The sequence below is a fragment of the Strongylocentrotus purpuratus genome, unplaced genomic scaffold (genome assembly GCF_000002235.5).
Source record: "Strongylocentrotus purpuratus isolate Spur 01 unplaced genomic scaffold, Spur_5.0 spur5_scaffold_16, whole genome shotgun sequence".
Taxonomy (NCBI): domain Eukaryota; kingdom Metazoa; phylum Echinodermata; class Echinoidea; order Camarodonta; family Strongylocentrotidae; genus Strongylocentrotus; species Strongylocentrotus purpuratus.
In genome coordinates, this window is record NW_022145601.1 from 23644451 (window position 1) to 23709040 (window position 64590).

The 64590-nt window shown below is 36.5% G+C and overlaps 3 protein-coding genes across 5 annotated transcripts; 1 reads left to right on the forward strand and 2 right to left on the reverse strand.

The window, feature by feature from the left end:
- Positions 1-6817: 6817 nt before the first annotated feature.
- On the forward strand, positions 6818-25161 carry LOC105436672 (serine/threonine-protein kinase mTOR). 3 transcript variants are annotated; one of them, XM_030987083.1, is made up of 17 exons: positions 6818-6915; positions 7563-7685; positions 8887-9069; positions 11408-11542; positions 15250-15424; positions 16033-16168; positions 17030-17177; positions 17546-17668; positions 18026-18108; positions 18813-18885; positions 19619-19693; positions 20493-20628; positions 21617-21685; positions 22077-22154; positions 22890-22970; positions 23773-23878; positions 24712-25161. In XM_030987083.1, exons 2-17 carry the CDS (start codon positions 7644-7646, stop codon positions 24725-24727), a joined length of 1659 nt encoding a protein of 552 aa, XP_030842943.1. In that variant the 5' UTR covers positions 6818-6915; positions 7563-7643; the 3' UTR covers positions 24728-25161. The 3 variants fall into 3 exon arrangements, with proteins under 3 accessions (XP_030842943.1, XP_011660785.2, XP_030842944.1); XM_011662483.2 differs by having other exon boundaries at positions 21617-21679; XM_030987084.1 differs by having other exon boundaries at positions 21617-21673.
- A 6453-nt stretch (positions 25162-31614) lies between these two features.
- LOC590945 (G-protein coupled receptor GRL101) lies at positions 31615-37427 on the reverse strand. The gene is made up of 7 exons (XM_011662462.2): positions 37372-37427; positions 36475-36546; positions 35930-36001; positions 34951-35022; positions 34524-34595; positions 33740-33811; positions 31615-32987 (listed from the first exon to the last, which is right to left on the reverse strand). Exons 1-7 carry the CDS (start codon positions 37401-37403, stop codon positions 31838-31840), a joined length of 1542 nt encoding a protein of 513 aa, XP_011660764.2. The 5' UTR covers positions 37404-37427; the 3' UTR covers positions 31615-31837.
- Positions 37428-37513: 86 nt separating this feature from the next.
- Positions 37514-47144, reverse strand: LOC105446183 (leucine-rich repeat-containing protein 4-like). The gene is made up of 6 exons (XM_030987085.1): positions 47039-47144; positions 46130-46234; positions 44059-44130; positions 42943-43014; positions 42487-42558; positions 37514-37602 (listed from the first exon to the last, which is right to left on the reverse strand). Exons 1-6 carry the CDS (start codon positions 47062-47064, stop codon positions 37527-37529), a joined length of 423 nt encoding a protein of 140 aa, XP_030842945.1. The 5' UTR covers positions 47065-47144; the 3' UTR covers positions 37514-37526.
- Positions 47145-64590: the final 17446 nt, after the last annotated feature.

Genomic DNA, 64590 nt, shown 5'->3' on the forward strand with positions numbered 1-64590 from the left:
AAATATGTCATACGAAATAAACAAACATCTGCAAATTAAAGATATTACAAAAATGATAGTCGTATTATCGGGAGCCTGCATCATCAAAACGTTTCGGTAGATGGAACAATTCGAAATCGCCTATCTGTTCCAAACATGAAATTCGATCGAATATTTCTTCGCGAAGAAACTGTATTAGTGGTGGCATTTGTCGTAACAATTTGTTGTCGTCAATTGTTCGTGACGTTTTGACGTTTCATATTTGTTAGCTAGCGCTAGCCTGAACACGTTATGTTCACATTGGGTGTTATATAGCATACGGATATTATAGTACATGTAACTTTTACAAGCACTTTGTTATTGCAACGCAATGACAAAAGACAGCTCTTTGAGCAGCTAATAGTTGTTGCGCCCATTGTTCCACTCATAGGCGTCTATTCCCAATTACCGGGCATTATTTGTTATTGTATCATTAGTTAAGTTTATTTAGTTTTGGGGAGGGGGGATGTCGTATTACGAATTCATGACCCTTATACATAATGTCCATGTTCTAAAATTACGAATAGCGGTCTTCATGAATAGTTGTCCAATGAATAGCGGTCCTTATAACTAGTGGGCGGAGCCCTCCTGATAGGCCTCTGCCATTTTGGTCCGACCGTTCACTTCGCCACCCCCCCTCCCTCACACACACACACATAATACGCAACCTTATTGTAGCTAAACAAGAATCTATAGCAAGTCGGACAATTATAGCGATCAAACAATAGCCTTGCTCGGCCGCGTGAAATCCTGCCACGGCAATCTATGTTTTTACCTTTAGAGCGAACCTTTCTTTTGTATTCGCTCCATAGAACTCTACTTTATCTTACAGCGAGATGAAAAGAGCGTCATCATGAGTAGACCTTTTGTTTGATGTTATCCTTCTTCTCCCTAGTTAAGTCAAACCTTTAATTTAGGCCTATCTATAAAAGGTAGCTTCCTGTATACCGTTCGCTTTTTTTTCCTGACTGCTATATGAAGCATGACTGTGTATGCTCTGAATTAGGCAAACAGGGGACCGGCGTGACCGGTTTAAGACCTCTCCGAACGAAATGTAATGTTGAGTTATGCCTTACCATAGCATATCGACTTGGTTTCTAACAAGGGAGCTCCCGGTTACGAGCTGCTCTGCTCTACCACTGGGCTATAGCGCCTCCCTCCTTTTAAAAAGATCTTTTAAAATTTGCCGTTTTTTTCTTAGAATAAGAATCAAAACATGTTTGGTATGTTTTTGTATCTGTGCATTATGATTTCAAAATTTCACTTTCGCCACTTAATTATACAAATCTACGAATAAATTATTCGAATGTTGGAGCAGAAATCAATGTTTGTATTTGTGTCCCTGCCCGTTTTGCGATCATTTAGTACATATAGCGCAAAGTAGAAATCGAATGATAAATTATCACCATGAACTGATTAATGTTTTGTATTGCATTTCCAATTGCTGCTCAACTTTATCACCATCAGGCTACGCTTTTTTTTTACATCTTCATGACACACATGTTTTATAATCTCGTTATAGTTACCGGACTCTTTTTTCTATTTATTCCACTTTTAAAAAGAGCTATGGAATTATTATGATTTAAAACGCCTTTTGGACGGGCAATTTTCGAAGGCAAATCTCGGGCGTGAAATCCTGCCATGGCATTTTATGTTTTTTCCCTGAGGGCACTTAACAAAATATACATGTTTAGCGTCCCCGTCCACTTCCTTTTTGGGGGCCGCCTCCTATTTCTTATTTTTGTGGAAATTTGTTTTAATTTTTTTTTTTTTTTAATTTTCTTTTTTTTATAATTTCTTTTTTTTTTTTTTTTAAAGAAAAAAAACATGAAAAACACTGCTAAAATGGATCTATTGCTGATTTTTTTTTTAAATAGAAAAATAGCCCGACTGTCGGAAAATGTATCGAGCGGCCATTTTGAAAGAAAAAAAAAGAAAAAAAAGAGGGCCTCCTCCTTCCTATTTTTCGAAAAAACAGGACGCTAATAAAATATTTTTAAATTTTTTATTTGGCCTTAGAGCGAACTTTTCTATTCGCTCCGCGAGGTGAAATGAAAAGAGCGTCATCTTGAGTAGATCGTTTGTTTGATGTTATTCTTCTCATCCCTAATGAGCAAACCTTCAATGTATTAGAACCAAGTCATGGGGGGAGAAAAAAAAAAAGATTTGACTGACAAAATATAAATTCTTCCAAGCTCAGGCTGTGGCGATGTGCAACGCGTAGCGTGAATATGAATGACGGGAGAGAAAGATAATTCCTTTGTCCATTATTACGACGCTAGAATCATATCGCGATGTGGGAATTATACAAATATGTTGATAATCATTCAAATTACAAACATACACAAGCGACCCACACAGTAATCAATTTGCCGACTATACCGGCATACATGTAGTCATTCACATCATTCGTCTTTTATTTATTTTTTTTGGGACAATTAAGCTCGCAATTAAACAACCATTAATCGTACATAGTCATCTTTATTTCACATTTCATACAGTCGTCACAAAAATTAAAAGGAGGCGTAATAAACCCAACAAAAATAAATCATAATTTATTCTGATCAAGATGAACGAGTGTGTTGATTGCCCCCCAAAGCAAAGACGATCCCACCAGACTAGTTCATGCTGTGCTGTAGCAATGTACATTGCAAAGCTTCGCCACAATGATTGGAAAGATAATACCCCGCCCGTTACGACGCAAAACGGCGCGAGAAGAATAGATCGCGACGCGAGAAGAATACATCATTTTTTTACAAACAATGGAATGTTTATCAGAACGAAAACCGGAGGAGGGGAAGACAGGCTTTGGCCTACAAATACTTTCTGTATATCAAGTTTAAGCTGTACCGCGCATCACGAGCGAGAACAATGACGGGAGAGATAATCTTCCATCGCCTGGTGGGGCGCAAAAGGGCGCAAGAAGAATAGAGCGGGTTTATACCAACAATAGACAGTTTCTTTTCATATGCAAGAATCAGGTGAGGGTGACTATTGCGCCCCTTCGCGCCCCTTTGCGCCTCAATGCGTCTCTTGGGACGCGACTGTTCTATTCATCGCGCCCCGACGCGTCCGGGCACAGTCGCAACTTTGGAAGGCTCCCCTAATATTGCTCTGCTTTATACATTTTCTACAAAATCATTTGGCAGATATTATTTATTTGTAGTCTTGAAGTTGACTATATTCAGTTTAGATTTTATAAGATTCTCTAATAATGTATGTTCTATCATTCTGAAAGGAAAATAAATGAAAATGTGTTTGCCTGAAATCAAGGAATGTTTGGACAAACTCCTACCCCCCCCCCCCCCACAAAAAAGTAATATTCTTTTAAGTTCCTGGCAACATCCCAAGCCAAGGCAATCTTCTGTGTCTGTATCTTTCTCAACTTCCAGTGTAATTAGATTTGAAATTCAAACAGAAACCAGATTAAAGAAATAAAAGAAATTGAATTTTTGGCCAGTGATGAAAAGTATTCAATTTCTCAGAACACCTGTTGTTTTGAGGTAGTGGTATTTTGTAATGAATACAAGAGGAATGCTTATCATACCGAGATGAATGAGGTATTTTTTGGAATTACATTTTTATATACATTTAGAGTGGATATGTGGTTGAATAATCAATAAGTAGACAACTGGTTTTCAAAAGACAAGTTTGAATAATTGTCACTGATAAATAGATTTGCTTAAAGGTGTCATCAAATGAATGTCAAATATGAAGAGCATTGTTATAGTTGTACCTAGTTATTAGTAGTAATTTTGAAAATCTTTTTGTTTTTTGAGATAGACAATCCCTTTATATGTTTATATATGTCTTTGCTTGTTTTTTCATTTAAAGAAAAACTGTGCCAGAACTGCACTGAGAAGGTCTTGCAATATTTTTCTTGAATACAGTTTTAACAGTCCAGTAGCACTTTTGAATACATTACTTAGGAATTTTCTTTTAAAACTATTCATTGTATATTTAAACTCGTTGATGCCCATGTATTCTTGCCATAATATGTTTATAAGAAAACAAATGATTGCAAGTATACATTGATTTGAAACCACATATTATGAGATTACATAGCGCTCATGAGCTGTCAATTTTTAATTGAAGAGGAATTTTGGCCAATGTGAATGTGGTTATTTTACCTGGCTGCTAATAAAGCATAGATGCGTGTTAGTAATGTCTTCTTTTTGTTGATATGACCATAGAAATGACATTGGAAGTCTTTATCATTCTGACCTGAAATAGTAAATCAAATGGGCCGATGAGAGGATGCTGTTTTGACCTCTTTGGATAGATATTGTTCCCTAGTTGACGTAAATTTGTCATAATTTTCCAGTCGCCTTCATAAATTATGGTGACAAAGAGACCTTAACCTAGCACCAAGTTTTAATATTTCCTGTTAGTGTTTTTGTTGATAACACCTTTCACACCAACTCTTAAGGGAATGATATGAGATGTGACTCATAAGATGACGTCTGTTGTTGTAGATAAACAAGAGATGATGTCTTGAGGTGTTAACTTCATTCTTAGTGAATTATCCCTACTGAAATCGCACCTGAAGGCCTATAAAAGAAACATTTCTGAAGAATATCCATGAAATTTGCACAAGATGGGGGAACTTAATTGTGCGTTTGAATGTTTGAAACAGATAAATGCCACCATACAAGCGCTGTGGATAATCATCACCATCATCATCATCATCATCATCATCATCATCATCATCATCAAGTCATGTTAATTGTTAAAAATATAATGTGCTATAAGAGTAGGGTTTCATGTCTTTATCCCCCCTCCCCCAATTTTCCTCACACTTGTTTCTTATACTTCAAGCACTTGGCTTCTCTAACTCTTCTGATTAGTACCGTACCTTAATATTTAAATCCTTGCTGTCACGGCCACCTTACAATCAGTCCCAGATTGAAAATCAAATTGGCAGCTCAGAGGAACCTTCAGATTACTGCTGTACTAATAGATTTGTCAAAGTGTGACATTTAGCCATCGGTTTCATCCACACTGCTTTATAGTCCATTCAGACTACAAGATAGTCGTACAAAATTTGTATCAGAGAACACTATGTACAGAATCATTGTAATGTGAAAGGGGGCGTATGCACGGATAGGCATTGTGTAATCAGTCGTAGAGGCATGTTTCTACAAATAGCCAGTACCACAACGTAATGTGGCTAAGGTAGCTAATTTGCATACATTTTTTTAAAAATGTGGTACCTTGTGCATCATATGTACATGTAGGGTTAGGGTTAGGATTACTTTAGCTATTTTTAAAGAAAAATGCCTGTACAACAGATTGAATAATCCCTACCTTATACTCATGAAAAAAGTATTGTATAAAAGAAAAGGTTTTTTTACGATATGATGTTCGCATTAGTGGACCCTCATTCTTTATCGAATGTCTGTTTTGAAATGATCTCCGAGCATCCCTTTTTGCTCTATGACGTTCCATTATGCAATGTTCAGAACTTCAGACTGAGAAAGAAATGTCAATTACTCATCATAGAGCTCCATTTGTATATGGTTTTTGTATAGCTATACAATAAATCTTGGTAGTCTGAACAGGGGGTTAGCCAAAGGAACGGAGAGATCTGAAATTTGTCACAGATGGAGGATGAGGGGCGTTTGGATATAAGATGGCAGGAAAAAACTTGTTGAGAGTCCATGTTGGATGCATTATTATTATTAAAAGTAGATCAAAATCGGTTTAATTTTCTTGTATTTGTGAGGTGACTACAGGGCCATTGAGACATTCAACAAATCAACAAATATAAATCGTAGATTGTATCAATAGTAAGCTTGAATGTATGCAAAAAATCAAGTTCAGCAAGTCAAAACATTAATAGTATTTTTAGAACTTCTTGAAAGAGCACACATGTTGGATGTATAAAATGTGGATGAGTCTTCATTTTCTTTTTAAGTTTTAATGGAATATTGGAGAATAACATTGGTGTGATATTATTCCATCTCAACTATAAATTGAATTAGAAATAAAAACCTTGTGAATTAAAAGCCACCCAGTGAGTAATTAAGTTATATCTTTATAATAATCAGTTTCCTCAAACTTTGAATCTTATCATGGTGATACAGCCCTTGCTATTAACAACAACCCCCCCCCCCCCCTGGAAAAGAAAACTAAAATGGAAGAGGGCTAGATGTGATTTGCCCCCTTTTCACTTGAAAAAAAAAGGACCTGTCAGTAAGAGAGAAGCCAATCACTGCCAATAAGTTTTAAAGCCCGAAATTGCTCAATACAATAGTGACGCTTTAATCCTTTCGATGCCATGGGCAGCAAATTCCACCTACCGTATTAATCTGTGTGTTTAGAGCTGTGTTTGGGCTAGGAATGGTGGTCTGTTTCTTCCTGAAAGACTTAACAGGTATGCCTTCATTGTAAAGTTAATTCCTATGTAGCCTATTTTATGCACAATCAACTAGTAGGGCTTTAAAAACGAATTGTTCAAGAAGTTTGCATACAGTTACATATGCATGTATCATTGTTTTTTCTTCATACAGGCACTGTCCATTAGGCCTGTTCTATTTCCTTTGATATTCTAATATGTCTTCTGTAAATGTGTTTTGTTTTTGTTTAATTTGTATATTGTTATTGATGTTATTTTGTGTATTGTTGTAACCTCTCGTATACAGACTCACTGAAAAACAGCCTTCAACATTGGAAGCCTTTTTTTGTATGTGTGTGCAGGTTTTTTACACCATAATGAAAAAAACTGAAACAAATTATAAGCCAATATACTCAAAGACAAAGAAAATATGACATTATCTTTCCATTTTATTTTCTTTGTAGGTGATTCCTCAGCTGATAGCTAGGATTGATACCAGGCAGCTGGTAGGACGGCTCATCCAAGAACTACTCATTGACATTGGAAAACACCATCCTCAGGTATGAATGCTTTTATCTTATTGTGTTTGCTGTTTTCTCATTAACATATTTTAAAAGTATTTCCCTCTTTAGTTTCATTCAACTGATTTGCTTGTTTAATGTTTTGATCTCTTCTCCTTTCTCCTCACCTTAAAGGGATTGGGTATCTTTGCCTCAGATTCTAAACAAAATCCTGGATTTAGCTCATGCTGCAATCATAAAATATAAACCTTAAGGTCAGTCACGAATCCCATGACTTTTACAAGCCGATCACCTGTCTGATTATCAAGATATTTATGATTGGAAATCAAAATTTCAAAAACTGTTTTCTTACAGGTTTTTATAACACTACAGTCTATTGGGGTATATGAGTGTGGTAAAACCGGTCACTCGAAGATTTTTACTTTTTTGAGGCACTTCATGATCATTTTGAAGCGGAATTTTTAGGGCTTCAATATTACACCATATCAAAGACACTGATAACACTTACCAGGACCATGCATCTCAGATTTAACATTGTTAAACATTGCCTTCAACAAATTGTTTGACGATGATTGGTTAACATCAGGCTATGCTTTCAATTTTTTATTCATATTTCTGTGTTAATCCTACATGTACATAGTTTCTTCAACAAGAAATACTATTTGATGTTTTTTCTCTCGATTCAGGCTTTGATTTACCCTCTGACTGTAGCATCCAAGTCCCAGAGCTCAGCCAGACACAATGCCGCCAACAAGGTGCTTAGTAACATGTGTGAACACAGCAACACACTGGTACAGCAGGCCATGATGGTAAGCATTCACACTCTTTGAAGAAAGAAATGTCATGTCAATAAGGTGTTTTATAATCACCATCTGTGAATATCTTTAAATAAAAACTGAAAGTACACTTTTTAAATTAACTGTAAATCTAAGCATATCAGGAGCTCTTGTAGAGCAGTAGAATATATACTAGATGTTGGATAGTTTCCGCGCTCTATAAATTTATTATTATTATTATTATAATTTGTGTGAACACAGCAACACAGTGGTACAGCAGCCCATGATGATTAGCATTCACACTCTTTGAAAAAAAAAGTTTATATTAAAACCAAGGTGCTTGTTTAAACACAGTAGTACATGTATACACTGCAATGGTAATCTTGCATGCTTTTTGGAAAATGTATAAGACAGAAACCAATGAGAAGTTTGATAACATGTGTGAACACATCATTTTCATAATGGACTATAATGGAAGGGAGCAAGAATCTCCTTTCAAAAAGAAAAACAAGAAGGAAGGTGAAGTGTGTGAAGTGTGTTTCACTGTCATTTCCTCTCATTTGCACCTTTGAGTGCACAAACAAAATGTTTTATCATTTGCAATATAGATCAGCCTCACAGATACTGTGATGTTTAATCAACCAATGATTTGCCTGTAGCTATAATGGTCATGTTATACATGTATATTTACAATTGCACCATTATTTCTCTCTCCCTCCCTCTTTATCTTTCTCTTTCTTTATTCCTATTTCTTCTTTTCGCTCTTTTCTCCCTTCCTCTCTCTTCCTCCTCTCTCTCTTCCTCCTCTCTCTCTCTATCTTCATCTATCTTGCCATCTCCCTCTATCTCCACTTTTTTTTTTCTCCATCTCTCCCCATTTCTTTCTTTTCTCTATGCATGTTACTCTCTCTCCTCTTGTCCTCCCCTCCCCCTCTCATCCTTTCTCTTATATCCATCATTAACTCTCCATCTTTCACTCCATCTCTCCCTCTTTACCTCCATCTCTCCCTCTTTTCCTCCATCTCTCCCTCTCTCCCTCCATCTCTCCCTCTTTTCCTCCATCTCTCCCTCTTTCCCTCCATCTCTCCCTCTTTTCCTCCATCTCTCCCTCTTTTCCTCCATCTCTCCCTCTTTCCCTCCATCTCTCCCTCTTTTCCTCCATCTCTCCCTCTTTCCCTCCATCTCTCCCTCTTTTCCTCCATCTCTCCCTCTCTCCCTCCATCTCCACCCCCAGGTGAGTGAGGAGTTGATCCGAGTGGCCATCCTATGGCACGAGCTCTGGCACGAGGGACTGGAGGAGGCCTCCCGACTCTACTTCGGCGAGAGGAACGTCAAGGGGATGTTTGCGGTCCTGGAACCGCTTCACGCCATGATGGAACGGGGACCACAGACAATGAAAGAGACCTCTTTCAATCAGGTAAGGTCCGATGATAGATGCCTAATTTTATGGGCATGTGGTTGTCCTAAAAAGAGACTGTAAATGCTGCTATTTTTCCCAAAAGAATTCTCATAAAGTCATAACTTCCTAACTGGTATTAAAAGTGGGAAAATTTTTATTCCGTTGGGTGGAAATAAAAGATGTTTTGACATATTGGATGTCCAGTCCGAGTTATATTTATATCAACTGCTATTCATTTAAAAGATACACTAGCATAAAACCATTTTCAAGAAAAAAGCAAGCTTAAATAGTTGAAGTGTAATGGGATGACCTAAAAAAAATTGTGATCAGCTTGGGCAACGAGCTGGTGAAAATTTAAGGCAATATTAGGTTGATCACTTCTTAACCCATTGCGTTTGGGAACTTGGTGACCCCTGTATTTATGCCTATGAAAATAACATTATTTCAGAAGTCACTTGGTTAATACCACTCCCACTTGCTGTAACAGTCAAACCTGTCTATAGCGACCGCCCAAGGGAAACACAAAAAGTGGTCTTTGTAGACAAATTCCTTTGGTACATGGTTCAATGAGAAGCTGTTTACAAGGGGGGAAAGGGTTCTTTAAGGACAGGTGGGCACTAAAGCAGGTTTGACTGTATATCCAGTTTGGTCTCATGAGAGGTGCATTAAAATTTGCACATCAAAACTATTTGTAAATGATCCTTTTGAAATAACCTGCCTTGACTGAGAATATATAGTTGTGTTAAAAATCATACAACTCGAATCACTTTAAGAACAAATTAAATTATTAGCTATAGAATACATGTCATGAGCAACATCATAAAAATTACATTGACAATAATACATTCCTGAGAAGGGCACCTTTCATTTGTACATGTATGTACATTTATGAAGGTGTGGTTATAACAAATACGTCGTTTACAATTAATTACAAGTATTAACGACAACTTATCAATCAACCTCATTTTGAAGTTAATGTTATTGAGATATCTTGTGAATTGAATCGGGTTGTAAAGGATTATTCATCAACCTTATTTTATAGAGTAATTATAAAGAGATTAGTAAATATAGAAGAACATTGGCTGTCACATCTAGCATATTCACTGCTGAAAACCTAACCTGTAGCTGCTTGTACATGTGTATAATTCTTTTGAAACATTGATATTCAGAATATGCCCGTGAGTATAAAGTAATGAGAAATCTAACCTCTCAAAAAGTTTACTCTCGGCCAAACAGATCAAATTGTTACGGGTGCATCAAGAGGGAGTGGTTGGGGGGGGGGGGGCACTTTACTCATTTCAGCCATTTGTAAAGAAAATGTTTATACAATGTTTAAGCTCCTGACATTTCTTTTAGCATTTCTATTTCAGTTATGAATAGAATCCGTCCTTTGAAAAGAAAGGAAAATAATGATACAAAATAGTTCAAAGCTCCCGAAATGTCTTTTTAATAGAATTTCTAATTCACTCATCAGTAGATGTTGCTCTTGGATATTATTACTCATTCATTCATCATGTCCATTTTACATGCAGGGTTATGATAACAGATTAAAAATTAATCAATCATGCACAAGTTTTCCCTCTTTGTGTTTGTATGATTCCTTCTGAGATTTACCAAAATAGTATTATGATGAAATGTAAGAATAAGTTTGTTTGAAGGAAACATTGAGAAGTTAACTTTTCCTCTCTGCCTTGGACCCTTGAGACAATGTATTTCTTTCTCTCTCTTTTATAAGTTTTTAAACTTGCGTCTCAAAAATTTGCTCAGGGCTATGTTTCGTCAAATACATGCATGTAGAGGTAGGTCATGGACTATAAGTACGTTGAGAGGTAGGTTTTTGGGGTTGAGATAACATTAGTTCTAGGGTTGAGGTAAGGAATTTCAGAGGAAGAATGATCTAACTCCTACAAAACAGTTTTCACACATTCCTTAAAAATAATAAAGAAAGAAAAAAAACCCTCTGTATTCTTAAGAGACAAATGTACTCAAATTATTTTATTTTACCTCTATAAAGTGGAATTTTAGAAGAACTGATCTTGTTTAAAAAAAAGAAACAGAATGTAAGGATATTTTACATATATCTAGGCCTGGGCCCATCTTATATTATGAAGAGTTTCAATATATCCAACTCGATCCCAAGTCCTTAAATCAATTGCAAGTTTGCAGTCTCCTATCTCTTATGTCCAACCTTGCAATTGATATTGATCGCAAATATGTTGCGATTTGATTTCAACTCTTTGTAAGATGGGCCCTGATGTGCAAAAAAGAGAGGATTTGATGCACTTTTCATTATTTAAACTCAAACTTCATCTTTGAAAGGGATTTAATCAGTTCACTTTGTTTGTTTCATTTTCAGGCCTATGGACGAGACTTGATGGAGGCACAGGAATGGTGCAGAAAGTATACCCGGTCCAGGAATGTGAAGGATTTGACACAGGCATGGGACCTGTATTACCATGTCTTCAGGAGGATCTCAAAACAACTACCACAGGTATGCTGGATTATCAAAAAGATGATATGCTTCCATCCCTTATACTTTTGTTCTCTTGATCTGTCTCATTCTCCATCTCTCATTCCATCTCTCTCTCTCTCTCTCTCTCTCTCTCTCTTGCCCTCCTCCACCCCTCTCTGCCCCTCTGTCTCCCTGTCTCTCCTCACATCTCTTTCTCACTTTCTTTCTTCCCCTTCTCTCTCTCTCTCTCTCTCTCCCTCCCTCTGCCTCCCTCTTTCCATTTCTCTCCTTGTCTCTCTTCGTCTCTCTCTCTATCTCCTATCTCTCTTGTTTCCCAGTTCTCTGCCCCCCTCTCTCTCTCTCTCTGTCTATTCTCTTTCGATAACTATCCCTCACTCACTATTTCTCTGAATCCCTTTGTTGCTCTCTCTCTCCATATTTCTCTGACCATCTTTCTTTTCACTGTGTACATGTACATGTATGTCCCAGTCTCTCTCTCTCTTTCTCCCTCCCCCTTTTGCTCTCTCTTTCCCTCTCTCATTCCCTCTCTCATTCCCTCTCTCACTCCCTTTTTCTTTGATCTTTACTTCTTTCTATATTTTTCTTTACTCTTTAATCTGTTTTCAATTCTTTTAACACTTTTCAAAAGAAGGTACATGAACTACATTTGCTTTGTGTTATCTTTAGTCTCTTTAAAACAAGGTTTTTACCTTAGTTTGTATTTACTCTGAACCTCAGATGTATACATGCCCATGAAATCCCTCCATGTAGAGGTTTCTTCCCTCACCTACACATCAAGACACACTTCCACCTCCTCTTCAAACATCCCAAGATAGCATCAAATCATTAGAAAATAGCTCCACTAGATGCATCTCGATAGAATAACTGATTGGAATTGATACCTTTATTACACCCGTAGGCTAGAAATAGTAACAGACGGCATGACCTAGGGCTGATACGGTATCTCTCCATTTTGAATGATAGGACGTGACAGGTACATCTGCTCCGGTCTACCATCTTTTCAAGAGGAAATTTTTTGGAGTGGGCTATTTAGGAGAGGCAGGTTTAGGGAGGGGGGGGGGGGGTATTAATTTATTCATTATTCTAGGAGTAGTAGGCTAGGAATAGGAGGTTCCATCAGATATTTCATTATAACTTTTTGTGGGGGGGGGGGAGTACTAGTTCATTAGTTATTCTATTATGGAACAGTATTATAACTTGTTGTGGGGCTGGGGGCAGTTTTCAAATCGTTGTTGTTAATTCTTCTGCATTCTCCCTATTTGATAAAAAGTGTATTTTGGATAAGAAGAGGTGCACATGTAAGATGCTAGCAGGTTTAACCCTTTGGTATTTCACCCCCAAAACTGGAATTTAATGGCCTCCAGAAATTTGGAATAATCGAAAGAGATTTGATGGAGGAGAAGGAGGTATTTAGTGAAAGGAAGAGAAGGAAGAATGGGGCTTTAAAAAAATTGTTTAATTGTTTCGTGCACTTTGACCCCATAACTTCCATTTATGAAGAGGAAAATATTCAAGAGGTTTAGGGGCAGATATATCAACTTGCTCCTTACAACCTTAAGAAAAAATGGTATTCATGAGTTGAATTCAAATGGTTCATTACCAATAAATTTCATGGTAACCTGTATTCATGTAGTATCAGCAGAGCCATCTATACACATAGTTTGGCAAACTTAAGTTTCACTGGGACACAACTTGGCGTATATTGTTTTGCTTTGTGCTTGCCTATCAAAGCATTAGTCGCCATATTTTGTCCAACTCGAACCGGGTTTGCAAAACTCTGTGTATAGATGGCTCTGAGTATCAGGCACAAAGCCTGCCCTAAACCAGTCTTTATGAGAAATTAGACCTGTTTATATGGTGGGATGTCTTAATGGGAATGTGGAGGAATTATTGAAGTGAATGTTACATCAGGAAACATCCTTTTCCTCGCCAACATAATTATGTACATGACTGTAAAGGCAGTTTTGCCCTTTGGTTTATATCGGTACCCCATTTACTAGACTCTTGCTGAACAGACTTCATTTTTAGTCTTTAGGACTATGCCTTTGGAAGAAAACCAAAAATAGATACAGTATTCTGCTGGGGCGGAGAGGGGGAGAAAATTAAAAATGAATAAAAGTCTTGAATAGTTTCCAATATATACATTCTACAGACCTGCCAATCAGTACGATTTAGTCTTATTTCGTACGATTTTTAGAAGCAAATAGGATAGTACGATTTTCTGCAATAAAGTACGATTTTCAAAATGATTTTTTTTTTTTTTTTTAATTTTAAATTTTTTTTTTTTTTTTTTTTTTAAACAGTATTTTTTGTGTGTGTGCCATTTTCAATGGTAAATGCCAATTATGTCCTGTAAAGTATCCTACAAGCATCTCACATAGGCAATTTGGGGATGTTCATTGGTTCATCGAACACACCAGTCGTGACGAAATCATGCACATCTCAACCAATGATCCTTAAACAAAATTGTCCCTGAATGTAGGAGCTGTACGAGGCATTGATCCGCGTAGCAGTCCGTGTTTATTTTTAAGAATACAACTTTTGTCAGTAAAATACAACTTTTGGGATTAAAGAATACAGTTTATGAACTCCAGAGGTTGGCAGGTCTGATTCTATACTAATATTATAAAACATTCAACTTTGAAGAAGACTTTTTTCTTCTTCTCTGTGCATGTTTTGGGCTCGATGCTGGTACCCTACAGGTACATGTATGTTATATATATATATATATATATATATATATATCATCTTTTAGTTCTATTAAGAGATATTGTAAGATTGAAGTACAGAGAGTCCAAGTTTATCCGAGCCTCTTGAGATATGCACATGAAATGGTGGAAAACAAATGAAATAATCTAACAATTTAGACCAAAAACAGAAGAAATTGTAAAAATCCATTACCGTCATTGTCTTTCTGAGTAGGGGCTCCTCAACTTATTAAAGAATTCAATGGAATTCATCCCTTGAGTGGTGAATATGGTTATTAAAAAGACATGGACAGTGTATGTGCAGCTATAGAATATCCTAAGAATCAGTGAACAGTAGAGGGGGTAGTTCCACTGGTAATCAAAGGACATTCCAGACCAAAGTGCTTATTAAAGTGCATTGCTTTTATAGTAACTGGTTGTCTGTCCGTTGTATGTCCATGTCAGTTTCCTACAGTAACCACATTCTTAACTTCAACCCGGGACCCATCAGTATGTGGATACCTGAACTTAACCATGACCCTTAACCATGACCCTTTACTGAAGCTGGCGGTTCCAGGAACCTCCGACCCTAGAACCTAATTGCAACCCTAACCATAAAACTTTTGACATAATAAAGCCAATAGCAAAAGACCAGTTCACGGATAGCACATGTCCCAAATGATCCCAAATATCCACAGATCTTCAAAACATGATGATATTCCACTTGATTTGTACATTTTGAAATAATCACTCCTACAGCGATGGAGGTGCTACATAAATAGCCTTTGTTCCCCCTTTTCAAAGAATACTTCAACCTACCTGTGTATCATGGAGTGCACTGCTTGTGCATAATAAATGAATAATGATTACATCACTTTCATGAGCACGTTTCCAGTATTTTGCCTCCATGAATTTCACAATTTGGTCTGCAATGACCTTTATCTGCTCATGCTCAGACTGCAACTACATGTATGAACTGGCTTTTTGTTTGGTCACCGTATTTTATATCTTGTTTGTTCATTTTGCCTCCTTACCCAGCTCACTCAATTGGAGCTCCAGCTTGTGTCTCCCAAGCTCCTGATGTGTAGAGACCTAGAGCTAGCGGTTCCAGGGACGTACGACCCTAACCGACCCGTCGCTAAGATCCAGAGATGCCAGTCGACGCTGCAGGTCATCACATCTAAACAGCGCCCTCGCAAGCTCAGCATCTTCGGTAAGGGATTCATTAAAGGGACTTTGTAACATTGTTCAGATGAGAGAAAATGGTGCTAAGTTAGTGACTTCAATGCTACATGTACAATTACAGATAATCTGAAAGTTTGAGTGAGAATAGACCATTGTTAATGATAAAAATTGGGAAAAACTGATGTGATCAATTCCTTAATTCTCCCAACTGTATTATTACAATTTAATTATATTTTAGGTGAATGTAAATCGTCACAAAGCAATGAATTGGCTCTACAATACCATTCCAGACATTTAATTGTTGACAGATTTTTAATAGTCTGTTTTATGTCTTATTTTCAAGGAAAAATGGTTGGGAAAATTCAAAAATGGTTGGGAGAATTCACTGTTAATCACTGTTAGAGGGTATTGCACAGTGACGCCTTCAAAGAAAACCATAAATATCTTTGTGGTTTGAGAATTTTCTCAGGAATTTTTGCCTGTTAGAGGGTAAGTACAACTGTATAGTAGAAGGAATAATCATGTAATCAGTAACATTTCATACAAAAATTACAGTTTTTTCATCAACCTTCAACAATGTTACTGAGTCACTTTAAAAAGTCATACCTGACATTTTCATGCTTCTTTGGCCCACAGGAAGCGATGGAGCTGAGTTCATGTACCTGCTGAAAGGTCATGAAGACCTCAGGCAAGACGAGAGGGTGATGCAACTCTTTGGACTGGTCAACACCTTACTGGCCAACAACCCTGATACGTTCAGAAGACATCTCAAGTAAGTCAAGCTTCATGTAGTCCCACCTCTACAGAAAGACCCCCTGTCTCTAGTGGCCACCATTAATTACATAATATGTACCTGTATTATACTGTACTAAATTATTCACACCCCCCTTTTTTTCCCTTTTTTTGTTGTTGTTGTTGATCCCCCCCCTTTTTTTTTTCCCTTTTTTTTTCTTTTCCTTTTCATAACTCAAGATTGAAAGTAGACTAGTTGAATTAGTGCCTGTGTTGAATACTTTTAGATGTAAGCTTTAACTTGTCATATTCTCAAGAAATGTTAATTGAGAAAAATCACTTTTTTTTACATCCTTCAAAAAGTACAAAACTTGATGAAGGGTATAAATAATTAAGTTGTTAAATGATTACAAAATGCATCATAAAGTATACCTTTGTGTAGAAGGCATCTGGTTAATGAAAAAAAATTTGTGTCATCCAAAAGCAAGATCTGCCTTTCATCATCTGTTGAAAGTCAGAAAGATAGTAGCTTAATGACTATACATAGAGTTATTGAATGCCATTCTTTGTTTGAGCAGATTTATTGTAGATTCTTAAAAATGTTACAAGAAGCTTTATGTACATGTACATAAACTGGCTTTATTTATCCATCTTTTATAGGAATATATTATACTAGAAATGTCAGAACATCAGAAAAATTTAACCCCGAGTCACCTTGAGGAAAATTGTCAGTGTCAAGTTGGAGAAATTCCTGTACTTTAAGAGGATCATTTCAAAGGATTTTTTTTCTCACTTGAACATTTGTTGTTACTTGGATAATCAAGTTTCCCATCACTTTCATCATGTTTTCATTAAGCTTAATTAATTAATTAATTTTTCTTTTGTTTGTTTTTCTGTCCAGTATCCAGAGGTATGCAGCCATACCCCTCTCCACCAACTCTGGTCTTATCGGTTGGGTGCGGCACTGTGACACCCTACACACACTCATCAGAGACTACAGAGATAAGAAGAAGATTCTACTCAACATTGAACATCGTATTATGCTCAGGGTAAGCTCTTTCAATAATTTAAGAGGGAGGAGTGGAAGGGGGGAAGGGGAGGGGGGACTCCGAGGCTTTCGAGATAAGAAGATCCTTCTCAACATTGAACATACATGTACATGTAGTATGGTTCTCAACGTATGTTTTTTATCATTTTGGGTGAGAAGGGGGTAAAGAAGGTGTGGGAAGGGGCAATGAGAGCAGTTTTCTTTTTTCTTTGTTGGGGGGGGGGGGGGGCAACTTCTCTCAACAGAGGCTACGGGGATCTTGAGCGATAGAAGAGAATATATGTACAAGTAGACATCAAACATTTATTCTCAGTATGATTTATCCATATCATTTTTCATATCCTGATTCTATTTCCTTTTCATCCCTAGATGGCGCCAGACTATGAACACCTGACATTGATGCAGAAGGTGGAGGTCTTTGAGCATGCACTGGACTACACTCAGGGAGATGACCTTGCCAAGCTACTCTGGCTCAAGAGTCCAAGCTCAGAGGCAAGTAGAGAAATAGTGGAACAAGTGCAAGATACCCTCACCATACAAGTATCCCCAAGCCTAACCCTAATGCTTTCTCTGACCCTAACCCCAATCCTCAATCATAACCCTAACCCTGATCATGATTCTGATTCTAATCATGATTCTAACCAAAGCCCCTTGCCCTAATTTGACCATGAAACACTGAATACAATTGGAAAGTTTACAATGAAAAATACATTGTAAATTTGTATTGAAAGTTTATGAACTTGTTTGCAGGGGTTAATAGATGCATATACATGAAGGTTCGTGAAATATTGTTGTATAACTTCGTACATCTTCTTTTTGTTTATTTCTTTGTTTGTTTATTTGATTCAGGTTTGGTTTGAGAGGCGGACCAACTACACCCGATCTCTAGCTGTCATGTCCATGGTAGGATACATCCTCGGTCTAGGAGATAGGTGAGTAGCATCTCATACAATCATGTACTTTGGCAACACAATTTCTTGTGGAAGGCCCAGTACAGTGGGTCCTACAACTACCCAGAACAGTTCATGTACTCATATAATGTACCTAACCCTTGGAGGACCTGTCTTCAAAGACCACCTTTGTTGTTTCCCTTGAAAATGGTTTCTCTTTGAAGCATGTACTAAAGGAACCTGTACATTAAGACCACCTTTCGTTTCTCCTTTGTATGGTCTTTATAGACAGGTTTCACTGTATCATGGTGTAGTGGTTCATTCACTTGACTCTCAATCCAAGGGTTGAGGGTTCGAATCTCAGCCCGGTACTAACGTCCTTTGGCAACACTTGAATCCACATTTGCCACTCTCGACCTAGCTATAAATGGCTACCTGGCAACGGCTGGGGTAATAATAATGATAGTTACAGGGCCCTCAGGAAGAACAGCATTGAAGCTGATGAGGCTTCCCTGGGTAAACAAAATCATTATTATACAGTAGGCTTGCTCCTTATTATCATTATTATTATTATCATAACTCTTAACCTTAGCCTAAATCTCACCTTAAAACACATTTGCAATCCCTATCTCTTTGATGAAATAAAGTATTGATCAGTTGTCAGCTAAGCATACTTGTATGAATAAATCCATGCTTTTTATTATTTATATATATTTCTGTTTTTGTCTTCTTGCGTTCGATTCTAGACATCCATCTAACTTGATGTTGGATAGATTGACAGGCAAGATCATCCACATTGACTTTGGAGACTGCTTTGAGGTATGTGCCGCCTTGGACATGTAGATAAAACTGTCAGGTATTCAAACATATAGAGGTGTGGAGGTCTGGTGGATAAGCCATTGTGGCCTCATTGTATACCCAGACGTTGTGTGTCCGGACAGGTTGTGTATCCTGACAGACGATTTAAAACAGCAATTTGAAGAAGTTTACCATCAATATTTCACGATTATTCTAAGACTTAATGTTGGGCAATATTATAAAGGATAGATATTGATGATGGTTAGTGCTAGTTGATGAATATTTTTGGTTAAATCCAAAGGAGAAGTCTTAATGTTTGTTAAGTGTCCAGACACACACCCCTCCCCCCCCCCATCATAACAGTTTCCATATTCTCCCATCACAAAACAATATTTTGGCATACATTAATTTAGGTTTGCCACTCTCCTCCCAGGCAAAGTAAATATGTATTTGGGGGGAAGAAATTATTTGAATGCTTGAGCAACTTATCAGTAGATGGGGTGAAAGCTGGGGTAGGAATTATATTAAGTGCTTTTTATCATCAGGTAAAAGTGTTTATTGTTATCATTTTGTACAAAGTTGATCTTTCTCTCCTCCCCCCCCCCCCCCCTGTAACAATCTCCTTTTCTCTCTGTTATCGTAACTCTTTTGTAAAGGAGTAATTATTTGCCATGAGCAAACGAAATGCTAGTCACTTTCTTTCCTCTCTATTAAAAGCGTTCCACCATTGATCGTATCCTGTTTTATTTTCTAGGTTGCCATGACGAGAGAGAAGTTCCCCGAGAAGATTCCGTTCCGTCTCACTAGGATGCTCATTAATGCTATGGAGGTAAGGAAACATATTATCTCTTTGCTTGGTGAAAAAAATCATTTTATTTTGGATATTGGGACTAATTGCCTATGAGTTGCAACAACATAGCCTGTCTATAAGGGAAGAAAACTCGCTAGTTCTTATTTAAGCGAAGAGCTCCTATCAGAGTTCACCATCCCTTTTCAGGGGTCTTATTCCTGCGATTCCTTTGAAGTCATCCTGGTATCTTAACCTACATGTACAAAGTACTCCATCATGAAACGACAAACAAACAAACAATAAAACACAGAATGCTTAAACTTCACTAAGTCTGTCATTTGTTGAGTCCCAACAAATTTAATTCCAATCAAACAATTTGATCAGTGTGATCATTGTTTGCAATCGTGATTTTTTGGTATGTGTACAGTCTGAGACCACCGAAACACTGGTAGTTGGCTTCATCAAGTCATAGACCAGAGTCTATTATAGGTGTATGAAGCAAAGTTTAGTCTAGTTCATCACTTTTTGAAGCCATATTTTAAAATTTCCTTTGACTCTCAGATAAAGATCTGTATCAAAGACATCTTAGTTCTCTAGAAATTTCTTTTCATACCATAATCAAACTGTATTTAAAGTGTCCTAAGAAACAAGTTCTCATTCATGAATCTGCTAAAATACACATTTACCAGACTGATGCACAACACGTAGTGATGTGAAATGATTAAAAAGGCCTTTTTTTATAAGACTCATAAATAGTGTTGATACACATAAACTGTACATGTACATGTATGTTGTGTCCAGATAAAGGTAGCATTATTTCTATTTTTCATCCTCACAGGTGACTGGTATTGACGGTAACTACCGTATTACTTGTGAGAGCGTGATGCAGGTTCTAAGAGAACACAAGGATAGCATCATGGCTGTACTGGAGGCATTCGTCTATGATCCTCTGCTGAACTGGAGACTGATGGACAGTAAGTAGGATGAATGGAGAGAGGGATAGATAGATGGAGAGAGGGATAAGGAGAGAGGGATAGATAGATGGAGAGAGGGATAAGGAGAGAGGGATAGATATATGGAGAGAGGGATATATAGATGGAGAGAGGGATTAATAGATGGAGGGAGAGATAGATGAATGGAGAGAGAGAGGGATATATAGATAGAGAGAGGGATAGATAGATGGAGAGAGGGATAAGGAGAGAGGGATAGATATATGGAGAGAGGGATATATAGATGGAGAGAGGGATTAATAGATGGAGGGAGAGATAGATGAATGGAGAGAGAGGGATATATAGATGGAGAGAGAGACAGAGAGAGAGAGGGATAGATAGATGGAAAGAGAGAGAGAGAGAGAGAGAGAGAGAGAGAGAGAGAGAGAGAGAGAGAGAGAGAGAGAGAGATATATAGATATATGGAGGGATAGATTACTTGTGAGAGTTTAATGCAGGTTATGTGAGAATTCAAGGATAGGATGATGATGAGACTAATAGACAGTAAGTAGGATAGAGGGATAGATTGATATTGGTTGATATATGAAAAGATAAATGGATAGGAAGATGGAGGGATGGATGAATTGATGGAATTTTGAATGTCAGAGAGAAGAATTGATGAATAGATACCTAACTTTATAGAAAGATGGATTAACGCATGTAGATGGATACTTACAAACTCACTAATGGTTTACATGGTGCACCCACAAGCCTACTGTATATCTACATCACCATGCAAGCCGATACTTACAAGCAGCATCATTAATGGTTGTTACAAAATATTGATGGGTTGATAAATGAATTGGTTTAGATACATGGAGATACATGATATGGATGGATTAGTGGACTGATTGATGGTTGATGGGTGTAATGTTTTGATGATAAATACGTTTAAACAGCAAGGCAAAATCACTCTTATCAGAGTAACATTTGACCATAATTGATATTCTTTCTCCTTGTCTCTTTCTATCAGCTCCCAAAGGCAAGAGATCCAAGGCCAGATCAGGAGCATACTCTACCAGCCAAACAGGTACAGGTACAGGTACAGAAACTTATCAATGATAAAACTAAGTAAAAAGATCATATTGATTTCAAGGGTAGGATCATCCGTTTTTATACTTGTACTGTCTTTCCTGAGGGCCCTACAATTATACTAAAGCTAGGGTAATAATTTCCAAAGCTCTTTGGAAGCGCATATAGATGTTATTTCATAACTTATTATGCGCTATACAAGAACTGAATATTATTATTATTATTATATACCCTGTATGAAATGGCAATAATAATGAAGGTTACTGTGATCTTTGAATTTGATTGGCTATGAGCAAATTGATTAAAGCGTTGTGATAATTGCTATTCAAATCACAATGCTTTGTTTCTTTTTGTATACTAAATAAGAAAGATGATTTAAGTGCTTTCCTCTTTTGCTTCAGATCTACTTGATGATATGGAATTGGAGATACCCAAACAGAAGAAGGCTGCGGGCCAAGCAGAGTCTGTGCAGTCTCAAGGTACGAGTAACACTGTGGAAACAGAGTGTCAGTTTGCCATTTATGTGCTTCATTTGCCAATTGGCACATTCAGTAGTTTGCTTTGTTAGCTGATTTGCACAATATCTGTAGCTCTGTAGCATTCCCTTGTGGAAGAATATCAGCAACATCACATGACTGTGATTGTTCTTGACATGCTCTCGTATTCCAAAGAGGAGAAATTTCCATGCCATATTTTGATGCAATATTACTGTACAGTCCCATCTTACATGTTTGTTTTTAAACAGGGAATAGATTGATTGATTGATGTTATTTACCCCCAAAAATTAACATGTGTAGAACATTTTTATAAAGCTATGTCATTACAATATGTAAACATGTTAGAGAATCAAAATGGGTGACAAAAGCTTGTAAATGGGACCAGAAAAAAAGATGTAGCATGTGTGTTAGTCAAACCTAGCCCATCAAGTTTCTTAGTGTGAAGATATGTGTGGAATCTCAGTTTGTAACAGTTTATATAAAATGGATGACCATATGTGAAAAGAAGAGAGCGACTATGTAAAGAAAGAGAAAGACAGAGAGAGAGAGAGAGAGAGAGAAAGAGAAAGAGAGTGAGAGAAAGAGAAATAGAGTGAGAGAAAGAGAGAGAGAAGAAGAAGAAGAGAGAGGGGGAGAGAGAGACATGTTGTATTTCCCCCAAGTGGAACTGTTCACATATGATATGTTTTCCTTTTGTAATTGTTTATCTTTGTATAGATGGTGAGCCAGGAGTACAGCCTGAAGCACTCAACAAGAAAGCTATCTCGATCATCAACAGAGTCAAAGATAAACTCACAGGTATGTCAAACTAATTGTACATTTTCGTTTATAATTATATGCTCAGATTATTTCTGAGATTCATATCCTGACTAGAATTTTTTTTAACAATATTCACATTTATATTGTTTTCATGAACATTGAAAAGCAAAACTTATTATAATCATATTTAGGTATCTTAGTGAAAAGTTAGTGTTACATGTTCAGGTGTTTGTAAAGACACGTGATAAACACAAATGCATACTTGTGTCAAAATAATCATATTTGTTTGCAGAGAGTTAGAACCTCTTCTATGTTTAATGCCAAATAGTACTGTCATTCAGATACATGTACGTCAAATGATACTGTTAACCTCATCGATATCACCCCCAATTATGCCTATGTATTTTTGATTTACCTACAGTTACTACAGAATTTGGGATGTACTATACCTTGAATCATGTTACTGAGAGCATTTTACCAAAAATTATTTTTGGTACATATCCAAAATACGTCTGGTACATAATATTTCAGTAAATTGTGCATGATGTTTCTTATACATGTAAAAGCCAGAAACATGAACATGTGCGTGTACCAGATTTGGCAAAATTTACCTTTATAGATTACTCACTCGTAGCTATTATTATCAGGGTACCTCAAAAACATGATTAATTATCTTCCTTTTTAAGAGCTGATTTGCGATACATTTCTCTCTAACTTGTACGGTGTCTTCATTCAAGCATGTTTGCATACATGTATATAGATGTGATATCAGTAACCATGTATTTCATACACCACACGATGCAATATCACAATGTTTATGTATACTGCCCTCTATTGACAGGATGTGACTTCTCCACCAACGATCCGGTGGATGTACCCACTCAGGTCGAGCTACTCATCCAGCAGGCTACGTCTCATGAAAACCTATGTCAGTGCTACATTGGATGGTAAGTCAAGCACTAGAGGGTGCCCTTTAAAATTAAGCTCCTTCTGGGCCCCATTTCACAAAACTTGTCATCAGTGACAAATGACAGTTTTTTTGTGATAAGCTAGTAAAATCATTGCTTCTGATTGGTTATCAGCAGATTTGTCACTGATTTTTGTCATTTTTCATTGAAAAGGGGCTTTGTGAAACGGTTCCATGGTCATCAATTACAAATGACAGTTTGTGTTATAAGCTAGTGAAATCCTTGCTTTTGATTGGTTATCAGCAGATATGTCTATGATTTTTGTCATTTGTCAATGAAAAAAGGCTTTGTGAAACGGGTCCATGGGATTTTGTTTCATGAAATTGCATTGAGAGGAGCAGGATGAAATCAATATTGACTTATTTATCATGTATACTGTAGTAAATGCATCTTTTCAACCATAGATTTTACATGTAAGTCAAACATTTTAGGACATCATTTGAAAGAGAGCTTGTCTTGATTTCTGGTTATGAAATTACATTTCTAATGAAATGGGCAGAAGTCAGTATTGGAATTTTGTATCATTTACTATGGAGGAAGTACATGTAGCAAGATAACTGATACTTACATGTATACTGGTATGTTCCTGCATGCATGTCTTTTGATGCAGGTTTAACACAAGGAGACTGTTTTTAACGAGTTTTATTCCAATTTCCTTTTAGAATCATCAATTTAACTGTACTGGGCATTAAAGCATACTTTGGCAAGCATGTGTCTATAATCCTATTCTTTGTAAATAGTTCAAAATTCATGTATGCTTATGTTATTGGTCTTTTGATTATTTCTTATTTTTCTATTATTTTCTTTCATAGGTGCCCATTCTGGTGATATGTGTGGAAGAAAGGAAAAAATCAACATCGCTTGCCAATCAAGTAATTCCTGCTTCTACCCCCATCACATGTCACTTTCTCTCTTGACCTGGTCAAAGGTCAACATACGTGTCCCTAGAGATGGACCCCCAGCTGTGTACCCCTGTGTAATGAGACAGTGAGCCATTCCTGAGAATGGGCATGAGTGTATATGGTTATCTGTACCACAGTTTAACCAATTGACTCCTGGAACTTGGTGGCTCTTGTATTAAGCCTATGGCAATGAGAAAATTCAGTAATCAACAGGTTAATAGCAACTGAGATACATATATATACGATATACATGTACATATATGATGCATGCTCATAGATGACAAGATGTTATAATTATTACTCATGTAAGCACCAGCAATGAATATCATGATACATGTGTGAAAAGTGTTCTTTTCAAAAGAGGAAAGAAAAATTGATATTTAATAAAGAAAATGAATGAATACATTTGAGGAAGGTGTCTTAACCGTAGACATCACAATTGTCACGGGTAAACAATTCATTGATTTGTTGTAGAAGTTCTTTATGATGATATTGAAGCACCTTCATCACTTTGTATGCTAAAATTCACAAAGTACACTCTAGGACCTCTTCGTGTTAAAATCCTCTGTGGATGTTAAGGGGTCATTTAGGATATGTGCCAACTTGAAAAGGGTTGATTAATATCAGAATACACAGATGAAAGTGCTCAGCTCTTTTCAAAAGGGGGAAAGAAAAAGGATTCTCAATCACCTCAATCACTTTGAGAATGATTTTGTATAAATGCAAAAACTTTTAGGAAATTAGCACCTTATGATTAAATTATTTGTGAAAGTTTTGGGGTCGTTGGGACATGTGCCAACTCTGAAATGGTGGATTAATTTCAGGCAAAGTGAAATGATATCTTGATTTATCATGAATGTTGGAAATGATGTACCTGTACGTCTTTTCAGACCTACAGTACACGCCGAAAATCTCCGCAACACGATTTACACGATTCAAAATTTACACGATTCGACTGCTCGCGGGAATCGTGTAACCATTTATTTTTACACGATTCGTTTTTTGCCACTGAAGCGAAATTTGAATCGTGTAAACGTGTAATCGTGTAAAATTACACGATTCCTCAATTCAGGTCGAATCGTGTAATCGTGTAATCTGCCCGCCGAAAATCTCCGCAACACGATTACACGATTCGATTGCTCGCTGGAATTGTGTTACAATTTATTTTCAGTGGTGATGGTGAGCAGGTTAAGGACGTCTAGTTCAGTAAAAGCAAGAAGTTACTTCTTGGTTGAACGAGGACAACGTGGACGATACGAGGGGATAGCGAAGATTACGCTTTCTTTCTCTTGTATATATTTTTAATTGCAGTGTCTTGTCTCTAGTTTTATTATAGAATGTTTGAAAGTTAAAAAAATCAGTCCACTTCCCGAAAAGCACTCTCGGATTTAATCCTCGGTGAGAAAAAAGAAAAAAGCGATGAACGACGAAGGAAGGGGGAATTTTGTTATTCCTAAGTTGTAAATAAGTAAAAATGATTACAAAATGTAAAGGAGGGCTAACATAATTAAGTATGTTGTGATACTCTTACATTACAAGGCTGTACCAATTAGAATTACGGTTCACCAGCTCATTCGTTACTATGAATATCGTTATACTTTTTTTTATTCAATCATTATCCATTTTACAAACCTGGTTTGTAAAAACGCGTCATATGACGCACGAAAACCAAGGTTTGTCGACAAACCTCCTTTGTGAATTCGGGCCTTAGACTTTGATCACTTATTGCTTTTTTAGCGTTCCTCATTTTCGTAAATTACCTTTTACAACATTGCATTATTCAGCTATATGTATAAAGAGCTACGGTCAAGGCTTAAGGGCACACTTCCTGTCACATACAAAAGAAGCTTACTCTGAATGTGGCCTGCCATTGACCCTCGCCGGGGACAAAGGCCGTTGCCCTAGCTACAGGCAGAGATCCTTACATAATACCTATTGTTCAGGGGGTTCCCCTTGAACATAGGATCCCCCTGAACAATAGGTATTACATGTACGTAAGTATGTAAGCCACTGGCTACAGAGTGTAGGGAACAGTTGCAAGCCGAGAATGAATAGAATAAGTGAATGGCCAACTGTCTTTGAGTTACGTTTAGCTAGCGGCAGAGTGTCCCCCCCACTTTTTCAAGTTCCCCCAAAGTGCCCCTTTGTATGTAGGAAAAGTACCTATTTTACTTTGACAAGTGTCCCTATTAATTTGTAAAAGTGCCCCTTCCCCTTTTCAACTCTGACAAGTGCTCCTTTTCTTTTGACACACACCCCTTTTCCTTCGACGAGTTCCTATTTTCCTTTACAATAAGTGTCCATTTTCCATTTTCATTAGTGTCCTTTTAATCTCTAGTAAGTATCCCTCTTTAAGTACGAGAAGTGCCCCTCTTCACTTTTGATAAATGCCCCCATCAACTCCGATAAATGCCCCTATTAAAATCTGATCGGTGCCCCTTTTCTTTCAACTAAAGCTTCTTTTTTTTTTATCTCTCTCTCTCTCTCTCACTCTTTCTTTCAATATCTTTCCATTCCCCCATATCTTTCTCGCCTCTCTTTCCCTCATTATGTTCCCCTCTTACTTTATTTATTTGTCTCTTTTCCTCTCTGTTTCATAGCCTTCTCATTTCTGTTAATTTTACTAGGTTTCGCCCTTCTTTTTTTCATCACTCTATTTCACTCTTTCTTTTCTTCCGGTCAACTTTTTAGTTTTCCCTCTTTTCTCTCTTTTTTTCTGTTTATCTTTATCGTGCCTTTCAACCCTCATTTTCCTTTTATATGTTCCCTTCTCCTCGTAGCTATCTTTTTTCCTTTACTATTTCATCTATCATGTCTTCCTGTTTCTGACGTTTTCCTACCTTGTCTCACGGATTAGTATACGACACATGTTAGTGGAAAGTGCTGAGGTTTATAAACGAATATAAAGTACAGTAATTATAAACTGATGTACACTGAAGGTAAGTTGTGTATACAGCAATAGGTGTCAGCAGGATAAGATTTAACGATTGTTGCAGCTTGTCGCATCGTTCTACCAATGCCCTTATAACCCTAATAACTATTTACACGATTACACGATTCAGAGCGACATTCTTCAATCGTGTAAATTTACACGATTACACAGTTACACGATTGTTACATCTGGTCGAATCATCCGACCAATGCACTTAACTATTTACACGATTACACGATTCAGAGCGACATTCTTCAATCGTGTAAATTTACACGATTACACAGTTACACGATTCAGGTGAATCGTGTAAACCGTGTAATCCTAAAAATAAATCGTGTAATCGTGTTGCGGAGATTTTCGGCGTGTACTGTATTTAAGGGACTTTTTCCCCTTTAATTTGTTATACAAGATGATTCATGGAATTGACTCTGCTACATGTGTCATTGTACTTAACAAAATGTATTATGAGATACAGAGTTACAATATTGAAGGATTACAATGCCTTCAAGTAAATATAAGTATTTATAAACTATTCCTTTTTCCTCCCTTTTCCTTTTTTATTTTCTAATCAAGTTCCTCAAACCTCTTGAATTTTGGATGATATAAAGGAAAACTTAATTGTCTTGTAATGAAGATTACGTCATATTTCTTTTTTTGTTAGTCTATATATATATATATATATATATACATGTATATATAAATATGACAATTGTTTGCAACAAGAAAGTCGTCGTGAAATAAGTGCAATCTACTTATATACCAGTGTTGCAAATTACATGTATGATTGAAAAGGTTAAGTGTAGAATAAATAAAATTACCTTACATTTCTATACACGTGTACCTCCTTCTCACACGGAAGTCTTGAAAACAAGGAAAATAAACTATTATAAAACTGAAACCGTCTTCATTTGTATAGAGATTGTTGAAAAATTATGGTTGAAAACTGATGTGTAAAAAAAATAACAAGTAAATCAATCATTCTTGTAAGTTGTCATATTGTTGAATTTCACAAAACAAGGAAATTTACAGTGTGCTTGTATGTATAGTATTAAATGAAATGAAACAGTGCTCTATAAGAAACTGTGTCATAAACACTTAAATATATGCAGCTTCATTATCTGTTGGCAATTTGTTTGTAGCTGACCCTGAAGTTTGTTTATTAAGCTCTTGTTCAGTTGGGTTTATTTAATGTAGAAAGAAGTTAGGTTCCTCTTCTTTATATGGAGTAGAGATGGTTGTATATTCATCTGTTTATGAAGCATGGAAAGAGTGAGGGGAATCTCTAATTGTGATAGAATGGATGGATAAGGAATAAAAATGTGACAAAAATCATTTATTGAATAATGAAGAGCAAGATATAACAATAAGGGTGTAATGTATTTCGTATTTCACAGCACTGTAGACAAAAACTTCACAAGGGTAGGTCACTGAAAAAAATATCAAGACTTTGCTTTTATTACGCTGTCACATATATGTCCACATTTCTATTTTTACTAAAAAATAAAATTGCATCTAGGCATTTCTTTGAGAGTTATTTTAACTTTCGAGGTTAAATAATTAGTCCATACAAGACGATTTCAGAGAATTTTTTAATTCTGCTGTGATAAGAATTAAACTTCTTTAAACTGTTCGGAAAATTATGTATTGTATAATAGCGTCCATCCTACAATCACAGCTCGGCAAATTTGCAGCATTTTCAGGAAAAATCTTACAATAATCATGTGGAATATGGTGATTTTTTCCATGAAAATCACATAGATCTTTCTTAGGTGTCTCAGAACTATGCCAACATAGAAATAAAAGTGATAAAATCAGCATTTAGAAATGCTTAGTGATGTTTGTTTGTTATTCACAAAGTTAGTTGGAAAGTGTGCCAAAACTGATGCCTCTGGCAATCAATAGTGGAACGAGAAATAAATGAACTCGTGATGCGAAAATATACATGGAGATTCTTTTAAAAGATTGAGATTCATACCAGATTTCGTTTCAGTTCATGTAACCTGATATGGCAGTACCAACACGTTTTAGATAAAACAAATATAGTGTTTTTAATCAGATGATGTTGCTTAGGTGCTTAGGGATTTTGACCAAAAAAATTCTAATCTCTTCTTCAAATGCTGAAAACACTTTTTTTTTTAAATCTTGAAAGGACACTGCTGAGATATCACAACATTTTGTTCATCAAATTCTTTTTGAAATAAGTGTTTTGATGTTGGCAGGATGTTGTTTGCTGTTTCCAATGATATATGAATAAAATACTCCAAATACACCAGAGATTTGCTTTGCCTTATTTTTAGATTTAAAGTATCTTAAGACTTTATTTGAATGTTGAACTTCAGAATAATCAACCACAAGGTCCATTTTAAAGGATTTCAGTGGTGTGAGGTGGATTTCGAGAATTGGTGAATGGATTATAGTTATAAGGGCATTTGGAATTTACACAAATTCCCCCTGTCCTCCTTCCCCCCCCCCCCCAACAAAAAACAGCAACAAAGAAGCCTGAAAGAAACACAAAAACCTAAACAAATACAGGTTATTGATTTTTGTTGTTGATATTTTAAAAGTAAGACAAGCCATGCTCCAGGCTTAGATCAGCCACAGAGTGAGGTAGATATGATAATGATGGTTATGATTATTTTGCTAGTGATGACATTGGTACTGGTGATGGTAGCAATGTTGATGATAATGATTCTGTGTCGTAATATTTAGAACTCCCTTGTCAGCAAATATGGTTCTACAGTGCACTATTGAAGAAACATATATATTCATCGTCATCATCATACAAAATCCCCAATCATTACTGCCATGCAATATCATCACAGGCATCAAAATCATGATCATAACCACGATCATTGTCACTTGCAGTTGTATCATCATCATCATCATCATCATTATCATCATGATCATCAACCATGGGCGTAAATCTGCAATTGATACCTATTGTTCAGGGGGGATGATCTATTCATTCATTCCCCCCCCCCCTGAACAATAGGTATTACGTAAGGATTAACGCCCATGTCATCAACATATCATTATCATCATCATCTCAGCAGCAGCAGTCATTATCACCATCATTATCATCATAAAAATAATCATCTCAGCAGCAGCAGTCATTATCATCATCATCATCATTATCAACATCATATCATTTTCATCACCACCACCATCATCATCATCAACATCACCATCATCATTGTCATCATCATTATCATCATCATCAGCATCATCATCATCAGCATATCATTATCACCACTACCACCACCACCACCATCATCATCGTCATCATCATTATCACATCACATCATCATCAACATCCTCTCTGAAACTTTAAACCCCAATTATAAAACGGGCACACCTTTGATTGTGATCTATGTATACTCTATTCATTATTACATGCAGAATATTTACACACAATAAACAACGGTCAATAAAGCACTACCCCGGTATACATCACAAATGCACAATTTCCTATCACAATACGTACATTTAGATATCAAAATTTATCTATTATCGTAATAGCGTAATATTTCTTTTGTATGCAATATAAACAATTATAAAACACCTACAGCTCAAACGTATAGAACACTCAAAAGTTCCCTTATAGGATAGTATTATGATAAAGAGTGTGAGAGGTATAGCGAAAGAGAGAGAGAGGGGAAGAGTGAGAAGGAGAGAGAAATACAGGGGAGAGAGAGATGGGAGAGAAAGAGAAATGGGGAGATGGAGAGGGGGAGAGAGAGAGAGAAGGGGAGAGATATAGAAGGGAGAGAGAGATATATATAGAGAGAGAGAAGGGGGAGAGATATAGAAGGGAGAGAGAGATATAGAGAGAGAGAGAGAAGGGGGAGAGATATAGAAGGGAGAGAGAGATATATAGAGAGAGAGAGAAGGGGGAGAGAGAAAAATGAGCAAAAAATAGAAAATCCGAAACCATATTTATGTATAATTATATCAACTGGCTTTAAAATAACATTGAGAATACTCCCATTTTCCTTCAGGTTCAACGGAATGATTTGCATCACTTGATTTATGAGGTATATGCAGCTAAAAGAAGAATGAAAGATTTAGAAAAAAAATCAATGTTGCATGGGCCTATTCCACTGATCATTGTTGCGTAGTCGACTTCAAACATTCCTGTGCTTGGCTGTTCCCTCCTGAAAGGCTTGTCCGCTGCGAGATGGCCGAGTGGCGATGCGATCCGATTGAGGACTTCCGGGACCCGCCCTGTTGGATGATGGTGGAGATGGTGTAGAGGTAAGGGTTGAGGGAGGAGTTGATTGGGAGAACAAAGACGATGGTCCAGACATACGTCACCACGGGGATGACGGCAGACCCGCTCTGGGAGAGGATGCCCATGATGATCACCGGCATCCAGCACAGGAAATCCGTCCCAACAATGACCGCCATTTTCATAGCCATCCTGATTTCACTCTTGCGCTCCGTCTTCCGGCCAGACGACACGGCGGCCTTACGAACGTAGACGAATATGGCGACGTAGAACACGAATACTGCTACGAAACAGATCAAGTTTAGACCGATAAAGACCGCGTTGGAATACGCCCAGCCGGAATTACCGGTCGAGACAAAGTGGCGGTCTAATGTTTCCCCATCACCAGACTCGACCCAAACACCCTGGAAGCCGGTTGCTGGGGTGACAAGCGGCAACCCGATGCAGACATCGGAGTAACCATAGAAGCCGCTGATGCGGTCGCCGATGATGATGGGGATGATGGCGAGGAGGATAGCCAAGAGCCACGTGAAGCATAAAGCAATCCGAGAAGAGCGGGTGCGGAAGCGGAACTTTCCGAAGGGAAAGACGATGCAGATGAAACGATCAAGGCTTATCAGGACCAGGAGAAACACAGATGCTTCACTCGAAACCATGGCAACGAAACCTGACAACTTACAGGCAAAGCTGTTGCGCCATGTCGCTGCCTGCAGGTAGTAATCCTTACCGAAAAAAGCATCTGCACTGCCGATGAAAATCATATACATGCCCATGAGGAAGTCGGCTACTGCCAGGTTGGTGATGAAGTTCATCTGTACGGAGTTTTCGCGGTCCAGTCTACGCTTGTAGGTACGCCAAGCAATTACCAGAATGTTGCCTACCAGAGCGCTTATACCGATGAGCCAGATGCAGGTCCTCAGTAACGTGTTGCGTAGCAACCCCTCACAGGTCGCAAAAGGATTCGGTGGTGTGTTGCAATCTTCAGATGGCTTGAAGAGGCAACACAGCTTGGGGTCATCTGCCGTCCTTGAAGTATAGAAGTAAATAGAAATAGAAAAACGTTTTTGAACTACTTAGTTGGTTTCATTTCCAACAACAAGTAACATAGGCAGTTTAGATGGTTATTCATGTAAAAATAACAATTATATGAGCAACGTTCTTCGATACTACTGCGATATACATATTAGGGAATGGTGATGAAGTTGAGAAAGTATCAAAATGTACTATCCTTAGTAAGAATAAATCACCAAAATGTTTCACAAAGTAAGATTCATTAAACTTGATGCTGGATGATCGGCCGAATTCGATCTTTACAGGATTAACTAACCAATCTTTTATTTGGTATTTTATAGTACTCTTGATTCAATTATTCTCATAATCTCATCTGCATCTCATTTGTATTCTGTATTTAAATACAAATGTCCATCAGATTGTAAAGGAATCAGCTAGCATGTGATGATGGTTATATACTGTAGTGAAATAAATTTAACTTAAACTTTATAAACTTGGACTTGAACTAGAACTTTAAACGTACACCGCAGAACTTGGGTACATTGCAGGGGAGATGTGTTCGTAGGCTTATGATATGTCGGATAAAAGGTGACATTTCATCGGCTTGAAAAGAAAGTTTTCTCTAATTATCATGTTTAGGAAATAACCTATATAGCCTGTAATTCTCATGTATAGCTTACAAGAAGAGAAAAAAAGCGAAGTAGTTAGATGTGAATGAGATTATAGTACAAAAGCAAGCAAATATTGAATAGCAAAAGTTAACTTACAATTCTAGTAAGTTATCTGTTCCAAAGGCTGCTCCTTCGTCTACATTGACCAATTGCGTTTCAGATATTATCCTGAAATAAAAGTGAAATATAAACCTCATTGTAATTGTCCACGCAGTGTTAGTTACATCGAATAATACAGAATATACAAAACATGTAGGTCATTAATTAAAGGAAGATAAGTCAAACCGAGACTAATTACTTTTCAATCAAAGCTAGAATCGGATATTGCTACCCGAGATAGTAATGTATTTTTAGGATCAAAGTCGTGTTAGAAATTCAAAATTTCAATAAAGGTTATATTCGACATGTTTAAAAAATAACGAACGGCTTCCCATAAAACATCATCTCCAGTTATTGGCAACCAACCACTTTGTAAAAATACAACTTTATAAGATTTATTCATATTTTAGTCAATCCGTAATAAAGTTATTTAAATTATAATATTCGATAAATTTGATGAATGGTTGATAAAAAAAACCCGTAAGGGTCGTTAAAGTACCTCATGTTAGTTTATATATTATTTCATTTATTTGTACGTTTTTTTTAAATAATTCGTCGCTGTTTTCACGAAGTGACGGTAGTGAAAAAAAATTGCATTCACTTTGCGTTACGATTTTCCTCACTACCGTCACTTCGTGAAAACAAGGACGAATTACTACATAATAAAATATTCTACAATTGTTTTTCTTAAAAATGGAAATTCTCAAAAAATATCATTCCGCAACGCTTGGAATTGACCTCTAGCATCTTAGCTCTTCAGTATATTTTTCACGTTACTTACAGCGTTTCTAGACGGGACAGTCCTCTGAAGGCATGGGCGTCGATCACGACTAAAGGGTTATCGCTGAGGTCTCTAAAGAAAGTCAAATTATAAAATCGCAATAATGAATATAGAGAGAAGGTTATTTGATATTACAGAAATGAAACTCATACTGTATTTCAAAATCGAAGGTAGAAAAATAGGATTTAATACTGAGATTGCAATCATTTGATTAACCTTTCATTTGCAACCAATGCCAATTCGCACGGTCTCTCGTTTAGTAGGCGTCAGTTGACAGAAGGACATACATCATGCCCCTCTTTTTCATTTGGAAATACATGATTGGAACGTCAACAAGTTTTTTTTTTAAAAACAAGAACAAACATGAATCAGTAACGAATATTTAAGACAAACATCAATATTTTGCAAAACAATGAAATCTACTCACAGGTATGTCAGGTTTGTCAAGCTGACAAAAGTTGAATTTCTAATCGAAGCGATCTTGTTTCCACCCAGATGTCTGGTAAAACAAGAACATCAATATTAGCATATTCGAGGATTTAGACATTGTAATTATGTGACAATAAAGGTCAATTTCACACCTTGTCCTATTATTTCAAGTGAATGTGATCTATTCTTTCATTTCAATACATTAATCCACATTTAAATGATTTGTTTCTCTCTGCATTAAGTCTTTCGTAACGATTTACTCTCCCCCTATGAATTTGTATATTCTATAGCAAAGCTGGGACTCGGACGCACTTACACATGTCCAAGCTTTAATAGTGAAAGAAACTTGTTCTCCTACATAGCTGTATAATTATCTTAGAATAGGCAGCAGTAGGTTTATACACCGTTACAGAAAAAAACCGGGGACATTTGGCCAAGGGTATAGATAATACATGGGGAGAGTAATCGCAAACATTTCTTTTTCAACTTGGAAACCTCGAATTTGGAGCAGAGTCAAAGTTGAAGAGGAATAAAATTATATAAACTAGCAAATGTAAGTATATTGAATCCTGCTTCCAATGGTTATGGTGTTCATTTTAATCTATCGCAGCAGAGAATTCACTAGTCGTCGTAGGAGTTTTATCCCATGAGTAACTCGGGCCATAAACTATTCTCTGTATATCATTCCCCTTTTCATTTCAAAGTTCGTTAACATTTAAAGGCAGGGTTTTCTAATGACACTACTTCAGATTAATGTATACTGCCATCTGCTGCCTAGCATGTCCAGACGTGTCTACAGTCATGTCACACAATGCATATGATTAGTTGTATGACGTGCGCGTACTGGAACCGGAAATCGCTTTATGTACGCCTTCACCGAAAGATGGCCCAATTGAAAATAAATTACATCAATGACTGCGACGTCGGTAGAATAACCTGCCTTTAAAGCAAAACCCAGATAAATGGCGTATACTTACAATGAATCTAAATTTGTTAGACCTTTGAAAACTCCCTTCGGCAAGGACGATATATAATTTGATTGAAGATCACTGTAAAATAAGGAAGTACAACAATGTATATACAAAAGTTTACAAATTAAAAATTGCCATTTTTAGTGTATAAAAAGGTATAATTGTATTTAATACAAACGAAGTCAATTTAATAGCTAGGGAGCTGCATAAGTACTGAAGACCTCTGTAAAATATGACAATATAAAGTAACTAAAAACAAAGGAGGACACTTTCAAACTCGCTATTGTTCGTTTTTATAAGTTCTTTGTAAGGAAGAATTAGAGGTATACAGTAGGTATTGAACATCTCTGTGAAATATGAAAATACAAAGTTATTAGATACCAAGGTTTACATGCACTTTCATAATGATAAATCGGAAGTTTAGGGTGTATAAGAAAATTACAATATTTAGTACAAATGACATTACTTCTCACATAATTAAACATTATTTCGGCCTAATTAGCCTGCAGAAAAATCCTTTATACTAATAAATATATCTTTTTAATACTCACAGGTAACGAAGAGATACTAGATGAATGAATGTTGATGGCTCTAGTACTTCAATAGAATTGCTCTGAAAAACCCTGCTCACATGATAGAAACATTAAAGAACACATTATGTGGAGGAGGATTAATGGAAATGTGTATATATATATATATGCATATGTTTCAGAGGCGGCTCCATGGCTTTTTATTGGGGCGGTGGTCCATTCCCAGGAACTCTTACATGGAAAGAGGAAGAAGAAGAAGAAGAAGAAGAAGAAGAAGGAGAAGAGGAAGAAGAAGAAGAAGAAGAAGAAGAAGAAGAAGAAGAGGAAAAAGATGAAGCAGAATAATAATAAGAAGAAGAAGAAGAAGAAGAAGAAGAAGAAGAAGAAGAAGAAGAAGAAGAAGAAGAGGAAAAGAATACACGAGGACAAAGATATAGAAGGAGAAGAAGGAGGTGACATTGTCCAGGAAATGAACACAGCGCCATTTAAGGTAAATTACAGACACAACAGGTGAGGTGGAGGGGGATTTCCCTTTATATGCTTTATAAGAGCAGGTGAAATGCAATTTATATGACGCCTGATGAGCAACAGAAGTAACGCTTGCAGGGCAGGAGTTATTGTTTAGGGCTAAATACAATGCAATTTCTCTGAAAATTATTACCATGGGCAAGAATGTTGTTGATGACTTGACTTGATTTTTATCGAAAAAGAATGATAATGAATGCCAAATTAAAGATTTTTAAAGCTTATTTTAATTTTCTTTTTAAAATTCATGGTATCAAAGGCAATAGAGTCATAAAATGAAATTGAATACAGTGTGTGCAGAAATATTTATGTATTTGTTACATTTTGATAAAAAGTAATTAAGCAAAACCACAAAATATGGAAGATTGTAGCGAAAGGGTTAACCATACTCACATGTCTTCGAGGTTGCTAAGCCCTTCAAACATCCCAGAACTAAGACGAGTGATATCATTATATTCATGTATTTGTTACATTTTGATAAAAAGTAATTAAGCAAAACCACAAAATATGGAAGATTGTAGCGAAAGGGTTAATAATGTTTACCATACTCACATGTCTTCGAGGTTGCTAAGCCCTTCAAACATCCCAGAACTAAGACGAGTGATATCATTATACATCATATTCCTGGATGTACAGCGTAGATATAGACAATGAAATTTGAGATACATATTGTTAAATTGTATCAATTACCTACCCAGGTGTGTCGATAAGTAATATTTACTCACAAGTCCCATTTTTGTAGGTAATTGAGAGTGTATTAAACTTGCAATGTCTCTTTATAAAAGTAATATTTGAGGTTCTTATTTTAAATGCAGTATAGGGAAATAAAACCCCAAACATACAGAACAATCCACAGTTTTTGTGATTTGTAATCTTTAAGTCAGATTTCAACGACTCGTTCCACCGATGCATTATGGTTCATGGGCATTATATGATGGTTCCTTTTAAGTTCAAGTTCAAGTTTAATATTTATTTAATTCCATAGTAAAAAAAAAAAACAGTGACATCAAAATATTACTTTTACATAAATATGATTAACATAGTACAATATTGACAGTAAAAACAAACAAATAGGAATTAGGTTGCTGTATAAAAACCCCAGAGGGTTTGTCTGGACAGCCACCAGAAAAAAAAAACAGTATAGGAATCATACAAATGATATATGGTATTTGAATAAACAATAAAAAAAAAAATTAAAAAAAAAACAAATCAAAGTAGAACATAAGCAAAAACAAAAACATACATGTAGACCGCACAACCCTAAACAAATTTGCACTGTGGAGTAATTGAGTGTTTTTACGATGTAAGATTTATTAGAAATAAGATATGATTTAAGCTTTCTTTTAAATGAGTTCAAACTATTAATAGAAGTAATGTCTGACGGTAAGGAATTCCATACAGAAGGAGCTTTGTGTCTAAAAGAGTGTAATTCATATTGTTTTGTAATAGCAGATAAATAATAATTCATTCTATTTCTAGTATTATAATTATGAACTGAACAGTTTAAAGTTAACATAATGCCTAAATTATTGGGTAATAAACCAAGCTTGTGTTTAAAAAGTAGTATTGCATTAAAATAATTATTTAATTTATAAATATTCAGTATGCTTAACTTTATAAATAAGGGTTTAGTATGTGCCAAGTATGAAGATGATGAGGCAATTCTTACAAATCTCTTTTGCAATATAAAAATGGCTTCCAATTTGGAAGAATATGTATTAGTCCATACAACATTACAGTATGATAAGTAGGGCAGGACTAAAGTATTATACAATGTAATAAGAATGCATTTTGGTAGGATATGGCATAATTTGCTGATGACACCGATATTCTGTGATAACTTCTTTCTGACATAAGAGATGTGAGTCTTCCATGATAAATCATGATCAATGTAAACACCCAGAAATTTTGTATAATATACACGTTCAATTGATGAATTATTGAGTTTCACAACTAAGTTTTGCAAAGTATTATACTTTTGTTTCTGTTTCACAGTATAAAATAACATATAATTTGATTTATCTATATTTAATGTAAGTTTATTGGCATTAAACCATTTAGAGACCTTTAGTAGTTCGTTATTTAAATTAGTTGACAATGATAAATGATCATCTGTTGAGTACAAGATATTGGTGTCATCAGCAAACAATACAAATTTTAATATTTTAGAACAATTTGGGAGATCGTTGATAAACAAAAGAAATAACAAAGGACCTAGAATCGATCCTTGAGGAACACCAAATGAAATATTAGAAGAATCTGAAATGACATTGTTGTAAGACACAACTTGAGTTCGATTATGTAAATAACTTTTAAACCATGAATAAGGTAGTCCTCTAATACCGTAATAACTTAATTTATGTAACAATATAGAGTAATCAATTAAATCGAATGCCTTACTCAGGTCAAGAAAAACACCAACTGTATATAATTTATTTGCAAAAGAATTAACAACATAATCATGTAAGTCAATAAGTGCCAAATTCAGTAGAAACATTTTTCATAAAACCATATTGAAATTCATTTAATATAGTATTTTTATACACAAAATCAAAAATCCTATTATAAGCCAGCCTTTCTAATATCTTAGAAAAGACGGGAAGAACAGATATTGGTCTATAATTTGAAATATCATGGATATCTTTTTTTTGTAGACAGGTGTAACTTTTGCTGTTTTTAATTTCAAGGGTACTATTCCAGATGAGAATGATAGGTTGTAAATAAAGCATAAAGGCTTCACAATACCATAAATAATTTTTTCACAACAAGGGGACTAATGTCATCAATGCCACTACTACTTGATGAGTTCATATTTTTAATAATTTCCAATATTTCAGTTTCTTTTACAGGTTTTAAAAATATGGTGTTGTTACATCTTCCAGATAAAAAATCAACAAAGTTATCATCTTGTTGTATAGAATTAGCCATAGAGGCTCCTATATTTACAAAATATGTATTAAAGTTATTAGCAATATCCTTTTCATCATGTACATCTATTCCATTTATAGTAACATATGATGGTAAATTCTTCTTACATTTTCCAAGTAATTCATTTATCATATTCCATGTTTTTTTCATATTTCCTTTAAAGAGCTGAAATTTAAGTTTATAATAGTTTATGCGTGCACAACGTAATATTTTAGTAACATTATTCCTGACCTTGACATATCTTTTCTTATTGTAATCAGTACAATTTTTCCTGTACTTCTTAAACAATTTATTTTTTAATCTTATCTTTTTTTAAATGCTTACAGTTATCCATGGCTTTTTAATAATTTTTCTTTTGGTCTTACTGTCTCCCATTACAAATACATCATCGTAAACTTTGGATAACATATCTATAAACATATTATAAATTATAAATATATTATATAATATTCAAGCAACTGTCATTAATTAGCTTATTTTCAAATAATAATTTTTGATTTTAAAAACAATATATTGCATGTTTTAATTGTTGTTAAACTCGGTAGCCTCGAAAAAGGGTTTGAAGTCGAAATATGAATCACATAAAATACATACGTTTACAGTGTTGTACATAACCTTTTTGGCGGTGACGTCTTTTGATCTACTTATGTATTTATTTAATGACTACCTTATCTATTTATCTATCTGTATTTCTATTTGCTTGTTTGTGTACATATGTTTTGGTGTCAAATAATGTCTCAAGGCCAGCTTCCTTTTTGATTTCAAAATATTGCCAAGAAATTCTGATAACACGTAACACGAAATCCACTGCGCATCTACCTTTGTCATGAAATCAATCAAACGGCAAGGGGTCCAACAAATAATCAAATTATCAGCTATAATGCCCTAACAAGCTCGAACATACAACTGGACCTTCTGTTCTGAAATCCAATAATTGCGGCCTTCCAATAAACCACAGGTCATTTGCAACACGAGCCGTTTAGTCATAGAGATGTAGACTGGACAAAGCAATGAGGTATTTAATAAACATAGGCGGTGATAATATGTGCATCATGATGAGAAATGGCGCTGCGAGTAGCGATTTCATTATATGTTTTGGTCAATGCAATTACTAATGAAATAAAATTAGTTTTTTTTTTCTTCTTCTTGTTATGGTGCGGACACTAGGAGTTGTGACAGAACTTTGCCAAATAATCCATATGTATATTAAGGCCTGCATTTAAAAACAAAGTATCCATTCTGTTTTGTTAATACAAGGTAGTCTCTTCAGGCCAAAACACTGCTTTGCTAGAGAGCCCTGTATTACATTATACGATTAAAATACAATGTAAACTAATTAACGAATTTATAAACAATAAAATAGTACAGTGGATGATAAAAAAAACAACAACATAGTTTCATTAATACAGATGAAACCTAAAGGGTCAGTATTTCGTGATCCGTTTCCATTCTCCGTTCCCTTTCGCATTAATATGCCTGCATATCATGTTAAGTCACAAATGGCATAAGCCTCGACCCCACCTGCACAATTCCTTCGTCATAGTAATTATTGATAATAGAAGAAACAATAATGATATTTTGTTTTACCAAGGGAAGCCTCTTCAGCTTCCATGCTTTTTTCTCGAGGGCCCTGCAATTATTGTTATCCAAGAAAATACCTGGTACCTATTTACACCTGGATGGAGAGTGACAAATGTGGATTGATTTCTTGCAAAAGGACGTATATAAGCCGGGCTTTGATTCGAACTCTCGCCCCTATACCACGATACCTCACCCATACCACAAAATGTTTTGTCAATACAAAATTGCAAGACAGTCGTAAACTAAAAAATTGGAATTTAAAATTTAACAGTAAAAATCACCCCCAAAAAGACGTTGCATTTTTCTTAGAGGCCCAAATGTTACACAAGTTTGGATTTTGATAGGAAGGCTGTTAAGAACCGCAGTACCTTGATAAGACAAATTTGTTAATTGTTTTGTAAAAGAAGTTGATGAAAAAGTTAGATATCCAAAAGATGTTAATTCAAATATATTCTGGGATAGACACATATGCGACTTCACATATTTTTCCTTTCCGTTTGAAATATTGAGTGATCAGATGTCCATCCTTGAAATTATGACATTAGCGCGATCGCAAAAACTTAGGCATAACGACGGTTGGCACCCCCCTCTTTCTTTCCCCTATTTTGTAGTTCCCTTTGTAGTTACACATCAGTTAATTTAATTACTCATTATTCCTAGGTATCATTTGAGGTGTTCACACTTGTACAAGCATTGCTTTTTAGTGGACCCCTCTGTTTCCAACATTTATTTCTTAAATTTGTTTTAAATGCTTATAATTGATTTGTAATGTTTTGTTGGAAACATGAATAAATTTGAATTGAATTGAATTGAATACAATAAAGGTTTAAATATAGAAATCATGACGAAAATATGCAAACATCACATTTATGTTGTACTACTTGTCATGTTCACATACTTCAACGGTAACCTACAATAGGATAGAAATTGCCTAAGGTTGATTTCTTGAAAGTCTTCGCAATCGAGTTTTTTAAGCAAAAAAAAGAAGAAAAGACTTACAGCATCGAAAGTGAATCAAGACCTCTGAAAGCACCAGCTTCAATTGTCTGGAGTCCATTCATAAATATGTACCTGAGCAAAAAATCATATATTATGATTCAGTAACATTGCATCTTTACATCCAATATTGATGACGGAGAATCGTTCTTCTGTATATCACGCCTTGTGTAAAAGTAAAAGAAGTGCATGTAATTTGAGACTATATATATATATATATATATATATATATACTTCTACATTAAATATATTGATGATATTACACACGCATTTAATATATACATTTATTATATTACAACAACAACGAATGGGCCAGTGATAATTCTTAATTATTCAATTATTCCCTTATTATGCTATTTGAATTATTATCCTGCCCATAATTATTTCGATCCAGTTGTTGAGGTACATGAGTATTTTACATGAGCAAATAATTTTATATCTTTCAAAATGACGACTTACATTTCCTTCAATCTCCTGAGTCCTCTAAAAGTGTCTGCTTGCAATCGAGATATTTTATTTTTCATGAGGTCCCTACAGGAAAAATGAATTGACAAAACAAGACAAAAATGAATGTTAAAAATGATTATACCAGTTTTAAGTGAAAATATGCCACTAAATGTAGACGTTTGTAAACTTACATTAGTATTGCTAAATAAAATATATGTTTCTTATAAATTGCGGGGGGGGGGGGGGAGCTGCCGGCCCCGGCATTGTAGTCTTCTACCCACAGTGTGAAAAAATGTGTGGCAAATATATCACAATGGGCGTGTAGTTGCGTGTATGATGTTCCCTATAGTTACCCTATGTTTCCAACAACGTAACAAAGTGTTTATTACATGTGCAATGTTTTAACATACAAATACGTTTTCTAGAATGCGACATTAATAACAAAATATAAAAGTGTTTCAAATCCACAAATGTGTGACACAGTGTGGACACGTTGCAGAACACTAAAAGAGGGGGCTTAAGCATCCTTATCATTCTAACTATTTTCAAGACGCACCTACATCAATGGGCACGTTCCTCAAATGGGAACCCCACAAATAAAACAAAAACTCAAATTGACGCTTGTTGTAATTTTTTACGCGGTCACTCGGCAAAAGATCTGTCCATGCCTTATATTTAAAAAGCACAGAGATGTGTAGTTAAAACAAAATTATGAACACTTTTTACAACAGCCAAACAGACGCCGGTGTAAGGAGTCAATGAATATCGATTTAGGCGATGTAGCAAGCATGCAGTTCAAAGTTCTCCGCCGCAGAATTGTCCCGCAATCGGAGGACATGATTTGTCCTCAAATAAGGGCTCTCCGGTGATCCTACATTTGCTCATGTGACAGTTCCAGCTCCGGGCTATATTTCGTCAAAAGTATCCGGTATGGTTAGGGTTACGGTTAGGGTTACAATTGGGTTCTTGGTTAGGTTTGGGGTTAGAGTTACATTCAGGTAAAGTGTTAGGTTCAGGGATGAAGTCGGGAATTCTATAAGTGTAAAGGAAATTTCCCTGGTGCTTTCGCAGGAGCATTTGTCGTGCAACGGGCTTTACGTCCCCGGACTATGCAGTATAATCACTTACATGTAGACGAGGAACCGAAGTGGTGCGAATGTTCCGGGTTTGATCACAGTAAACGGAAAAGAGCGAATGGACCTGCAACGAATAAAGCACATGATTACAGAGATGCGAAAGATACTCAAAGAGATGGAGAGAGCAAGATAAAGAGAGCAAGAGGGATCATACTTTATACACATACACACACAAAGAATTCTCTTTAAGTAGCAGTACAAATATAATTTTTTCTTAAGAAATAAACGACAACAACAACGATTTTCGTTTTCATCATCCTAACAAGAATGATTGTTGAGCAACTTGAGCGAGAATGGGGCATGTCACTGAGCGGCGAATGCTTAAGAACGTTGCAAATTGGGATTCTCAAACTTTTCTGACGAATGTTGGCGAAAATCAGCGACGTTTAATGACGTTTAGCGACAATTAGCAACATGTGAGCGAATGTTTCCGAAAATGTTTGCTAAAGGCAGTTGGCGACTATTGGCGACTATAAGCAAATGTTAGTGACAGTTTTTACGAATATTAGCAACTATTTGCCAATCATTTGCCACTATTTGTGAACGTTTGAGACCTTTTGCTAACTCCTTGTACTCAATGGGTCGATTTTTATAAAGGAACCATATGACAACGTGGTCGCTAGCATTGGCGAAACAAAGAGAACTGGCTCTAATGGAGCTCTCACACTCTGCCGTGTAGGCCTACCGTCTACCTGCCGGGCTATTAAAAAAACAACAGAGTCCAGAACGTTGGGTTTTGAGCGAACTTGTCGCCGGCCGCAAAAAAAAATTCATAAAATTAATCTTTTCACCGTTTCGTTGCCATCTTCTGACCGTTCTCACCGGGCGCATACCGGGTGTTGAACGTGCTTCTACCGTCTTCACCGCCCAGATTGACTTTTGTTGAAAATTTTGGCCGTTTCCATACCGGGCCCATACCGGGTCTCGAACGTGTGCACCGGGTTTGTAGCAGCCACCTACCAGTCACTTAGCGTCCCCTCACCGCTCGGAGCGTCCTGTGAGCGAGTCCCCGGACTGCTGACGTCATGACACGACTGCCATAAATACCATGATTTGAACGGCAACGGTCAGTCCGCTCTCCATTTTTCATCACCGTTCTGTAACGGGTTATGAGCGTGTTGTGGACGTGTTCATACAGTGTGACCGTTTTCATAACGTATTCATACCGTCCTCATACCGTTCAACATCGTCCTCTTGCCGCTTACTTGCGACCGGTGCCAGCCGGCCAAAGTTTTGAACATGCCCAAAACTTTCGCCGGGTCCCACCGGGTATAAATAAGCGCCAACGCCCTATTAACGTGTTGCCCGCTTTGATAACGAACCACCGTGTGCCCTCGCCGTTCTCCACCGTCCGCAGACATTTTCGCGCACGGTGGCACACGGTAGGCCTACACGGCAGAGTGTGAGAGTCACTTAACAAGAAGCGACACCGTCTTACAACCGTTTGCAAACGCTTACGACTGTTTTGCAAACGTCTGCGACTTTTTGCGGAAAAATAAATTCCCCAGCGACAAGAAAAATGCTTGCGAACTTTCTTGCAACCTTTTGCAACCTTTTACGAACCCTGGAGAAACCCAAAATTCGCTACGTTCGCAAGCATTCGTCGCTCATTGAAATAGGGCCTTTCGGTTCAACAGGCAGACGCTTTGCCGACTGATCCAACTCGCCTCCTCATAATATATATTGACTATATAATTATATCCTATGTAGAACTGTTGCTACGCATGTAAATTTAAAGGCCCATAAATAAAAGATTGGCCTAATTCATGGCCTGACATAATGGTTCATAATTTTACATACGATATGTAAAGATTCTGTTTTGGTTGTTATTTATCAAGAGTATAAATGCATCATCCGACCCACAACACCAAATAGGAAATGACACTAGAGCAAATTAGATTAGAGAAGGGCACGGATCCTTGAATCTGCTCTAATCTTACCTCAATTTGGAGTAGATTAAGAGCGAATTAATGATTCGTTAGATCCTAAATTGTTTACTATGAAGTAAATTGAAATTTGTGGAATACTAAATATTAGCAATGGAACTGAAAATAATCCCTTACAACATGTTCACATTGATGAGGCGAGAAAAATTGACGTGTACTGCAGACAACAGTTCCAATCCCTCGGTTTCGTTCATTTCCTGGTCACTAGATTTCTCTATCCATCTGAAATAAATGAAAAAAGGGAAACAATTGCACTGTAAATTTATTAAGTGTACTGAACCAAACAAATTATAAACCTAATTTCCAGTGGTTTTAAAACCAATATTGCTGATGACACCACATCATAATTTCTCTGAGGTTTTTCGTATATAATATACAGTGTAAGTATATGATACGTATATGGACGCTTTGACACCTTATAGTGGTAGCTTGGTTAAAAACTGGGTAGTATATTATGATTGCAGGGCCATTAGGGGGAACATCATACAGGTGAGGCTATCCTGTTTGTAAAATACATTATTATAAACCGCTATTAATACTTTTATTTATAGTTGTCATAAAAGCTGATAGCTGTTATCTCCATTTATCAATGTATCATATACAAATGTTAAGTAATAGGCCATTTTCGTAATGTAATAAAATTCAATACAAAAAACTTGTTTTCAATTAACTGTCACAAATAATTATTGTATTTCAATAATCAGAATGCGAATTGTTTAGATTCCGTGTAGGATAAGCCATAATTCTTGTCTTTCTTAGTTATGTATGGAATTCACATTATGACTATTGAAATACAATTATTCGTAACATGTGAATGAAATAAATTGTAACGTGGCACTTTTTAACAAAGGTTTATGCATTAAATTTGATTACATTACGAAAATGGCCTATTCGCTTGAATGAATAGCGGACAAATGGCCATGGGACCATTTTCCCAAAATATCATAATGTGCCATCCAGAACGCGGATTGTATCGCCTGGATAGCCAAGTACACCATTATAAAAGACAATATAGACATTTCTTACAGTTTTCTCGTATCTTCTTGAATCATGTCGGCTTGAGTCGGATTCCATATCACCTTTTTGCATCGTACCGACAGGTAATGGCATTCACAATCCAAAGGACATGAACTAGTATCTAAGAAACAAATGGAATCAAAGGAAAATGTCCAAAAACAGGGCACTGTTTCACAAAAGCGTATAATAAGTTCGCAGACATCCTATTGAAACGCGTGAATTGTAATAATTAACACGCGTTTCAACAGGATGTCGATGAACTCGTAGCTAATGACGGTTTCGTGAAACGCTACCCAGGAATTTAATAAAATCGCTGAGTTCATTCAGTTTTGTTTCCAATTTAAATGAGAAATATATGAAATACATGCCATGCAACGTATATGAAGTTGAATGTATATGAGACTTTAGCCATGATTAACATAATTTTCCAATCAATAAAATATTCATTTAATCTAATTAATTCTCATTGGATTGCCTGGAAAAATATATGGTCCATCGTCGTAGTTGTCATCACGTTTTTATCGGAAATAAATGAAAAACATGGACGAAAGGCCAATGATTGAATGATTTGCTTTTCTTTTTCTGACCAGAAATTAATTTAAAGGGAAAGTAGATTCGGAGAAAATCTAATAATTCCGCTCCCACTCAGTTCCTTGCCTGACCAAATGATCGCCGCATATTAGCACAGCCTTCCGGTCGTGTGGCTTGAATCTCATAACCGAGGTAAAGGGACAAGGATTCTAATTTATCGATGGATGGTGTCATGGTCGATGACGTTTTGCCAATTGTTCAATTGACCAACATCGTACATGATGAACAACTACGGAACCAATATGGCTCAAGGCACGTCCGAAAGATATGAACTTGTTGATCGAACGTGAAAGCCCAGGAAGGGATGGTCACTGACATTGTAGACACACGTATTCAATGCAAGGTGGCCGTTGTTTTACGGATTGGACATTGAGGTTATATACCGTTGTACATGAGGAGTCATTTGACTGCGTTGTTGCCTGCGCTAATCAAGTTTGTGAGAGTGATCTAGCCACACGTCATGCCCGTTGCATGCTCACGTAAAGACGCCATCTCTAATTTCATGACGTATAAATGCGTCAACGAGTTAGATGCAGTGCAAAGAGTCAATGCAATAAGAACAGAGTAAACGCTGCGTTCAACCACTGACGCATGCGCTTATTCCGTTCATAGATTTGATTGGCGTAGGTAATCATACCGGTGAATTGACGCATTGAGTACAATGGGCTTTTAAGGGGTTCACAAACATCATCTGGGATTGTAAGCATTGTTGGGCGTTTCGTGAGATGGCTGTGATTAATTAAGGGGAATGGCAAATAGCGCTTATTTTCTCCTTCGGTCGTCCTTGAATAAACGAATCGTGCAAAAATCACAGAGAACATACCAACATCCAGTTGACCATACTTTCACACGTTTCATAAAGGAAAGGGAAATTAGTTGAGGATCATTTTAATTAAAGAATGATGAGATTATCAGCATGAGACTGACTAGTTGGTGCGGGAGGGTTTGCGGTAATCCTTGGTCATTTTTTATCCGGGTTTTTAACCATTCCAATTTCATATGGTGTATCCAGACGTCGATAAACATGGTAAAGGGGAGTGGATCAACATGATTGTAAGCCCAGCTTGTAGACACACTGCTAGTAGTAGGTCTACACTTATCTTTTAAAAGGGCGGACGTACGTTATGTTTGGCTTTGACGGGTAAATTATTCAAATCAATTTACGTTTTGTCTCTTTAAGTTCACATCACTAAATGCACTTACTTGTTTGATATCATCAAGTTTTGGTCTCATAAATTCTTTTATAACTTTAAAAAAAAATCTTTAGTACCAATAATTAGAAAAAATATATAACAAAAATGAAATATGTGACTGTTAGATTTGTATAAAAATAATACATGAAAGTACCCCCAAAATGTAATACATTCTAAACGTTTAGTTGTTTCCAAATTCATTCTTTTTCAATTTTAAATTCATTATGTCTGGTCACGTATTGTGGTTCCGTTTTGTTTGATTGTTTCGTCGCCAACCTGCTGGTAACAAATCGTCACAGGGATGCGCTTTAATAAACTGAGTAGTTGAATTGCCAAGGTAGCCACAGATACTTGTAAACTATACGTTATAAACCTCGTTCTTGTAATTCAATGTAATGGTTACCTCTTATACTGTTCAGTTATGCAATCATGATAGGCCTATTATATACATATATATATATACATATATATATATATATATATATATATATATATATATATATATATACATAAATTAAAATTAATTTCACCAGAACAATGTCTTGTAGTGGCTGGAGTTTAGTATTAAGACGGTTATCAGAAAGTAGACATTTATATCGAGTAATTCGCTTGACACTTTCAGTTATCAATTTGATGTAGGCCAACTCAGCTTTGGCGTCCTATTTCCCTTATCGTTGTCTATCTCGGATTTCAAAGGACGGACTCTTAGAAATGAATTCCCAAGCCAAAACTTTTGCAAAAATATAATGTTGTTTGATACCTATTATTACAAAAGAGGAACATTAACTGATTCAGAAATACCAAAGGGACATGGTTTCTCCGAGCCCCTCCCCCTGTCCTGCTTCCGACACGTAACATGTTACAAAAATTATGTTTGTCATAGTTTGAGGGAACCACATTTTACAAGCTCTGCTTTTCAGTGGATCCCTCCATTTCCACAGGCTTATCTTTAGAAAAAACCTTAAATAACCCATCATACTGACAATTTATGTGTACTTCCTTAATTTCATAACCTTAAACCATGTAAAATGTAGTATGTTATTTAATGTTGAAATTGTATATCTGATTTCTTATCAAAATTGCTGTTCTTGGAAATGAAAAATAAAACTGAAACTCAAATCCAGTGAATGAGTACACTTACTGCAGGCAATCTCGTCATCTCCTGTTGGGCAGTTTGGAAACCCGTCACAGATATCTGCCGGGTCTACGCATGACGATGGATGTGCGGGGCAGACGCGAGGTTCACCCCGGCATGGTTGCGAGTAATCGACATCTGCGGATTGGATAGACATCAATCGGCATTAGTGTGTAATGGCGGAGGTGGAGTTTCTAAACAAAGGCACGACAGTTGCAAGTGTCAAAGGACTTTCACAAACAAAATGTCCTTTAACAGTAACACCTTTACACTTATCTCAATGAAAGCCTTGAAATCAGTTCTTCCGTCTTTTTGTAACAGAATCTGACATTGGGTAATATCCTAAACATGTGAACGACAATTTAATTTATTTCCGAAGATTTCATGTAACTCATTAGTCCTTTAAACGTAGTCCTATAAACTTAAACTTAACTAAACTGAAACGTATCAATGCAGGCGAAATGACATCGCTATGACATTTTAATGATTACATATAATTATTTCATAGCTATTATAATAGAGAGATTTATTTTCAAGCAAATAATCATTTCACATCTACCCATGATTACAGTAGGGGAAAACAAAGTATTTTGTCATACATGTAACAAATGAAGATAATGAAATTAACAGTTTTAAATGAAAACTAGGAATTGATATTTATATATAAGAGAGCGGTATTCCGCATGCTGCTAATGTTGACTTGTACGCATAAATTGCCCCCCCCCCCCTCTCTCTCTCTCTCTCTCTCTCTCTCTCGCTATTCGATCAAATACACCCGTCCGGGGAAAGTCATGCACGTGGAACAAGTAATCAAACCTGAATGCCGTTGGATTACTTCTATTAGGGAATGCTGCATTCAAGGAATTTTTCAATTGATTCTTAAAATAGTGGGGACTAGAAGCGGATTTCCGTATTATTGACACAAACGCACCGCGGGCGCCCACCCCAACACACCCACACATTCCATCAAACACACCCATACGCGCGCACACACACGCACACACTCGCATACACACAGTGTATTTCCATATCGTGATCTATCATATTTTGATGGATAAATAGAATGGCAAATGATGATGTTTTCTTGATGTTTTATGATTGTTTTACCTGACTGCTAAGAAAGCATGTGTATGCTTGTTATAGTAAGCAACCAGGAGACTGGCGGCTTTATTAGTCTTCTGCAAGGACCTATGAGGATTGCTTTCTTAGAAAGGGGTACATGAGCACATTGACTTGGTTTCGAACCCGGGACCACTGTTCTTCCCTCAGCCATATCGTGCCTTATGCATGGGTCATAGTATTACGTATATACCTAAAATCTTAATAATAATTATGACGATCGACGTATCACAATCATCATGCAATGATGTATTGCAACTTACTGCAGAAGAACTCATCATCCCCTTGTGGGCATTGCACCTGTCCATCACAAACCTGTTCCGCTGGCAGGCACACAGCCACAGGGGTAGCCCCATGGCACATGTATCCCTCCTGGCAAGTACATGTACTGTTTTCTGAAGACAATATTTAAAAAAAAAAAGGAAGAATAAATTTAAATGAATTTAATCGAATTAAATGCACTTACAGGGAAATGCCTAATGACTTCATAGTCTATATATGATAGAATCACCACATAACCCTAGATCAGTTGTGGGTGTTGGTCTTATATATATATATATATATATATATATATATATATATATCTATATAACACTTTTATTTCCCCTAAACTTCAGTGGATATCATACAAGTCCCTGAAATGATTTCGAGTAAAGACCCATTTTCTACTAGAACCGTCCTACCCTGTATTAAGCCTTTAGTAATGAAATAATTCAGTAGTCGCCGGGAAAGATTTCCCACCGGGTCATTTTTACATCCTAGTTTTGTGTACTAATTACATGGACTCTAAGATAACATAAGCCATTGTCTCTCCGGACCTGAGGCATATTTTGTAAGATCCAGTCGCAGTGGACAACTCAAACATGACCTCATTACCAGTTTCCATACTTTGACCTCGACGTAACTTAATAAACTTAATTAGGTGAATCACCTAGCTTACATGAATTTTGTACCACGTTAAGGATGAATTCCAATTTAAATCGTGAAATCCAACGCATACACCCGTCAATCTACTACTACTACTATTACTACTACTACTACTACTACTACTACTACTACTACTACTACTACTACTACTTCTACTACTACTTCTACCACTACTACTATTACTACCACCACTACTACTACTTCCACTACTACTACTACTACTACTACTACTACTACTACTACTACTACTACTTCTTCTACTACTACTACTACTACTACTACTACTACTACTACTACTATTATTACTGCTAATATTACTACTACTTCTACTACTACTACTACTACTACTACTACTACTACTACTACTACTACTACTACTACTTCTACCACTACTACTACTACTACTACTACTACTATGACTACTACTAATAGTGATTGAATTTATATAGCGTCTTTTCAAGAGGACTAAGGCGCTGTACCTTGGTCTGAATAAATTAAAAAGAATTATAGAGGTTTTTCAGATTTTGTAAAGAAGCAAGTGAAATACTGATTAGAAATGCAGTGAGTTTGTTTTGGAGCGAGCCTGTTTTCGGGATTAATTTTGGGATAAGGTAACCCTCAAAATTTATCAACGTGATCTTGCTTGGTGGTTTAATGAATACACACCATAATATATCTGCACTCACTCATGAGACGAAACACATGTCGGACTCAGTCTCGCGAATTGACAGCTGCACTAATTAAAAATGAACTCCAAATTCAATGTAAGCAGAAAATAATGTGCTTATTATTGTTAGCTGATCTGATTCAGGAACTTGTCAACTGTTACTCCGTAACTATGTAATGTGGGGTTTCCAAGTTGACAATGAAATTTCAAATAATTATTTTGCTCCCCTCACGTTTGATCTGCCCTAACCCTAGCCATTACACACAAAACCTATTGTAGCCAATCGTAACTTATTTTTAATAACCTTGTACCCTAATATTAAGTGATGTAAACTTGTCCTTTGATTAGCTTTTATAAAATCCTGCGGGAGATGGAGGACGGAGACATCATATCAAATATCCTCCTAAAAACATAATCCCAGACAGACAACTTGGAGAATTAAAAACACCCGCAAAATTTTACGACCATTTTACTGCTTGTCAAAGAAATCTGAAGGGCAATTATAATGTGTTTTTTTCACACAGCGTTTTCAGCCGTTGGTAGCATTTTGGAAATATATCAGCGCAATCACTCGCGCGGCGCCTTCTTAATTTGACGAAAATAATCAAGTAAGAAGCGTCGAAAAATCTTCAGCCTCCAGGCGTATGCAAATAAAATGGATGAGCGGCTGTGCATAACCATTGATCAGGTATTCTTAATGCTCAGATATGGTAAATCGCTGTGGTTTTTTTCTTTCTTCATTTTTTTTATATCGTGTGAATGAAAAGCAACCGCGCGCAACAAAAGTCATAATTTATGCGTATTCAGTGAACTCTGTGTAAAAGGGTACAGAAATGGGAAGCGTATTAATGTCCGGTTACAACGCATCCGCGACACGACAGAAAAGTTTGGCAAATCGTGGGTCATTTGGGGTCGTCGCAAGACAGTCCTACGAAATTTTGAGCATCGTGGCATATACTTGCCGTCGTGAGCCAAAATTGGACAAGCACCTTTTTTTGTTCGACGATTTTTGTTTGGCGTGGTATCTATGTCTTGTTGCTGTCGTGAGTCTGTCCTACGCGCGAGCGTCCCACAAGTGACCTACGACTGTTGTGCGACAGTGAACCAAAACCCCGGACAACTCACGATGGTCCCACGACTGTCGCACGACTGACTTGCGATACATCCACGACATAATCACGACATGTCTTTGCCCTTGTGACCCCTCAAAATAGATTTCGGGCATGTTGCAAGATCTGGCCACGGTAAATATTGTATAGGTCTACAATGACAACATGTTATACGATCCGTTGTGACCGGGGCTTTACACTTACATCATCGTATAAAAACCAACGCTGCGTACCGTCTCAAATTTGAACAAGGCCTTCTTCAGGGTGCAATGGCGTTTCACAGATTATATTCCTTGCACATAGTAAGACTATTATAGTTGGTATCTCTAAAATGTTCAACTCTTAAATTCGTCAAACGATTTTTACATTAAACTCAAAAGACACTAAATGCTGTCGATGGTCTTATGAGACAGAAAGTTCATTTAGTCTATAGATTCTTCTAAGAATAACTCGTTCCTTGCGATGTTTTCGTATATATTTTTGTCTAATGGTGACAATGAACTCCTTGAGAAGTTAGCGAACATACCGGAATCTATCAAATGATACCCGTGATCCCAATTGTTTCTACCATGGCACGCGTTGTTTTATCATTATCAATATCAACATGTTATGGGTAATATGCCAGTATCATCACATTACCTGCACTTGCTACACACAATCGAAGAGCCAGGACGATTATCAAACCAGACTTCCAGCTCATAGCATCTGCCATCTGTTGAATAAAGAGACAATTAGTACTACAAGATAGAAATACCTTTAAATAAAGATAATGACACATGCGTTATAGTGTGTCTTTCTATAAAATTTACTATTCATTAAGGATATAAAAACATTATTAGGCACTGCATCATGCTGTCTATTAACATATGTTTCATACAAAGTATAAATCTGTCATCTTTCAGATGATTTTTCTCTTATTTCCGACTATCGTTCGATTTTACTACGCATCTCATTCAATTATATACACTTTTAGTTAAAGGAAATAAGAAACGCCACTTTCTCACAAGGTAGCCTTCAAAGTGTTGACGCAATAAATATATAACCAAGATTTCATCAACAGAACTTTAAAATGCTCATTTTTCTGAGAGCTCGTTCAGTCGAAGATTCATTAATCTGAGAGGTTCATTTTGTCCTTATTTTCGCTTTTCCTACGATCGAAAAATTACCCTTGTTTGTTAATAGCGTAGCTGCGGGTCATTTTGATAATAAATGTGATGAAAATTATGATTGTGGTCATAAAAATGAAAGCATCTGCCTCAGAAGTATGGAAAAAATGACACTTAGTAAACGTATATACCCTGAAAATTGAGTTCTACCTGTATAGCCTTTGAAAAATGGCATGAACTCATATAACCCTCAGGTCGCACATCATGATCATGGCTATTCAACAAATGTCCAGTGGACACGTTAATGGCTGATTACTTTTCTTTTTCTATGGTGGTTGAGAGCTATCGGATTAAAAAAAAAAGTTAAATTCCATTGCATTTTATTTGGACACCCGCTTCATAGGAGGACATTTAATTTTCAGACATCAAGTCTAGATTCCGTCTTAACTTTAAAGGATTTTTAAAACTCTAACCCCTACGTTAACATTTTTTAAAATTGAAATTGTGAAATTGAAAGATGCTTAAGGCCTACATAATTGCGAGCAGTTTCTTTGGCTCATAAAGGTTTGCCACATGCATCGATAAGCTTTATTTTCTTCTCCTCTTGACATTGCGACTTTCGTAAAAGCCTTGTTTCCGTTCACGTTCTTCTTCTTCTCCTTCCCTAAAATCCTATTCGTTTTATATGCAGTGCTCATGTGAACTGTCTTTGCCGCTTTCTCCAGCACGATTCCTTTTAAACTTCGTAGGCATAATTTCTGGCATCCTTTCACGGTCTTCTGACTCTTCTTTTTTCCCGAAATTACTCATGCGTAACCGTCTAGGCGCCATTTCGTCCGTTTCTGATCCGTTTTATGGCTTTTTTCTTCCTTCGTATCTCCATTATCCTTCATCCTACAGACTTCTACCAAAGTCCACTAGATAGTTCAAAACTTCTTCTCACAAACACCCAAGACTACATATTCTACCGACATACACTCGTTTCTTTCCTTTAATTTTTAAAAATCTCACTTCCGTGTTTATATCCTATAATATCCATACCCCATCAAAGCGACACACAATACAATCTTACCCAAGCTAGACATCAGCTGCTATTCTAGACTTTGTAATATAAATTCCAAAAAGAACGATGACAGCGTAGAGACTCCTTCAAAAAAGAAAACTTTGTCGGAAGAAGATTAATTTATCAACGCCTAACTCCTAATGTGTGCTTCAGACGCAATCAAGATGGCGCCTGGTTGCATATCGACCAACTTCAAACTAATGCGCATTTGGCAGTGATATGCATGTACAGTTTCAAATACAACACAGATTATGCAGGCAAACAGTGCAAAATAATGGCAAGCTAGAAGAAAATAATGATGGATAGGCACCGTTGCACTTTGTAAATATGATATGAACGTGAATAACAGCAGGCTTCCAGTGGGTTCTTGTTTCATAAACAAAATCTTATCACTGACAAAGTAGAATATTTGATAATAGTATATTCTACTAAAAAATCCTAGCATTCGTCAATTGACTGAATAATTTTTAAACAGCAACTAATGAAAATAAGGCCCGGAAGATTTTTTTAGCATTTTTCATGGGGTGCGAATCATTTTGTTTATCAATGGACTTGTTAAAAAATGTTATGCATACTTCTTTTAATAAAAGTTTCTCTTGACAAATGAAATGCTTGTCAGAGGGTTGCCCGACATACTAACGAATCGTAAAAACATTACACACAATGAAAAAGTATGATGTGGAAGCGGTACCTACATCCAGATTCATTTAAAGATAGAAACAATGACGAAGATGATCCATGATAACGTTTTAACTAGAATGTCCCAAAATGTAGTTTCTCCTGGTGTGTGTTCACACTATTGGTTCCCCCTGTTTTTGTTTCTCGAAGTGTACTATATGCTGGTGCCCCCTCCCATTTAAAGATGTTCCACTACCTCTGAAATAGATGCATTTTACCAGTGTTTCCATTTGCTGGGTCACTCCACATATGTCGAGAGATGCTCTTTCGTCTGTCACGTAGAAACACGGGCCTCAATGCATGCATAATACGATTGCAATTCTAGTTAATTGTAACTCATTTTACGCGTTCTCGAATCCCAACCGCATTCATGCTCTACAGAGAGTGTGCATAATAAACATGTCACAATTACTCCTGTATCTGGCTTTCAAATGCTTCAGAGATGTTAAAGGGACTTGGGAAAATTTTTAGATGAGAGAAATGGTGCTAAGGTAGTGACCTCAATGCTAAATGTACGCTTAAAGATAGACTGAAAGTTTGAGTGAAAACAGACCATTATTAATGATAAAAATTGGGAAAAACTGTTCTGATCGATTTCTGAATTCTCCCAGCTAAACTTTTACTAGTTAACTACATTTGTAAATCGTCACAAAGCAATGAATTGGCTCTTTATACCATTTCAGACATTTAAGTGTTGACAGATTTTTAAAAGCCTGTCTGTTGTCTTATTTTCACGGAAAAACGGTTGGGAAAAATTCAAAAATGGTTGGGAGAATTACTGTTAGACGGTGTTGCACAGTGACGCCTTCAAAGAAAACCATAAATATCTTTGTGGTTTGAAAAAAAAAATCTGGATTTTTTTTTTTAGGAATATAGTAAGTAACATTTCATACAAAAATTACGCATTTTTTCATCAACCTTACCAATGTTACCGAGTAACTTTAAGGTAACCCGAATGCATAGATCATGGTAAAATGATATATTGTTTACGGACCTCTCATGTTACGAGCCATCATTATTGAAACGATATCTAGATATATTGCATATGGATTATCGTGCTATAAATAACAAGCCAATTTATTACGTTATAATTTGTAGGCCAATATCTGTCATTTAAAGAAATATAGCACTTTCAGAGAATATTTTCTTTCATAATTGTTTCGTATTAATAATGATATCAAAATGGACATGAGCTTGGCAATAAATAAGTGTAATCTGTATGTGGTATAATTAGCTCAACTAAAGCGTATAATAAAAATATTACGTTTTAGGTAAGCAGTAGTCTAAAATAAGACTAAATATCTTAAGACAACAGTCAAATCGACAAGACCGATAACAGACCGAAATATTTCATTACCCGGAATGGTCATGATTTGTGGATAACCGACCGTTTTAGAGTCGCTTTTAGCAGTGTAACACGGGCATGGCTCCTCTGGTCAGATCATTAAAGGGAAAGTCCACCCTGATATTAAGTTGGTTTTAAAAAGTTAAACAGGTCAGCTTTTGAAATTGCTATCTATCAAACACAATTTAGCAAATCTATGACGTATCTTGCGAAGTCCCCTGTTATTGCTTTGAATAAAATTATCAGAAATCTCAATTTTGTTTCCTAAATTAAAATTTCAATCATGTAAATGTATGCATCCTAAATATAATTATTGCGAATGATTTTCTAAACAACCCCTGCGTGAAAAAAATCTGTTCCATCATTAATAACCAGGAAAATTAAAGTTTTTGAAATATTCTTTACAACGAGCAGATTAGAGAGGACCTCGCAAGGTACGTCACGTTTAGCCAATTTGTGTTTGATTGATCGCAAATTGATTACAAACTCGTATTTTGTTTAAAGTATGTAATCGGAATTCACTGACCTGTTTCTTTCATTTTTATGATTTCATTAAAACCAACTTAATATCTGGGTGGAATTCCCCTTTAACTTATTAACACGATGCCCTGACGGTAAATCACGAAACACCATGGCTAGGATATGTAAAGGCATAATCCCTCGTGCATCCACGTGCAAGATTAACAGTTGGAATGAATTGACAGATTTTGCCATGAGCGGCAGTTTTGATGCGGGGAGGAAGGGAGTTTAAAACTGGGTTGATTTTAATTTTAACTTAATTCGTCTATGTTCGAAAGTACAGCGAGTAACGATAGCAATAATGTAGTGGAATTTTATGAAATTAAGACGTTGACTGTTTGCGGGGCTGTTGGTTCGTTAATTGGTATTTATGTGTACATGTTTTCAAAGGAGGAGGAGGAAGAGGAGGTCTGGAGGTGGTAGTGGAGTAGGAGAGAGAAAGAGAGATAAAGATAGAGAGAGAGGGGGAGAGGGAGAGGGAAACAGAAAAAGGGGGCGGAGAGGCCGGGGTTGTTGATTGTTTTTCATTTATGTCATCTAGGTGACTTATGTTGTTGGATGTTGTTAGTGAGTTGACTAGCAGAATACACAATAACAAGTAAATGATATTCGACAACTCATTAAGGTATTCCATTGGAGGTCGAGGAGCATAGTTGTGGTCCTTGATGTCCTGTCTGCGATCAGTGGTTAAATGGAGACAGAAATGAAACATTTTCATGATCGAGAGAAGGAGAGAACATTGATATATGTATATCTACTACTGTAACCTATACCCCCCAAAAGAGGATAAAATGAGAGAGAGAGAGAGAGGGAGAGAGAGAGAGAGAGAGAGTGAGAGAAAGAGAGGGGGGAGAGAGAGGGGACAGATAGATAGAGAGAGAGAGAAAGAAAGAGAGAGAGAGAGATGGTTTACAATACTTCCGCAATTTCAGAGATGTAATGATTACTAACTTGAATGAGGAGAAGGGCAGGAAGAGACAGGAAGAAAGAGAAAGCACTTTTCATTACAGTATTGTTCAGTGATAGTGAATAGTCGAGGAGGGCAATACGAGGAGAAGAAATATTTTGGAAGGGGGCGGAGGAGAGATAGCAAGAGAAACCCAAGGGGAGAGGGTATTTTATAGAAACCATTACCATTACTAATTTATCCTAATTCAGCACTATTGATTTCCTGGTTTTACTTCTTTCTCATCCATCTGTCATGAATCACCCTTTTCTTGTTTATTCCTGGTGCGTTTGTTTATGCAAGTCTACAAACCCCACTTTAACTGGGTGCTTTGCAACCCTTCCGGCAATAATTGATTTGTGTGTAAACATTCAATCAGATCTACGAGCTGCAAATCATGCTTATTCACCAGCCACCCAAGCGAGACCGGCAACAGACCGAACACATAATTCCATCATGCAAAAGGGCTAATATTCGGTCGGTTTGGAGTTGTTGTAGAGTCCGTTTGGCAGCGTGACTGAGGTATTCAAATTACATTTTCTTCACTACAACTTTTTTTGAAATAATTATATTCTAACCAGTAGATGTGAAACCATTTTACGAAAAAAAATATGCACATCTTCTTCTACACACATCATGTTGGTTATACTTGTTTTTGAGAAGTTCGATGGACGGGGGGGGGGGGGGGGGGAGGAAGAGAATAGTAAATAGTGCGTCCGAGAAAGAAGTTAACAGTTGGAATAAAGTCCCCGAAATAAATATGGCAACAATGTCGAGTGCCATGTACAAATGTACGGGCACATTTGTTTCCAAACTTTGTGAGCGAGCGAAGCGAGTGAGCTCCCCAATAAAATAATTTTGTAAGGTAGTTTTGTTGTGGTTGTAATGAACGTACTAGATAAGATAATAATGTATGCAGACACATCACCACCGAATATAAGTTAAAACAAAACTGATAAATTCGTTCACCTAGATACTAGAATATGAGCCTATTCGGGCATTTCGTTGCCAATAATTAAGTTAAATGTTACGAGATAAAGGATATTCCAGTACCTTGTTGCCCATATATTGCGATAGTAAGGCACTTCACTGCCAATAATCATCACGTTTCTTAAGGTTGCGAGGGAGTAAAGTGAGCGAGGTAGAAAAAGAATTGTTTACAATCCTATTTCCACATCGGAAATGACAAAATAGCGGTTTCCTGATATCTTTTTGGTTTTTACCAAATTTAATGCAAAATACTTCTCGTAGCACCTCTATTTGAAGTTTAAATATATCTTGGATGGTAAAAATATTACATTTATTTCTAGTTCTGAATATTATATACTATGTTCTTATTGAAGTTACCATTAGCCTACTTAATGCAAACCATTTTCTAAATCTTGGATATCAATGTCAAATATTTGGTCCAGTTCAAAGCGGTTGGTATTGTCGGCAAAAATTAATGGTTAAAATGATTTACTGACGTATTGCGAATCATTGATATATAATCAAACAAATAATAAAGCACCTATAATTAAACCTTGTGGCACGCCAACAGAAACATGCCGGGTAGTAGATATTTTAAATTACAAATTTTTTCTGATTACTCAAATGATTCTTGAAAACATTAAAGGAATATATCGAATACCATGATACTGCAACTCTCTCAAACAGAAACATGCCGGGTAGTAGATTTCAAATTACAAATTGTTTCCAAATACTCAAATTATTATTGAAGGAATACTTCAAATAACATAATAGTGCAACTCTCTCAAAAAGGATGTCATGGTCAGAACTACCAAAGGCTATTGAGTGGTCCCCCAAAATGCCTAAGGCAATATTTTTCTTTTCAAAAGCGGAAATTATAAAGTTTATAAATGCCATATAATTTATGTCAGAACGAAAAAAAAAATTGTTTATTGCTTTGATTTAGGTATACTAAAAATGTTGATCCCTTATTCATTAAGCATCAATAAAGCTAGAAATGCCGAATTCGCATTCATCAAGCTTTTTAAAATATCTATACATAGAATCTAAAGAGCCGATTTGCCCATGTGTGCTTCGATTCCATGGAAGTAGGCAAAGGAAAAAACTTGTTATCATTGAAAATAATTAGTATGTACGCTTACCTCGAATTACAGCGTCAGAAAGAAAGCCAAAGGGTCGCCGCAGACATTCCTCTTTGTACAAGAAAGAGGGAAAATATTTTAAATTGTTGAACGCTGACAGTTAAAGCCAGTAGTAACATGGACAATCCCCAATCACAGTCCTCCTCCAAGTTAAACAACCACCATGGAAAATCAAACCTCACATCTCCCTGCGAGCACAATCCTGAGCAATAACTGGCAGTTCAATGGGTAACAATGTTAAATGCCGATTGCCAGATCCAATGAGTAAACTTAAAGTGAACGATGTGAGTAGCCGTTGATCTTCACATCATGTTACTAAGGTCATAAGTCTTGCTCTGCTGACCGACGAATGGAACCAAATACCGCCAGTAAGTCCGCGGACAGAGCTATCTTGACCAACCGAAAGTCAATAGCTTGTCCCCCGCAGGACATCCTCCGATCAACTGTCTAGTCAGGCTCTCTCTTTAATATGAAGGGGTTATTATATTTTCGAGTCCGAATTCTCGTTCCGCTAATAAGCGTCAAACGATTCGCTCACCCATGTCTGATGCATTGCTCCAAAGGCGGGTCATCATACGGGGTCATTATGTGATGAGCATTTTTTCTCTAAGGTGAAAAAAATGATGAGAACATGAGCCGAACAGTGACGGAAAATGTGCGTTTACGGGAATCATTTTTAAGACGATTTTCATAACATTTAATATCCTATTTTCGAAGTGTTATTTCACCGAAAATAGTAGTATTCATCAAATTTAAAATTTAACGTTGGAAATATCTTTGCTTCGGTGTTTCGTCTTGAACTCTTCCGATAAACAAAACTACCCCCTCCTTACTGGTTTGGTTTATTCACAATACTATTTCTAAATAATTTCATCATAAACCGAAATTTGCTAGTACAATGGGATTTATTCAATCATTGAAAAAGTCCTTCTTGATAAAAAAATGAAAAGTGTCATGCATTACAGCCATAAAACACAATTCTTCAGCTAATGAAATATTTCTCTAGCGAATAACATACCTTCTCAAACGGCGGAATAGTGTTGTTATAGGGGTACGGGGGTGAGGGGGGGGGGGAGGGGTGGCTCCCTGGATAACTCCCTAGGGGCGTGTCCACTTTCGCCCGGGATAGCCGATCCTCTTTACTCGCAGTTAATTTCCCCACCCCCCTATGTTATGAATGACATCCTCCAGACTCGATGAAATTAATGAGAAATTATGTTAATTATCTCACTCTCGTATACACGAAACGAGGAATTCTAAAGCCCCGGGTCCGTCTTCACGATAAGCATAAACACCAAGTCAATATACCTCTATTATTAAGGTGGTATTCAACATTTGAGAGCTGTGACAAAGTGTCCGTCTGAAGTATTTTGATTTTTTTTTCTTCTTCAAATTAAGTTGAGCACCTATAAATGTTGCTCATACATTAAACGTTCGGGTAATTGGGAGTATCCCCAAATCTGCCCAGTGCCTTATCGAAACGCTCTTGTTAAAAAGAAAGAAAAAAAGAACATACACATAATTATCATGCCTTCTTATTGTGGAAAACAGTGTCACATGTACCGAATGTTCTCTCCTATTTTCCTGTTCTTCTAAGGTTAAATAACAAGGTCTCAGTTATAATTCCTTTCGTATCAAATTCGTGTGACCAGATCGATCATTGTAGATCATTGCATTATTTCAGATTATTTCCTACTGTCATAAAATTATATATTTAATTTCATAAATCCTAATTTCCCATCCCACAGCGTAACACCTTAAATGTTCTAGTAGCGTATTGGAACCCAAATCACACTAACGAGATGTAGGTATCACCTCGGATGACCACGAATCGGACGGTTCTGAAGCGGAGTCGGTCTAGCGGTGTGACTGCGGCATGATTGATGATGGATAGATATGATGATAGCTTAGATCCTCCTCTGAGACTACTCTGGCGATCAGAGCTTTCCCTCTTGTCATTTGGCTGTATTAGTGATACTCTATACCTTGCATCATAATCCAATAAAATATGCATGGTATACTAGGCATCATTAGATGGTCAACGAAGGACTGCGACTTTTTTCCTTGAGCTCTTGGTGTGAAGATTATTTAGCTTATTTTTCAAAGATTTATGATGTACTTACTCTTAATTACAATGTTTGCAAAAAGAAAGACCTTTCAAAGCCGAAGACCGAAGAATCTAAGATTGATCTGTTGTATCATGGTATTATAGAAAGGTATGAATGTTTGAACGTGTTAATCAATCAACCCCCAAAAGGTCCATCTGTGACATATCTTACGATGTCCTCTCTTATTTCCTCTGTACTGACAATATCATTATTTCTTTACCTTAGTTGTTGATTAAGGAATAATATTGTCAATAAGGAGTTTCATTAAAAGACCATTATTGCATTGCATGGATTATATCTAGGGTTCGTGAATTATTGAACATTTCTTTAGATAACATTAAACTTCGTGATTATTTTTGGTAGCAAATTAGAGGGAGAGCTCGCTATATTCGTCACAGAGTTGGCAATTTGTGTTTGATCTATAGCAACTTCAAAAATTCATAACTGGATTTCGCTCAAACTTTTATTGAACTATTTCTTTAATATTTCTGCTTTTATATCAAAACCAACTGAATATCATGGTGGACTTCCCCTTTAAAGGTACTATGTCCCTTTTGCAGCCAACATCAAATTCTGTATAACTTTGCAGGAATTATGAATATGTCACGATGTCCTATCTGTGAAATTTAAACGTAAGCAGTGTCCTAATATTCAAATTATGCAAGGAAATCCGTTTACTTGCTAGACTTCACTGTCAGACACTATTGAGTGACTGACTGGCTTTTTTCTCCTTTGGTAATCACATCCATAAAATGAGCTGTAAAGGGTACATGAGCATTTGTCTAAATGTTTAAGCCACTTCTATATGGCCAAAATTAAACCGAGTGAATATTTGCGCAGCATAAAACGTACGACCATTCGGTACAATGGTCTGAAAAATCAGACTATTACTTTATTATATACTGGCTCTATAGCTCCTTAGTCGATTCGACAACTAATAGTCG

Excerpts from the sequence above, each read along its gene's own strand:
- LOC590945 (XM_011662462.2), bottom strand. The coding sequence starts at position 37,403 with ATGTTTGAAGGGCTTAGCAACCTCGAAGACAT. Across the intron at positions 34,596-34,950 it reads TTGACAAACCTGACATACCT|AGACCTCAGCGATAACCCTT; the intron begins GTGAGTAGATTT and ends GACTTTCTTTAG. Across the intron at positions 32,988-33,739 it reads ACAGATAACTTACTAGAATT|GACGGCAGATGACCCCAAGC; the intron begins GTAAGTTAACTT and ends CTATACTTCAAG.
- LOC105436672 (XM_030987083.1), top strand. The coding sequence starts at position 7,644 with ATGTGTGAACACAGCAACACACTGGTACAGCAGGCCATGATG. Across the intron at positions 16,169-17,029 it reads ACGTTCAGAAGACATCTCAA|TATCCAGAGGTATGCAGCCA; the intron begins GTAAGTCAAGCT and ends TTTTCTGTCCAG. Across the intron at positions 17,178-17,545 it reads AACATCGTATTATGCTCAGG|ATGGCGCCAGACTATGAACA; the intron begins GTAAGCTCTTTC and ends TTTCATCCCTAG.
- LOC105446183 (XM_030987085.1), bottom strand. The coding sequence starts at position 47,064 with ATGATTCAAGAAGATACGAGAAAACT. Across the intron at positions 43,015-44,058 it reads CTTCGGTTCCTCGTCTACAT|GGACCTCATGAAAAATAAAA; the intron begins GTAAGTGATTAT and ends TTTTTCCTGTAG. Across the intron at positions 42,559-42,942 it reads CTCAGGAGATTGAAGGAAAT|GTACATATTTATGAATGGAC; the intron begins GTAAGTCGTCAT and ends TTTTTTGCTCAG.